The sequence below is a fragment of the Lissotriton helveticus genome, chromosome 10 (assembly GCF_964261635.1).
Source record: "Lissotriton helveticus chromosome 10, aLisHel1.1, whole genome shotgun sequence".
In the NCBI taxonomy this organism is placed as follows: domain Eukaryota; kingdom Metazoa; phylum Chordata; class Amphibia; order Caudata; family Salamandridae; genus Lissotriton; species Lissotriton helveticus.
The window spans coordinates 154,738,509-154,810,597 of NC_136071.1; positions in this window are offsets into that span (position 1 = coordinate 154,738,509).

The following is a 72,089-nucleotide window of genomic DNA, read 5'->3' on the forward strand; positions in this document are numbered from 1 at the left end:
CTTTACTGAAAACTTCTTAACCTCCTTATTCCATCCATCTTTCCATATTTTCTTCTCTAGTCTTCTTACTGTGGCCAGTCTAGAAAAAAGATAAACTATATGCCCAATGCGCCTTATTATTTTGTCCACACTCAACAATCTTTCAATTTTACAAAACGTTTTAACAGCAGTTGATATATAAACACCTCCTAATAACCCAATTCTTTTATCCTTCATCCTATTCCTTATTATACTTTTGTCTTCTTTTCTTTTTTTTAACTAGGGTTGAGGAGGGTGTGTTAATGTTAGCCTCAGTGTCTTTAATGACATTTTGATTCTCTGTTCATTTTAATTGGAGAATCACCATTTCATTTGAAGACCAGAGGCTACCATTATGCATGTTGAAATCCCTTCGACACTTCATTTGCAACATGTTTAACTGCTCTAAAACAATGTTTTACAAAAGTCCCTGTGTTAGCCCAATCTGCAGCCTTCATAATTTCCTCCAACCTACCTCCTGAACAATAAGCCTTGCTTGCCATAGCTCCTCTAATAGAATGTGCCGTAAACTTCTTCATATCAATGCCCGTTTGCGCCATTGTCAGTTTCACCCATCTTGCAACAGTTGCACTACTTACTGCCTTATATGATTTAAGATAAGAAATCGAAACCTGATTCACACCATCACTCCTGTTTTCCTCCACTGTACTTTCATATTCTGTCAAACACCCAACAACACATAGGCGTCGATTCCGATCCGGTAAAATCACCGTCCGTACGATTCGTATCCGGAGCCGTTTCCGTACGACTCGTACACACACCGTACGACTCGGCGAGTACGATCCAGACCGGGTGATCAGGACGCGATTCGTACGGCCACCTCAGGTAAGGGCGAGTCGTACGGAAAAGCACACAAACACATACACACCGTATGGTCTGTACACCCCATGATCGCAGGGGTACAGTGCGTACTACTGCGATCATGGGGTGTACGAGCCGTACCCCCATTGTACGATCAGTGTACGAGCCGTACCCCATTGTACGATCAGTGTACGAGCCGTACCCCATTGTACGATCGGTGTACGATCCGTACACCGATCGTACAATGGGGTACGGCTCGTACACTGATTGTACAATGGGGTACGGCTTGTACACCGATCGTACAATGGGGGTACGGCTCGTACACCGATCGTACAATGGGGGTACAGCTCGTACACCCCATGATCGCAGTAGTACGGTGCGTACCCCTGCGATCATGGGGGGTACGCACCGTACCCGGGGGGCCGTTCCGTACCTGTTTCGGCGCGAACTCAACTTTTACGGCTGTTTTCAGCTCCCGTAGAAAAAGAGTCGTACGGTGCGTACCCGACACGTATCGTACTTGCTGGGTCGTAAAAACCAGCCGCGAACCGTACAGATGTCGCGTACAGCGGGTTCCGAGGCTGAATCGTACGGAGATTAGAGTCGTACGGTGTCTTGTACGACTTGTACGGAGTACGGCTCCTGGTACGAATCGTACTTCGCCGTATGTACGGGACGTTTACAGGTACGATTCGTACGGGGAAAAAATGCTCCATACGACGATTCGGAGCGCTTTTTACCGGATCGGAATCGACCCAATAATCTTTTACATTTCTCGTATTTAGGATAAAACATATAAGAAGACATAGTATTGGTTATTTTCTACATTTCTAAATGAACCCCATCTGGAACATAACATATACCACTCAACTCTAAAGCCCTCACATCAGAAGCTCTCCTGCAAGAAATCAAACACAGCAAAGTGCCCAACTTCCTCGTAAGTCTTTTCAAGTCCAAGTATCTATTTGCAGGCCATGACTCAAATAAAATCAGTAACATATTCACATCCCAAAGGACCTCATACCTAGCAGTAGGAGGTCTCCTTAATCTAATACTCTTCAAATTCCTACGCACTACTGGGTTCCTACCTACTGAGTTACCATCCACAAAAACATGAGCTGCCGAGACAGCCAATTTGTAACATTTCAAGGTCCTGTAACTCAGACCTTTCTCAAACATTTCTACCAGGAAATTCACACCTTCCACTACAGAAGCCTCCATGGGATCGAAACTCCTTTCCATGCACCAACTAATCCATTCTCTCCAAACTCCCTCGTATCTCCTTCTTGTTCCTGGTGCCCAAGATTCCTCGCGTACCTCGACAGCCTTGCTCAAAAGCCCTCTGAAACACTCAGATCTCCTGATACCTTCTAAACAAGAAGGTTCAATACTCTGTCCTGTACCAAAGAATGTTCCTCGCCATCTCCATTGATGATGGACATATTTTTCAATAACTCTATTTCTTCAACATGCTTCCTTTTGTCCTTTTACCTCCTCATCCTCAGAAATTCAAAAATGTTCCTATCCAGAATCCCTTTCTTTCCTTTTCTTCTCTGGCAAAATATTGTCCAGAGTTTTCCTTACTTGTACTCTCATTTCCCTCTCAATTATTCTCTTAATAATTTCCTCACTAAAAGTGTCACTAGACACCTCCCCACTTGGACCCTGTTCAACATCCATGTTAACAATGTTAATAATTTTAAATAAAAACAACTAAAATTCTAACCTCTAATTTAATAAAATATTTCTTATTACTTACCTACTTTGACTCCAACCAGCAATTTCAGAAATGACTGCCGACCTGCTTTGACAGTTCAACTGTCACTTCTGAAATCACGCTGCTGTAGCGTCACTTTATGTCTATGTACGTTTTCTCATTAAAAAAGCCGCCGTAATCTCACTAGACCATGGCGAGGTGAGGCATGCGCGCTGCGTATGCGGGACCTAATAAAACAAACTTGCCTATACTCTTCTACTTAACCACTAATTTAGTTAAAGAACATATGCTTCTGTAAATTAGAAGCTTGTTTAAACCTACTTACTAACACACAGATATAAACATTTCCTCTAGCAATATATTAAAAATGCTAATTATATCAAAGGAAAGCTTTTAACCAAATTAATCTAGATATTTTTTCAGTAAAGAAAGCTATTCTTATCTCCTCAGGAGCAGCATTTAAAATAGGAGAAATTTTATATGCATTGACTACTTATGGCCTGGTTCTAGTTTGGTGGGTGGTTCTAAAGTTCATTAAAGGTGCTGCAGGAGTGGCAATTAAAAGATTAATGCATAATGGTAGCCTCCGGTCTTGAAATGAAATTCGTCTGTCACTAATAACAATCAATGAAGTGTCAAGAATCAAAACTCCAGAAAATACTAAATAGAAACAAATAACATTCAGAACATTTGGCAATGGATATTGCAGAGCCTATTCACAAACTGCATTTGTAGTACTTTAAGTAATATCACAATATCACTACTTAAGTAGTACAACCTCTACTATCCTTTCTATAAGGAGATCCTCACACTTGTAAAGTTACTACTTATTAGTAAATATGGGAGGGACCAGGAGAGTTGGTGAAAAAAGGGGCATACTCACTACTCAGTGGGAGGGGTTTAGGGAGTAAGGTGGAGATTGGGCAGGCTAGGGAGAGGTTTAGAGAGGGACATGACCTCACCTGCAAAAGAGTAAACCCATTGCTATTCAAAAACTGCACTTCTAAACTTACTACAGCGAAAATGGGACCCAAAACTGTAGTAAAATTCTCCACCACAGTGCTGGATTAAGTCCAGCACCCCAAATGGCCAACCACTGGTACTGCAACACCCTCCCATATAAAGCAATATGGGGTAGGGACTTAAAATAAAACCCATTGGAAATAATGCTAACTTAAATTAAGTTATTTAAAATAGTTAAAATGCAAACAAATATAGTTTACTGGGAAAAAGTCTAGAAATAAAACATACTTCGGGGCCTATTACGATGTGATTCGGAAAGCATCTACTGACTCACATCGTAGGTTTCCAATCCAACAGCCTTATTATGATCAAGGCTGTCGGATTTGAAATAGGCCGGTCGGACCGCCTGGCTTCCGGCCACTCATAATCCCCTATGAACGGCGTTTACGCAGTGGGGATTATGATGTCGGTTTCCGACAGGCTGTTCATGTCAGGCTTTTCAACATGAAAATCCTGGCGGAAGGCGACTTTGCCCCATGTCTCCGCAGGCTCTGGTTGTGGGCCTAGGGTGCACCCCCCTGTAAATCCCTACACTGCGTGGCAGGCACCATGAAGTACCTGCCACGTGGTGCAGGGATTTTCACAGGCTCCCATTTCTCCATGGGAGCTTGTGCTACGGCCGGTTTCCCCATAGGGAAATGGGAGTATGCGACCGCACCATTTGTGTGGTCGCATTGCAATGGCGATGTCAACATCGGAATTTGGCCCATAATATTTAATAATTAAAAAAAAAAATGTAATCTTATAAATTAATGTAACATTGCTTTGTTATTAATATATAATTAAATTATGTTTACTTAAGTCTATACATCACATATAGTTAATACATACTAAAACATTTAATTTTTTAACTTTAGGTGGGAATTTATCTTTTTAATTTGTACTTCAGAAAATGTTTTTTTCTTATTTAACTTACTATATTGAAACGAATTCAAAATTAAGCTAATGGCACTGTAGCATTTTTTTATTGAAAATAAATATATAAAATTAATTTACATTAGTATTTAACATAACATAATTTTGCTAATTATTTTGGAGTTAAATAAAGTTTTTTACTTCTCCCTACAATTTACCATGGGTTAATTTAAAACATTTATTAGTAAATTAGTAAACATATTATATGTGAAATATTATTGAAAATTCATTTAATGTATTTATAAAAAAATACATTAAAACAAAAGTAAATATGCTACAACACTATTACATCTATTTCTAATTAAACATTTAATTCATTTAAATAAATACAATCTAAAAAAAATCTGAAGGTTCAATTAAAGAACAAATTTCCCCATAAATTAAAAATCATTTCATTATAGATGAATAATTATTTAAAAATGTATCAATATCATTAAAAGTAGTTAAACTAGATTTCTTGAAAATAATATTGTCACTTCAATTTATAAATTAAAAAAAACACTTGTTAAAATGTTTCGTAGTGAAATAATAATACTTTTTAAATCTATTTTTTAGATTCAATTATGTTTATTTATATTTTGAACAATTTTACAATATTTAGTTTTATTTCACATTAATTCCCACAGGGTCCCTGTCTCCTTTATTTTCCATGGGAGGGTGTTGCAGTATCAGTGGTTGGCCATGTGCATGGCTGTACTTATTACGGTTTCCTTTTTTGCAGAATCAGTAGCAACTTGTAAATGTCAGGGGATGGAGCTATGTGAGTCTGTGTTTTTGAGTCACTTTACACTTAGATTATGGTAGTAGTCAAAAATAGTAAAGTTGCTCAAAAGTGTAAGAGTACATGACATGTGTAAATTACTCATAAGCGTAAGTTACTTTGTGAATAGCCTCAAGAGTGATTTGGAAGCCAACCAGTGTCTTGACAAAGCTGAGTGTGAGGCTGCTACCAGTGATGGACTTCAAGCAGCCTTTAGATTCCATCAATTCTAGTGTCCATGGTTGCATGAGAAACATTTGTTTGTTAAACTTATTAAGTGCCAGGAGATCCACCCTGTTCTGGAACTGACGGTAAAGTGTGTGTAGCTCCCGCAGATGCAGAACGCTCTAACCTAGCTCCTACTAGATTTTCTCCTGTGGCACTTGTGCTCCCAGCTAACCACATCCCTGATCCTGCAGATATCACTGCATCTATAGGAAGTACCACACTGGCAGTCATATCATTGCAGCTGAGATGGAGTGGCAGAGAGTGCTAGGGTACTGAGAGTTGGGGTGGGGGGGAGAAACTGGGGCTACACAAGCTAAGATTTGCTAGACAGAGAACAACTGAAACAGAAGAAAAAGGACAAAGAGCAATGATACAGAAAAATACTGTAAAAGAGATGAAGAAGAAAAGAAGTTTGTGAAGGCAATTTAATTAAAGAAGGTTGAGCTAGAAAGCGTTAAAGTCGGAAGAAAAGAGAGTACATCACCGAAGAGTTGCTCTCCACTCACCTTCATGTGCCAAAGGAGATGATTGACAGCTCAGCACTTGGAAGGTTTGTGATTTCGTGGATGAATGCTTTTGCTTTCCGGCTTGAACACGACTTGGAGTGAAGCAAATATGAGAAAGTGATCGCTTTACTGAGCAGACTCATGTTAGAGATAAACAAGGCTATTACAGAGCTGAATGATGTCAGAAAAAAAGCATATGATTTGCACGAAGAATGCTGCAATTTGAAAAATCAGGCAACACAAATGTTAACAGTCTTTTCAAGATGCTGCATAAGAACTAGAAAACTGGCGTTTATAAAAGTGTGAGTGCAGATTTGAAGGCAAAGAAGGTGATGACATTTGAAGAATGTGTAGTCTGCTTTTTGTGAAGCAACATTGATGTGTTTTCCAGTAGAGCTGGCAGTGAAGCTGATACAACGTAGGGGTAGGATAGCCGGTGGAAGCCCCTGGTTACAAGAACTCCTCAAATCACCCCCAACATTTGAAGAATTGCCAGAGGGGTTCCCACGTGATCAAGCATTGTCAAAACCTTCATGGGCTCGTGACCCTTTCCTTAACCCCTCCCACGCTGGTGACGGAACCGCTCCATCACCAGCCACGAACGCGCTGTGCTGATGATGGAGCGGTTCCGTCCCGGCCCACTCAGCGCGCCTGCGCGGCGCCGATTCCGCGCCTGCGCTGGACGTTCTATTGTGCGGGCGGGGCCGTGACAGAACCGCTCCGTCATAAGCACAGCGCACCCGAGGCTCGTGACGGAGCGGTTCCGTCACGAGCATGGGAGCGCCGCGTGGCCCCCGCACCCCCCTAGCACTGCGGTGGAATAGCCGCCGCAGCAAAGGGGTTAAGAGTCACCAGTAGGACATAGAAGTGTAGCCTTTCGTGCAATTCAAAGGGACTGGGTATGTTGTGGAAGGGGGCACTGCTCAATAGTGGTGTTAGCAGTGTTGTGCCTCAGGTCAAACCTGGGCATTGCGTTGTGGCTGTGGGGCACCAGGCCACATTAAGTGCAGCTATTTCCATCCCTATGCATGTCTAGCCTGCTCTAGAGTTGAATTAGTGGTTCTTAGATGGCCCTTCAAAGATGCTGTGAGAGTATGTGGATGACAGGAATGGAAAAAAGTATCAAATCTAAAATACACACACACACACAACATAACATATCTGCAATTATGAGGACCGGCCATTGACCGTAATGAAGTGTGTATTTACTATTCTAACTCCACCCGCACTTTGATAGTATGGTAGGTTATAAAGTGGCCAGAGACAAATATAACTGCACTTTTAGTTTTCTGATACACTCGCTCAAAAGTACCTAAACACACTGCAGGGACCAGTCTTCTTGACACAAAAGATAGTGTTTATCTGATTCTGACAAGGTTAACCCATGCTGAGGACCAAGTTGGTCCCAATAGGGTGAGTTATACATGCACACACGCATGCACGCACACACGCACACACACACACACACACTTGCAACTTAGCAGTAAAGCTCCCAAGTAGGGACATGGCTTTTAGAGATGCAGCCTGCTAAGGAGAAATATAAACTGCTAATTTGAAGGGGGTGAGTTAGCAAAGTCTTTAGCACAGCTCTTGGTAAGAGATCACAGGGCCAAACACCCAGTATTGGGAGTAGGCAGGGCAGAGATCCCTCCTATATATGAGCTGAAGAAGGCCTCAATTGAGGCCAGTGATGTGAAAGTACATGTTCACTGACAGGAATGGCCAGGTGTGAAAACCTGTGTCCAGGACAAACTGTGCAGATTGCACCACTGGATGTCGATACCAACAATATCGTGGCACACTAATATTGAGGACAGAAAATCGAGCGACAAAATATTAGAAGGTAAGTGCACACAGGGCAGTAAGGGTTCACTAGTCCTAACTCACTATTTATACACCTTAAAGATATACGTATTGTGCCGCTACATATATGTGAAGGTAGAGATAGAAATCTACCTGCCGATATTCGATTTTCAAGATTCTGTCCTCAAAATGATCAGTAGTGGTCGGTGGTGGGAGTAGCTACCGAGCGCTGACATGGGGAGGGAGTTAGTAATTTATGGATTATGGAGGATTACAGGTAAGTAAACATATAAATCAATAAAACAAATTTTGTTGCTCGCACTGCATCCCCAAAAGCGGTGCAGTGCACGCAACAAAATTTGTTTTATTTATTTATATGTTTATAATCCGTAATCTCCCACCCTGCCCCTCCCCCTCCCCATGTCACCGACCGGCAGCTACTCCCACCACCGACCGCTACTGGATATGATGTCCCATCGATATTGGTGATTCAATATTCAGGGGCAATGGTTCATATGTCTCAACATTTTAGAGCACCTTGGAAGGTGGGGTTGTTCGATTCAAAGTACATGTGTTACATAATACAATATGAATCTGTGGAAACTAAACAACGAGTTGTTGTGATTTACCAACATGTAGGGCCATTTGGGAGTTCTGGTGACATCATAAATCCAGCAAAACAACATTATAAGTCTGCAATTCGAAAGGACCTATGCTTTATTTTTATATCACAGAGTTTAATGTGAGAAACAGATATGTTTTAATCTCCTTTTCACTCATTTTAATTCACTCCGTTCATTTACTTCCACGTCCTTCTACCCTCTTCTCAAACCTCCTCCCTACTAGTCCCTCTCTGCTTCTCTCGTCTCATCCCAAATGCTCCTATCCTCTATTCTATCCTCTCACAATCATTCTCTCTGACATTCCCTCACCTCTTTCCTCCGCAAATGCCAACTCTCTACCATGTGTTCTGCTCCTCCCTCCTCTCCCCCTTCCCCTTCAATTCCCTTTCGTCTTCCTCATCACTTCCCTTCCTTCCATTCCATCTCTTCCATCCCTCAACTATTTCCCTTGTCCTTCCATTCCCTCACTACTTCCCTTTTCCACTTGTCCTTCCATTCCCTCTGCTGTTTCAGTCTCTAACCGATTCGCTTCATCAGTCCCTCCTCTTTATTCCATTGCCCTCCAAAAACAATTTCAATTTCATAATTGCCACTCTTCCTTCTTTTATACCTCTGCTATTGCCCTTCTGTTCCATTTCTTTCTCTTCTTCCTACCCTCTCTGTTCCTTCCGTTTCCTCTCTAACTTCTCTCACTTCTTTCACTTTTATTCTTTCTCTCCTCGCACCCCATTTTACAGTACCTCCCTTTTATCCTGAATCTCATTTCAACCCCCCTTTCCTTTCTCTACTTCTGTTCTTTCTTTATTGAGTCCGTATTGACTTTCTCACATGTTTGCAGATTAGGGGACAGAGGCACAAGATGAGTAGGATTTGGTGAAGGTCGAACAGTTTGGAAAACTAGAAGAGCTGAGGCTCGTACACAGTACCATTTATTCCAAAGGCTGTAACTTTCCACTGCAACACATTTTGGCGACTAGATTAGGACTGGGCCAGTCTTCCCCAGTGCAATTTGCAGATTGTTTCGGGTATCACTTTTTTTTTATCCCACACCTACTAGCAGATTATAACCCGATTCTAAGAACTCACAATCTGGGAAACAGGGAACAGAGAAATAAGTACAAAAACCCCACATAAAATCAGACCACAACTGCTTCATGAGTGGTTCTGATTGCATGGATGAGGGACCATGGATTGCATGGATTTCACCAGGGAAACGCCACTATGTCAAGCCCAGTTTTTAAATACAATGTTAACAACCAGCATGTTTAGATAATGTGGTAAAGCCAGGACTAGATGTCAAGATCCTTAGATACACAGTTAAAATGTACCCAATAGACTTTATGTAGTAGTGATGAAGCTGGGCCAAGTCTCTGTAGCCCATAGAACCATCCACTGTGTCCCTTCTAAAGGATTGCACCCACTTCTTTTTCTCGAAGCCCTGTCTCCAGGTCAAACAGTGGTATTTAGACACAATATCAGAAACAGAAATATCACGGGGAAAAATATCGTGTCAAGAAGATTGAAGACACAAAAGATCTGGAAGATAAGTTTCTATACGTAAGCAAGGTTCTTCTATATATACCTCCACATATATGTACCCTGGCAATATGTACCCTGACCTATATCTTCAAGGTATGTAGATGTGGAGGTAAGAATAGTAAATCTATACTTACTTATTTGCACCTACCTTCTCGATATTCTGGTCCTCAATATTCTTTACATAATATTATATCCACACGATATTTCTGTTTCTGATATTCTGTCAGTGATCCTCAAACAGTGAATGTCAAAGTAGACAACAACTGGTTCCTGAGTGGTTCTGATTGTACGGCTGAGGGGCTCCCCTCACCAGAGGAAAGCCACTGTGTCAGGGTTAATGCCCAGCCCAGATTTATAATACAGTGTTTATTCCCAGCATACTTAGGTAGATTGGTGAAGCCAGGGTTAGATGTCTCGTCCCTTAGTTCCACAGTAAAAATGCATCCACTAGGCTACATCTTGTGCTGATGGCATTGGAACAAGTCTAGGCAGCCAGTAAAGCCATACCCTAGCTCCCTCCTTCAGGATTGCACCCACTGTTTTACGTGAAGCCCTGTCTCCTCATGTGAGGCACGAATATACATTGAATTCCATATAGAGTTCCATACCATAAATATCTTTTGTAGAAATGCATTGCCATTTTCACGGTATCTCATTATTTGGGAAAAATTCAAGACCCACATTTGGGCTTCCAGCATAACAATGGGTTCAACTTGAGCAGTGTAGATTATAAGTCTTCTAATGTATAGTATTTTATTGTAGAATTGATTTAGTGGTTCATAATCCTGATAAGGCCCTAAAGGGTTTTGTAAATGGTTGTTGTGTAAGTAACTACTTAGTTCCTTCATTATCCGCTCAGCTCTTGACCTTAAATGCACAGCTCTGGGCCCTCACACACAGCCTTACTCTCCTGTCACCGCTTTTTATCAACACTCTTTTCACAGTCCTCCATTTCGCTTCACCCAATATTAGCACAACCACCCACTCCCTGCTCAACCATGAGCATTTGCCAAGACTACCACTCTCAACACTTCCCCAGCTGATGTGTCTCACAACTTCCTACACATCAGTAGGCCCATCTTCATGTTTTCCTTGCTGAAAACTCACCTATTGATCCCTTTAAATTCGAATTGACTGTTTTTGGAGACTGAAAATAGAGTTAATGTGATTACACCTCCTTTTGTAGGTCTGGCATTATACCAGATCCGATTGTGTTCATTTGAAACTGTTCTGCATTTGTATCCTCTTTTTATTTTTTTATTTCTCTCATACTTTCTTTCTTTCTTTCTTTCTTCCTTTTTTTCTTTTCCTACTTTCCTTTTTTCTTGGCTTCCGTCGTTCTTGTCTTTTTTCATTCAATTTTCTTTCTCGCTTTCTTTCAGTTTTGCTTTTCTCTTTCTTTCAAATATTTTTAGCCTTTTTTTCTATCTTTTTTCTTTCCAATCTTTGTTTGTTTGTTTGTTTCTTTCTTTCTTTCTTTCTGTCTTTCTATGAAGGCCCAGCATATTTCCCAACAATAAAATTTAGCAAAAACCATGACAAAACAAAACAAGAATCGGCAGAAGTCTAGCTCCAACACCAGATTTGTTGAATTTGCCAATGCTTGTTCGATTTTGCACCAGCCTTTAGGACATGCATTACTCGTTGTATACTCTAGTCTTCTTAAGTGCACATACGATTTTCTCTGGAAGCCGTTACTGTACCTTGACGAGTTGGGCCACAATGTGGCAACAGCTTCTGGCCTGCTCACCTTTGGGGTGCTGAAAGGACAGCTCCCTTATATTGCTGCTGTTATCCAGACAGATATCCATCAGTCCTGCTTAATACCCCTGATGAGGCATTGACACACCACGCTAGTTTTACCCACAATCCTCTTTGGCCACACCTTGTCAGTTTTTCCTGGTACCTGCCAGGTCTGGCAGCACTCAATGTCCATGGACCTTTGGCAGCTCTCACAGCAGTAATCTTTATCCACATTCTGCATCACTGGCCATGCTTCATTGTCTTTTACAAATTTTTATAGAATGTATGAAATGTTGGCACAGTGTCACAGTCATACTTTATAGAAGTGTTTGCCATCTGCTTCATCATGAATTTTTCGATTTCAATACAAGCAAATACATTCTCAATTCAAGTGATCAATTGGCTAAATTTGCAATTAAATGCCTCAGAAATTAGATCACTCTTCTTCTGCTGCATATAAATTGCGATATTTCTATCTGGTTCATTCCTCTTTATAAGTGTGTTGGAGTGAGTCCACATCCTCACAAACTTAACCATCTGTCTTTAACAACTGCCTTAAGCTTCTCCGAGAAATATATCGGATATGTGTTCGCCCACAAGCTATTTATTGAGGTTGATACTTGTATTTTCCAGATTTAGGGGCAGATTTACAAAGAAGTCACGCCATGCAACACAATATAATGCAGCAAGACAATTTGCTGCACTGCCCTGTGTGACAGTGAAAGAACAGGAATGCACCTTATCTACTAAAATATGACACACTCTGGTGTAAGGGTGCCTGTGTTACAGGCAGGATTGCTTTTGTACAGGAAGTGATACCTTTAAAAAAAACATTTTTAAAGAGTTTAATACAGCGCAGACTAGACACAAAGATATCAGGTATCAGAGCGCTTTACATGAGATGGACACATTAATTTTTGTGAGGCACGGGGAGTGATTTGCCCAGAATCACAGGATGTTGAGCGTCATTGCCAAGACTTGAACCCCGTTTTCCAGTTTTGAGGTTGACCGCTCTAGCCTTTAAGGATACATCTCTCCTTCCCTTCCTGCACAAACCCAATCCTTAGAGGAAATTACCTCTTTCTAAGTGTACTGCAGGATGCTGTTCACTTAGAAAGAGGCAATAGTGAGGAGAAATGAAAATATTCCTCCTCATTACGCCTCTCTTGGGAAGGTGTGCCATTTTGACTCAATCCCAGATTTACTATCAATTAATCAGTCAGGGGTTATAAAGCGCACCACTCACCCGTGAGTGTCTCAAGGCACGGGGGGTAGGCAGCTCCAGCTCAGTCGGAGAGCAAGGTCTTGAGGTCCTTCCTGAAGATGTGCAGGTTAGGGGAGCGTCTGATGCTGACCGGGAGCTCATTCCAGGTTTTGGCTGCGATGTAGGAGAAAGCCCTTCCTCCTGCTCTGCTTCTGCAGATGCGGGGGGTCTCCACTAGGGCGAGGTCGGCGGATCGGAGAGTTCTTTTGGGTGCCTGGAAACAGACTCGATCGTTGAGGTATTTTGGTCCGATGTTGTGGAGGGATTTGTAGGTGTGGGTGAGAATCTTGTAGGTTATTCTCTTCTCAACCGGGAGCCAGTGAAGGTCTCAAAGGTGTTCAGTCATGCGTTCGTGCAGTGGGGTTCCGAGGACGAGTCTGGCCGCGGCATTTTGGATGGTTTGTAGCTTGTGTAGAAGGGTCCTGCTGATGCAGGTGTAGAGGTTGTTTTCGTAGTCCAGTCTCCTGGTTATGAGTGCATGGGTGATGGTTTTTCTGTGTTTGGGGGGATCCATTTGAAGGTCTTTCGGAGGATGTGGAGGCAGTTAAAGCTGGTGGAAGCGACGGTGTTGATCTGGCGGGTCATGGTGAGAAAAGGAGTCAAGGATGATGCCGAGGTTCCGAGCGTGGTCTGTCGGGGTAGGAGGACTCCTGAGGGCAGAGGGCCACCATGCGTCGTCCCAGGCAGAGGTCGAGCGTCCCAGGATGAGGACCTCTGTTTTCTCAGTGTTGAGCTTCAGGCAGCTGCCCTTTATCCAGGCCGCGACATCCCTCATTTCTTCCTGGAAGCTGAGCCTGGTGTCTTTGGGATCCTTCGTGAGGGAGAGGATGACTTTGGTGTCATCGGCGTGAGATACTATATTGAGCCATGCTGTCTGACGATGGCAGGGAGGGGGGCCATGTAGATGTTGAAGAGCGCGGGGCTGAGCGATGATCCCTGTGGTACTCCGCAGTTGATCTCTGTGGGTTCGGAGATGAAAGGGGGAAATGTGATCCTTTGGGTTCTGCCGAAGAGAAAGGATCGGATCCAGTTGAGGGTGGTTCCTTGTATCCCGGCGTCATGCAGTCTGGCTGCGAGGGTGTGGTGTGAGATGCTGTCGAAAGCCGCAGAGAGGTCTAGTAGGATGAGGGCTACGGTGTGTTCCTGGTCTAATAGCATGCGGATGTCGTCAGTGGCGGCGAAGAGGGCGATCTCGGTGTTGTGGTTGCTGCGGAATCCGGACAGGGAGGCGTCTAGGATGGAGTGCTCCTCGATGAATGCGGTCAGCTGGGCATTTATGACTCTTTCGGCAATTTTGATGGTGAACGGGAGCAGAGAGATGGGCAGGTAGATCTTCAGGTCCGTAGGGTCGGCCGTGGGTTTCTTAAGGAGGGGTTTGACTTCTGCCTGCTTCCAGTCATCGGGGAATGTGCTGGATTGGAGGGACAAAAGGGGGTGGTGATGGACAGAGCATCTGAACCAATCAAACACTCACACCCAGTCAACAGATCAGGGTTTAATCCATCACGTTCTTTAGCCCACTCTGCCACCCCAGTTCAGACATGGCCATATGCAAATCAGTCTGACCCTGTGCCTCACGGGAACAGTCCTGCCCGAACTGCCAAGCCATGCCTTCCCTGGACCGGAAACAAGCTTCCTAGGACCGGTTTCTGGCATTTCAGCCGTCTTCAGCCAGGCTTGCTTGAATCCAGTGGCAAAGTGAGCAAGGGACTCACGTCTGAGCATACCCTGCCACACTTATGGCGAACAAAGCGGTACAAAAGGGGGTGGTGATGGACGGAGCATCTGAACCAATCAAACACCCACACCCAGTCAACAGATCTGGGTGCCACTGGATTCAAGCAAGCCTGGCTGAAGACGGCTGAAATGCCCGAAACCGGTCCTAGGAAGCTTGTTTCCGGTCCAGGGAAGGCATGGGTGCCACTGGATTGGAGGGAGGCGTTGATGGTCAGTGTTAGTTCGGGGGCGATGGCGGTGGCAGCCTTCCACTACCATTAGTAAATCTGGGATTGCATCAAAATCCATGGTGGATGCATGGGAAGCCCATGCACATGGAACACCTTCCCAGTAAAGAGTAACACAAGGCAGAGGTTTGAACTACCTTGCATTACTCTGGATTTACTTTGGCTCGCAGAGCCACGCAAGGAGACTTTGCATGGCTCAGTGAATCTCACTTTAGCCCTTGCGTTGCCTTGCGTGATACAAGAGAAATGCGAGGGCTTAGCAAATCTGGCCCCTGATCTCTAGCTAGCCTGGCTGCCAACAAGACATGTGTACTTGATGTCAGCAAATAAGAACCATCAACCTCTGATCCAAACAAATTCACCAGTGGATTTAGAACTTTCAAGTCCAGTTATGTGTGTTATGGTCTATATCAGTGATACTCAAAGTAGAGCCTGGGGGCCACTTGCGGCCCTCCTGACCTTTACATGCCCCTCCCCCCGGCTGAACAGCAGCACGAGCTGCTGTTTAGTTGATGAGCACTAATATTCAGAATTACGTTTTTTAACAAATGGGCAAGCATTTGTTAACCTGGAAATAAATGCTTGCCCATTTATTTAACATTTTTTTAGACCTCCTTACAAAATTCCTGACTCACCCTTACCCCCTACTACCACCCTGCTGGCATCAGTGCAGCCCTCCGTCACACCACAGACCGTACTTTGTGGCCCCTGATAAATGTTTGCGAGTACTCATGGTCTATATTATCATTGCCCAAAAGTGTTGAATTTTTAGACATGTCCATCACGAGTGTTACTGCCCCTTTATCATCACAGCATCACCAGCATCAGTCTGGAGATAAAACACAGCTTTTAATCTCAGCAGTGTGCAATACAATCTCATCAGAATTTTATGAGTTCTCTTTGTGATGTGAGCACACTGAGGATTTTGTTGCTCTGGTTTAGATTGTGTTCCATGTACTCTCAGGTATTTCTAAATTGATGTATTTATGTTTGTGTATTTGTAGAGAGTGACCAATTAATTTTTAAAGATTCAAAAAATCCTTTGTTAAGGAGGGATTATGAAAACGTTTGGGTATTTGTGTTTTTCTATGGCACCCTCCTCCATTCATTAGTGTTATTGGGGCCTTTGTGACACTTCCTCCTTCACTCTTAGGGCCAGATGTATGACCATTTTATTTTGCGCCTCGCAATTTGCGACTAATTGCGAGTTGCAAATTGCCAGGTGCAAAATAAAATGTACAACAGTGTGTTTAAAACTGTTTGAGATTCCCAATGAGGTCGCAAATTGCGAGGTTCATTAATATTAATGAGCCTCTTGCAATTTGGAAGCCCCATTGGGAATGACAGGCCCTTCCAGGGATGGTGGCCTGCTGGGCTCAGCAGACCACCATGTCTGGGACTGCTTTGAAATGAAGCAGTTTGTTTTAAAATGCAGCCCGTTTTCCCTAAAGGACAACGGGATGGATTTAAAAAAATTTTGAATGCAACATTTGTTTTTCATGTTTTAAGTGCAGGCTGTGGTCTCTGGGACAACTGCCTGCCTTTAAAAAATATTTTCGCATGCATTTGTAAATGGTAAGGGTTCCCTTGGGGACCCCTTTCCTTTTGCGAATTCATTGCCACCTACTTGAAGTAGGTGGTAATTGCGAGTGTTTTGCGCCTACAATTGTGGGTGCAAAACATTAGTACATGGTTTTGAGACTCGCTGTTTGGAAGAGAACGCCCTTTCCAAAATACGGAATCACAAAACCTATTTAGCGAGTCACAAATAAACTCCGACTCGCTTAATAGGCTTTGTACATGGCCCATGATGTTTTTGCATGTCCAAACGGGTTTGCAAACCTGTTTGCACATGCAAAAATAGGTCATACATCTGGCCCTAAATCTCGTCAGTATTAGTTGGTGCGCAGACTGATTCTAATTCTGGAATTAAGGATCAAGTTCAACAACTCCTGGTAGAAAATCCGGATTGGAAACTATGGGTATAATTGGGGATTGCTGATGTGATACTCCCTCTTCTTGTCAGAGGATTGCAATGCTCTCATAGGATTAGACCGAATGCAAAGCATTCTTATTTATAGGTCTGTGTATGGGAGGTAACCATAATTATTAGGGGGAGAAACATAAGTGCATTTGGTTCATGCAAACCCAGCTGCTTGTAGAGGTTGTGCTCTAGTGGGCCTGCGACACTCATCCATTTTGACTCAACGTAGTTAAATGTCTGGAAATTGCTCAACCTCCACTGCCAGGGCTGGGAGAAAAGTCTCAGGATGAGTTATAAAACAAAGAATGTCATCTGTGATTGGTGCTTTTTTGTACTGACAACTCTGGCTAAAAAAGGTATCATGGTTGCTTTATGTTTTTTTTAAAAAGAGGTTTATTCAAAGTGAGAAGAGAAGAGGGAACATGGCTAGTGGTTAATTTGTGAATAAAATAAGTGCTGGGGCTTTCATCAGCAGGCAGCATGCACAGGCCCATTAGAGCACTAACAACGGCCAGAGCTGCCGACTTTGGAGCTGGGAACCAGGTTTGAGTCTTGGCATAGGCTCAACATCCTGTGATTCTGGGTAAATTACTTAATCTCCCAGTGCCTACAAAAAATAATGTGTCCTTATGAAAAGCGCTCCAATTCCTTTGTGTCGAGTTTGCACTATAAGCGCTGGTATTGCCGATTAAGGGCCAACCACTGGCCCAAATTAAGACCTAACAGTGACACACCTGCCTGGTTCCATTTGCTATGGTTATCCCACCTGAGAGTTCTCATCTTACCTTTGGATTCTTGTAGTTAGCTAAGAAGAATGTCTTATCCTCGTTGGCTACCCATGTCGCGGTGTGGAGACTCATTGTCCCAGAACTACTGTGCGAGTGAACAATGGAGACTACTTGCTCATGGAAGAGAACCAGTGATGGTCAGAGAAGAGAGAGAGATAGAAACACTTCACCCAAGTTCAATCTCAGACTATACTTGGGAGCAGCAAGAAAGGTTTCATTGCCAGGAGAATGGGAGTTCAGTGCACAATCTGCAACAAAGTGGTACACCAAATATGAGTAGGTGGTATAGATTGTTGGGATACTGATATAAAACAACCAAGTTTTGGTTATAGATGTTGCTGTGACAAACCCTCTATAGGCCAGAATACAAGAAGGAGGCCCCAGCAAAACACTGCAATCATAACGGAACTGGAGCTGAAAAAGCAAGCGAAAGAGAAAGGATACCCGGAGCTATCACAAACAGCCATTCTTGGCAACGACACAGAGATGCAGCAGTTACTGACACATTGCCAGGGGTCGTTTCCATGCTTGCTTGACCATTAGATACCGACTTCAACCTGCCCCAGAGGTGTCTTAAAACAGGAAGTGAGTATAATGTGTACGTCAAAGCGAGGTTAGCGGTCTAGTGTTTGCATTTTCACAATTTCCATTGCCCAATTCTCCAAAGTCTCCAACCACGCCTTGTCCTTTGCCAAATCCTGCATCTAAAATTAGACAGAATCCTGACATTCTTTACTTGTCTAACAATGTTTATAAAAGGTCCTTGCCACTCTAACTAATGCCTTCGTTGTAAAATATGAGTATTCCAGTTTTGCTTTCTTCTGTGACATTTTTTTCGGCTAATGCTAGATGTATGTTATAACATGTTTTGCTATTCTTAACAACGCCACATATGTATATTATGTTATGTTAATACTTTTTTTTATAAAGCAGAACCTCTTTGCACTAAACCTAAAGACATCTATTAATATGAATTTGAAACTGAGCAGCCAACAGAAATATGGGTCAATGGTAAACCACTGCGGAGCATATTCACAAGGGCTTATTGTTATGTTATGACATATTTATAGAGCGCGCAGCTACTCAAAAACAGTGTCCCGGCGCTAGCAGACCACGCACAAATGAAACCAGGCAGGGCAAGTCTAGACATACGAGAGGATTATTGCAAGAATAGCCATGTTTTTAGTTGTTTCCTAGAACTGTGACAAATAGGGGCTCTGAGCGCACTGCTTTTCTTGTAAATTAAGTTTACTTCTCTGTTCAATAGCTCCTCTTGTTAGCTAAGCGTGCAATCAAAGCGGCACCTCTTGCCTTAGGTGCCCAAATATATACTCCAAAGATGTGCCCTCCTCTGAAAAGGTGAAAGCATCCCTTGATGGAACTGCTATCTTATCCTACTGGGGGCTACCCAGCGTTCCTCAAAAGTTTCACGCAGAAGCTTAACTGTTCATATTCTTTATTTTTTTCTTATTGTTCTTTCTTTTACTCTTTGTTTAAACATCCTGAGTGTACATTTATCTTTGTTAGGTCAGTCCAATGCATTTCGGTCGTCATGACCTTCATCTGGGACCATATTAGCTGAAAACAAGGCATAACAGTACTGTGTATCAGTGATAAAATCATAACATAATAACACAAAAAGCATTCATGCATGTTCATAATACAAATCAACCAAAATGCAAACGTCGTGATCAACTGTGATGTCACCCAAGTGTCCCCGTGCTGTGTGCTACAGTGTACCAAGAAAAACGCCAATAAAGCACTCACTAATTCTTCTCTTTGTATAACTCGTTATTAAATCAGAACGCTATCTGAAAAAAGACAAGAACGAAATCATCATAGGAAAAACGCTTGCGCTAGTGGTTTCACACCCGCTATTGAATCAGCCTGTTCGCATATGCGAGTTACTCACATTTTACACGTGAAAAAACGTCTTATCTGTACTGTTCCCTCTTCCGTACTACAGATGCCGGCATTAGCGCGATGCCGGTCCTCTCGCTAACCCTTTAACAAAACCCTTGCAACAACCTTCCGTGTTCCTCGCTCTCATTGGTCGCGCCCCCGATCACATGATCGGGACCGCAGCCAATAGGAGCGACATAGTTCTTACCGCTAGTCTTCGAACCTGCGCGGGGAAAATGTCTGTAATGAGATAAGGCTCTCAATAAAGTATCATGCTTACAGTGGTATAAAAAAACTCTCATGGGAACAAAAAAAATTGAGTTATATGTATGGGGACTGTTTCTAGAAAATACAAAAGAGTAGAAATAAAAAATGAAACGTGTGACTTTGTGATTACGCGGACCCTACTGCGTATTATATGTATGGGGACTGTTTCTAGAAAATGCAAAAGAGTAGAAATAAAAAATGAAACGTGTGACTTTGTGATTACGCGGACCCTACTGCGTATTGTTGTAACAGATGACTCGTCCACCCAACCCTGTAGGAAAGGCAAAACGCGCTTATATACAACTAATCTGATTAACACTGTTTATAAATAACATGTGAATTCAACGCGGTCATTGAGCCGAAAAGGCCCATGTGAGTTCAACATATACATCCAACTATTTTCTCGTTGGAGAAGGAATCTGTTATTGTCCCGTCCTTCAATTTTCTCAATCACTTCTAACACTGTGAACTGTAATTGAGACACGTTGTGTTTCTCTTCCTTAAAATGAGCTGCTACTGCTGACTTGATGTTACCCGTCCTAATGTTTGACTTGTGTTCGTTTAGTCTTGTTTTTATCTTGCGGGTGGTTTTTCCTACGTAAACCTTCCCGCAAGGACATTTCAACATGTAGATGGCATTCGCCGTATCATAGGTCGCATTCACTCGGAGCTTGATGTTGTGACCTTTCATTGGATGTGTTATTGCGCTGCCTCTAATGATGTTGTTACAGTGCCCACATTGCAAGCAAGGTCTAGTGCCTCGGTATGTCTCTACTTTCGTTTTTTTTTGTTTGAGTAATTCTCCAAGATTTTTGCCTCTGGTGAAGGCAAAAATGGGCTGCTGTTCAAAACTTTTGTCAAAGTCACTTTCAGCTCGTAGGATATTCCAATGAGTTTGTATGATTCTCTTGTATTTATGGCTCATCGTTGAGTATTTAGATACTATGGTCATCCTCTCTTGCTTTATTTTGACGCGAGTCCCATACATATAATACGCAGTAGGGTCCGCGTAATCACAAAGTCACACGTTTCATTTTTTATTTCTACTCTTTTGTATTTTCTAGAAACAGTCCCCATACATATAACCCAATTTTTTTTGTTCCCATGAGAGTTTTTTTATACCACTGTAAGCATGATACTTTATTGAGAGCCTTATCTCATTACAGACATTTTCCCCGCGCAGGTTCGAAGACTAGCGGTAAGAACTATGTCGCTCCTATTGGCTGCAGTCCAGATCATGTGATCGGGGGCGTGACTAATGAGAGCGAGGAACACGGAAGGTTGTTGCAAGGGTTTTGTTAAAGGGTTAGCGAGAGGACCGGCATCGCGCTAATGCCGGCATCTGTAGTACGGAAGAGGGAACAGTACAGATAAGACGTTTTTTCACGTGTAAAATGTGAGTAACTCGCATATGCGAACAGGCTGATTCAATAGCGGGTGTGAAACCACTAGCGCAAGCGTTTTTCCTATGATGATTTCGTTCTTGTCTTTTTTCAGATAGCGTTCTGATTTAATAACGAGTTATACAAAGAGAAGAATTAGTGAGTGCTTTATTGGCGTTTTTCTTGGTACACTGTAGCACACAGCACGGGGACACTTGGGTGACATCACAGTTGATCACGACGTTTGCATTTTGGTTGATTTGTATTATGAACATGCATGAATGCTTTTTGTGTTATTATGTTATGATTATATCACTGATACACAGTACTGTTATGCCTTGTTTTCAGCTAATATGGTCCCAGATGAAGGTCATGACGACCGAAATGCATTGGACTGACCTAACAAAGATAAATGTACACTCAGGATGTTTAAACAAAGAGTAAAAGAAAGAACAATAAGAAAAAATAAAGAATATGAACAGTTAAGCTTCTGCGTGAAACTTTTGAGGAACGCTGGGTAGCCCCCAGTAGGATCAGATAGCAGTGCATCAAGGGATGCTTTCACCTTTTCAGAGGAGGGCACATCTTTGGAGTATTTAGTTGTTTCCTAAACAGCCAGATGTCAGACAATGTTAGCGGCACTTTTCTGCTGCTAATGTTGCAATAATGTTATCGCCTTATTACCAAGCTGTCGCTAACAGCCGCTAGCGACAGTTTGTAGGTGAAAACGTCCGTTATAAAGATCACTACTTCTGTTAGCAATAATTATATGCAGGAGAGGCGTGCACGTGCAAAAACGCCCGCAAACAACACTACTCCATATTCACAAGGGGATCCTTGAACTTCTGAAGACCAAAAAAACTGGCTCTAACTGCAATTAAAGCAAGTTACTTAAGACCAGAAATAAGCTGGTCTTAAAAATGGGGATAACGCTTGGGGCCACATCACAGCATGTTTTGGTGCTGGACAGCGCTGCAAGCAATGTTGCAGCACTGCCCTGCGACAAAACTACTGTGGAGGAATGCGCACCAACAATAAGATAGTGTGCATTCCTGGCCCCAGTCATGAAAACTGTTGCAGAACTGCAACAAGACAGCGTTGCAACATTTCTCACTACGCCCTTCTTGCGACAGCATGGATGCGCTGTATTCAGTGGAAAGCGCTCCATGACGCAAGTAATGACAGATACATCAGGAATCCTGGCGTATGTCTGCGCTAAAGTCATGCATTGCTGCAGTCGTGTCAGAACCATGATGCAACTCCAGCAATGCATGGGGCCAGCCTATCCCTATGGCACTGTGTCAACCTCACACCTGCCATCAGGCAGGCCGAAGGTACTGACGCAGTGCGGTTCATCAGGGGTGCCCAAATGTCGGCGCTGTTGGAGATCCATCAGTGGTGGTTGCGCGCTGCGTTGTCATCATTTGGAAGCATTAGTGGAGTGTTGTTGAGGAGGGAGTGAACAAGACGTTCTTCGGTGGCTTGATCCATCTGTGAGGGGGTGCAATGATGGCGGTGGCGTCCGGTGACCAAGGCGAAGACGTGATGTTATCAATGATGGTCCGACCAGGAGAGTCCTGTGTTGTGGCTGTAGTTGAAATTCCCGCTGGTGGAGGTGACGTGCTCTACCGTGTGTCCTACTATGTGGCTTGGTGAGGTGACTCGCTGCTTGCGTCTGATGTAGGGGACCTTCCCCAGGAGGGGGTGGTATCCTGGTCACTGGGGTTGTCCAGGTGGAACTTGAGTTCACCGAGTAGGATGTCGTCGGTGGATGGGAGACCCTGGGATACAATGAGGTCTACAATGGTATTGGAGAATGGGGGGCCATGGTTCGGGGTGCCTGCACATGAGGTTGCCGCAGAGGATGTACTTGGGCTCGGTCTGGATCTGGGAGTTGAGGGGGTCCATGGTCAGTACATCGTCAACAACGCAACTCTGACAATGCAGGTGCCTTTACATCGCAATTGATTACAACGCATTGTGAGGTCAGTAATGGTGTCATTTAAACTTTTTCGGGTGGGTATGGGTTTCGGATGTAAAATATGAAAATTGGGGTGTGTGTTGGGGTAAAATATTAAAATTGAGGTGTGTGTTAGGGTAAAATATGGAATTTGGGGTGTGTGTTGGGGTAAAATATGGAATTTGGGGGGTGTTTTGGGGTATAATATTGAAATTGGGGTTTGTATTTGGGGTATAATATTGAAATTGGGGTGTGCATTTGGGGTATACTATTGAAATTGGGGTGTGCATGTGGGTCAAATTTGATTTTTGAGTGTGTTGTGGGGACTCAAAAAAAGAATTTGAGGGTTCACGTTTGGGTTTTGGATGCAAAGGTTAGTTTTGGGTTGCACTTGCTGATGTGGGAATAGTGATATTGATGTTTCCGTTATGCAACACCTGATCTACTGTTGCAATGTGCCTAGTATTAGTATGCATGGTAATGGAATGCATTGTTATGGCACACGTCGCTAACCATGTATGTGCCCTTGGCACACGAGTGGTACGCCCGCTGTGCATGGGTGCACAGTGGCAGCCATTGAGAAGTGCTTGGGGGCTGGACAGCTGTGAGGTGGTAAATGCTGGAAAGAACACTGGATGGGGTGTGAACACGGGGAAGTGTGTGTGAGCGGGTGTTGTACAAAATATTAATAAGGGAAGTGTTACCTTGAAGCCGGGTCCCATGTCTTCATTGCTACTGCTCTCCTGTGTTTGCTTCCAGGAACAGGAAGTAGGCAGCCAGGCTCCCTCTCCTGAGCCAATCAAAACGCTGCAATGCAGCGGTGGGATTTGTATTTGGCAATGGGGCAAGGCATTCAGTCAGGGGCTGGAGGGGTGGGTATGTTCTCCATGCAGGCTGTAATGCAGCCTGCATTATGAACAGGGATGTGTGCATGACTGCTTTGGGTGGCCTAAGTGGGCCAACCAAACAGTCATTGAGCACTTGAGTGGGCATGCCAATCTGCTCATGCCTTGCCCCGTGCCTGAAGCAGTCCTATCCCACCCGCAAGGGAAAGATAGCACGGTTACATCAGTAATTTATCATGTGATGATTGTTCCTCCTCTGCACTGCTTGGAAGCAGTGGGGCGACACTCTTCTGCCATAGTGGATGAGCTCGAAACTGCGGGTGCATCATCTACGTGTGCTAAGCCTGGGTGACTCGACCCCCAGGCATCCTGCACTACGTGATCCCATCTTCTCCTTACCTGGACATTGATACGTGGTGCAATCCGCTATATTCTCTCCAAATCTTTGACTCAGCCAGCAGGAGCCTCAGTAAGGAGGGATTTCACAAGCCTGCATACAGCAGTCGCCGCCAAGTCCGCTGGTGTACCTCCCAATGCAGTTGATGCAGCAGGGCCCCCTTAAGCATGAAGTTGCAGCGCTCACGCCACACAAGTTCGGAGCATCTCCGAGTCCTCACCTTCTACAGCGTCAGTCCAGCCCCACACCATCCGGCCTGTGATGCAGAGAGGCAGCACCCACCGTTGGTAATCCCTTCCTTGCACCCCGGTGTAATGGTGGATAGTAGTATGCGATGCAGACCTCCCTACGTTGGGGCGCAGGAAGCGCCTCTACTATTGACAGCTCCAAGGCGCACAAGTCGGTCTTCACACACTGGTCAGCAACGTGTCTCCATGTGACCTGCCAGACTTTACCATCAGGTATGGGCGATCGTCGCACCTCAATGTCTACCGCCACGGCTCATCGACTCCACGGCTCCTCCACATCCCACTCCAGGCTCCAGACACAGGTCCAGCAAGGCATCCAGGTTCCACACGCAGGTCAAAGGTCAAGCGTGGCATCCAGGCTCCACGTGCAGGTCCAGCGAGACATCCAGGCTCCAGACGCAGGTCCAGCAAGGTATTTAGGCTCCAGGCGCAGGTCCAGCAAGGCATCCAGGCTCCAGACACAGGTCAAAGGTCAAGCGTGGCATCCAGGCTCCACGTGCAGGTCCAGCGAGTCATCCAGGCTCCAGACGCAGGTCCAGCGGGGCTTCCAGGCTCTAATCCTGGTCATCCTGGATGTTGGGTGGCTTGCAGGGGTTGTTGAGGTGTGCTGCACTTGGCCCTGGCTTCTCCATTCTGCATGTTATTGGTTTTTATGCCTATTTTCTTCTGGAGGTTGACTGATAGGCTATTTTCTGCATTAGAGACAAAAAAACTCACGTTGGGCTGACTAACATGAGGTTTGTTGCCGCTAATGGGCCTATCTGTAGTTTTCGCCCGCTAACGCTGGATTTCCTATCACCATCGCGCTGATGTTCGCAGCAGTTTTCACTGCCCTTCCCTGATACTATCGCCATGTAGCGACAGCTTGGTAATACATTGCTAACATGGCGATAGTTTTCATGGTTAGGCGGCGATAAAAAAAACTGCAGGTAACTGGCATTTGCGGTAGGTATCGCTGGTAATTGAGAATATTCCCCTGAGTTTTAAATGTTTTTATAAACCTAAGAATAGTTGGATACTAAGAGGAATTCCACATGGATGTAGGAATCAAGTATGGCCCTATTGCATTCTGTTGAGTGACTAGAATTCCAGTGAATATTTTGATGTTTGTGTTAAATTGGGCTATAGGCTTTTACGGGGCACAATTATTCGATCTTTGTCCTATGTTAGGATTTGTGAAAAGGTGGACTCTCTCATTGTTTATGTTACTTTTCCTGATTTTATGATGAAGTTCAGCTAAGGGTTCTGTTAGTATAATCGCAAATTTTTTATAAAACCAGGGAATTTTAGTAGTTTCTTGCACCCAGTTTATTAATTCTGTACGCCAGTAATGGATCATCTATTTTGCATCACATATATCATTTCCGATTAATAAAGAGTTGTTTACATGCAGCTTCACTAGTTAGTATTTTGTCCAGTTCTCCACTTACCGGCCATAAGAATTCATGAGTTATTCTCAATCAATCTCGTTTATGTTGACCTTCTAATGCAATGGATGTGTTCTAGTTTCAAAAGTGGAGTGCATTTCTTTTGATATTCACATGAAAGAGGTTTTCAGCAGGAATGGCTCTCCTTTTACAGCAAAGAGCCTTGGCTACATCCCAGATAATAGGCCAAGAAACTTAATTGTTCACATTTCCCTGAAATTAATTTTCGAAAGAGTCTGTTGTTGAGCTCTGCACAGTCGGATCTTGAACTGCTGTCTCTTGCATTTGCCATTTTGAGGCTTTTTGATATATTTTGAAAGGGTGTCAGTCATATTGTAACTGATAGGACCTTGGCCTCTATCCTGGACTCTTGTATCAATGAGACCAATGAAGGGGGTAGAAAAAGGTAGTCACTTCTTGTATATGAGTTACCTGCATGGAAATAAAATATACAGGGGCATATTACCAAGGGCCTTATCGCTGCTTTAGCGGGACTTTTTCCCGCTATAGCGGCGATATTTTGATCGCCCAATTACCAAGCTGTCGCTAACACCAGTTAGCGACAGCTTTTTGGCGATAGCGAGCGTTTTGGGGCCCGCTTTGCATGTTAGCTATATTTATCGCTAATGACATGTAAAGTGGGCGTTCCCAACCTGTTAGCGACTAAAAGCAGTCACTAACCTCGCTATCGCCTATTAGCAAGGCAGGCGTAGCGATGGAAATATTCCCACTATCGCAAATAACTAATGCCTGCTCTGACCAGTTCTTAGCCATGTTATCCAATGGGAGGTGGATAACATGGCTAAGAGCATTTTGTCGCTGAATATCGCTGTATTCTCAGCGATATTCACGCTATCGCCGGAAAATGTATCGCTTTGGAGATAAACGTTGCTAATAGCACGTTATCTCAGCGATAATTTCCGGCGTTGCTTAGCGATAAAAAATGTGTTGCTAAGCCAACTTAGCGATAAATATCGCTAGTTGTTGGTAATATGCCCCACAATCTCCTACTTTGGGGTACTGAACCGGCCACATGCGTGTCAAAGCCAGGCTTTCTAGCTATGTCTCAGAGAAGATGGAGGGGTGTGTGAATGTGTTCTAGACGACGAGGGATCAAGTTCAGGTTGGGTTGAAGTTTGTCCTATTATTACATCTCTTCTAATTAAGCTAAACACTTTTGGGAATATTTCTGCATAGAAATTTACTGCCTCTTAATTTTCCACATATAGAGTGACTAAAGACATCGTTTTGAATTCTTTTGTCCCCTTTTGCATACAGACCTCCTCACTGACTCTCGATAGTGAGCTTCAATTGTAAAGCAAACTACTGTGCTTCTTTCTATCCAGACACTTCCCACTCTCACTGCAACTCACACTCACTCAGCATCACTGTGGACAGTTTCCAGTCCCTGGGTTTCTGTGTCATCCTAATGCATTGTGGGTCTTAAAGTCATGATTTGCTTCCATTGACCTGAACCGAGTGACACCACCCCGGATAGGAATGATTTGCAAGGGAAAAGTTCTGGACTAGAGGCTGGGCACATGATGACACGTGAGGGGAAGGGGTGAGGTCATCATCATGCTCCTCCCCCTTCTATCTCACTGCAGCCCTCTCTATCTCACATCCACCCACCTCTCACTGCAATCCTCTCCCTCCCTACCTTACTACAACCGACGGCCACACATTAACACTGGTGTGACATGGTAAATGGAAGCTGTCAGCCTCCAGCATTTGAAATGAACATCCTTGCTCGTTTTTAGCAGGTAATGGCTTGGGATTTATTACCTTCCCCAAAGCGTTTTTCTTCCACTCTTCTCAAATTATCTGCCACATTTTGTGCAAGTCATGTCATGTCATGTGCATAATGTCTTTACATTGGTTGGAAATTCACAAATTCCACTTTTTCAAATAAAATGTAATATGAAAAAGCTTTGCACATGTCACGGCAATATAAGACTTATTTCCATAGATGCACTACACAAATGCATTTCTCCAATTCAATGTAACTTTCCACATAGTGATTCTAATACACCTATTCGTATGTTTTACATTATATGTAACACCTAAATGAACATGTTGCGTTTGACAACATCTTTGGGTCGATTCTAAAAATGCTTTCTGCAAGATGGTCATGTTTACTCTATATGTCTGACAATGCATTGTATTTGAGCTCCTTTTCTTTTGCATCCTGCGATGGAAGGTTATAGGTGCCTGAGAAATAAAAGGATTTAGGATCAACTACAATTCACAAATTGCAGTGTAACCCATTTGGCCACACAGTAAAGCTCAGAGTCGATTGATAGGATTAAGTATCTATTTATTACAATTCCAAAGCCAAGCTAATAGAAATCAGTCACAGAAACATAGCATAAAAATACAGAATCACTAAGGGATATCCAAAACGACGTACACAATTTATCTCAAATGTGGAATTTTGTGGTTGCTCAACAGAGAATGAGAAAAAAAATCTGGTGAGTAGATTACACGTTTTGATCCTCCAGTCTATACATGAGGTTGTCTAAACAGATTTACTAAACACTAGTCTAACTAGAAATAAGGAAACCCCTATTTAGTCAGGGAAGCAGAGACAGGTGTAGAAGTTCTCTAAAGGGAAAGAACATTGCATAGCATAATGTCACACAACTAGAGATGTTGCAAAGAGGTCTGATCCTCTGAGTCTAAAAGGAATCTGAGCAAAGCTGAAGTATACCATAATTATACCTACAACAGAAACTTCGAGGTTCCCATGTCACATGTCTCATTATTTTCCATCTTCAAACAACAAAACTTGGCAACTACCCTTGAGATTTCTTTTATTTGGTCCACACATTAGAGCAACCTTAAATTCCTCCCGTCTCCATATTCCACACAAACAGTAGTCCACCCTTCACTAAAACTTCTTGTTCTCGTCAAAAGATACTCCTTTCGAGCTTCACTATCTCTTCTACACAACGTGCCTTTCTTTAACCATAGCCAAACAAACAAGATGATGGACGGAATGTTGCACAATGGCAAAACATTCACCCCCAGTTACAGATCTGGGTTTAATCCATCGTTATTTTGCTCACCAAGCCACCCCAGTTCCGAGATGGCCATATGCAAATCAGTCTTGACCCTGTGCCTCATGGGAACAGTCCAGCCCAAACTCCTAAGCCATGTCTTCCCTGGACCGGAATCAAGCATCCTAGGACCGGTTTCTGGCTATCAGCCGTCTTCAGCCAGGATAGCTTGACTCCAGTGGCGTAGTGAGCATGGGACCCACGTCTGGGCATACCCTTCCCACATAGGGTGAGCAGCCAAACAAACAAGATGATGGACAGAATGTTGCACAATGGCAACACATTCACCCCCAGTCACAGATCTGGGTTTAATCCATCGTTATTTTGCTCACCAAGCCACTCCAGTTCAGACATGGCCATATGCAAATGAGTCTTGACCCTGTGCTTCATGGGAACAGTCCAGCCCGAACTGCCAAGCCATGTCTTCCCTGGACCAGAATCAAGCATCCTAGGACCGGTTTCTGGCTATCAGCCGTCTTCATCCAGGATAGCTTGACTCCAGTGGCGTAGTGAGCATGGACCCAGGTCTGGGCATACACTTCCCACATAGGGTGAGCAGCCAAACAAGCAAGATGATGGACGGAATGTTGCACAATGGCAAAACATTCACCCCTAGTCACAGATCTGGGTTTAATCCATCATTATTTTGCTCACCAAGCCACCCCAGTTCAGACATGGCCATATGCAAATCAGTCTTGACCCTGTGCCTCATGGGAACAGTCTAGCCCGGACTGCCAAGCCATGCCTTCCCTGGACTGGAATCAAGCATCCTAGGACCGGTTTCTGGCTATCAGCCATCTTCAGCCAGGATAGCTTGACTCCAGTGGCGTAGTGAGCACGGGACCCACGTCTGGGCATTCCCTTCCCACATAGGGTGAACAGCAAAACACACAAGATGATGGACGGAATATTGCATAATTTTAACCATAAGCTCACACAACTGCACATGTAGAGGAGAGAAAAACATTGCATCCACAGCAAACATTTGCGTTAAAGTTAAAATTTTAAGAGATCTCAGTGCTTAAGGCCAATGGTCAATTAATACAGCAAGCATCTCAATAAATCTTTAAATGCATGATTAAAGATACAGATAGGGTTACAATATAGATGTAGAACACTATTCAAATAGATACATTTACAGTTATAAAATAAATGCAAAGTATTATTTGAATGAATACACAAATATATATATATAAGAATTAACAATATTATTAAAACCACACAAATGTAGTTATATGTGTGAACTACAACTCATTGTTATTGTAAAGAAGATGTTAATATGCACACTCATAAATGCTGAGACTACACAGTAGATGCACTTTCTGTAATTGTTCAAGTTCACTACACTACATTAATAATGTTTCATCACCCAATTACAGGGCCATAAGTACACATATAGATGGCCTAATTAAAAATGAAAGGACGGAGCCAAAATTCCACTGCTCCATTAGCAATCAATCAAGTAGTATTTGTATAGCATAGTTAATCAACCTGGGGGATATCCAGGAGCTTTGCTGCAGGTATCAGTTGAAGAGACAGGTCTTCAGTTCCTTCCTGACGTGGTTCAGTGAAGGACAAAATATGTCATCTACAACCAAAAATCATAGATCCAATTTCTTGGAATTAAGAGCAATCGTTTTTTCCGGTAGAATTTGGCAGGATGAGTGGGTCACTGTGTTGCATACAATAATATTGTATCCACTACATTGAATTACCATTCCAGTGAATAGTACATATATAATTAATTTTGCTAATTTCCCTTGTACTTACCTCCAAAAGGTAAGTATGGTTGGGGTTAAGTATAGTAATTGGGCACTTTGCAAACTAGTGGTAAGTCGGTAAAATGAATGTGATATTATTGTAGGTCAGTATTACCAACCTCAATATAGGCCCCGAATACGAGTCAGGCAGGGCAAAATTACCGTATGGAATTTGGCTCCACCTGATTCAGATTGGGTAGGTTTTTCTCACACATATTTTTTCCAGATGCGGGAGATTAGCTGATTTTTCTGGCTGGAAAAATTAGCATGAGGCTTTAACTGCTGATGCAACCAAGTCTCATTCCACATTTTTTGTATGCCCACCAATGCCAGAACAAAAACCCTCCCTTTTCTCTCTTAGGACCCTTACTCTCTCCCTCACAGCCACGGGTCTCTGCATGCATTTACCCCCTGCTCAGAGGAGGTTGGCAAATGTATGTGTTAAAATCCCATGGAATGGGCCAGACTGGGAAACAAAAATCAGCTCAAATCTGCCCCACTCCTTTTCTCTTGACATGCAGAGTAAAAAATGTTATATGATAACAAAGTGCCGATAATAATAGGTAACAGAAAGAATCAGCAACAGTCATACACATGGATATTAGAAGACACTGAAAAGTTCTGCAAACATATAAAGGCATAAATGTGGAGTGCATTTAAAAGGTAATGGGAAACTTCGATATATAGCCGACATACGTTTTTAACATACTTTTGGGGCGATTTTATTTCATAAAATATGCAGGCTGTGCCTTCCATCATGGAGTTAAGAGGTGCTTGGGCCATGCCTCTGCAAGTGTGTAACAGTATTAGGATATCACTTCTCCTTTCTGGCCTGCCCTAGGATAACAGGTTGTCATGTTTCTCTGCTCTCTTGCCTAAACCCAACAGGTTAGGGACCCTCAAAGCTGCTCTGGCGGGATGCCCCCTGTTCTACTTCCTACTATGGTTTTCTGCTCCACTGGACTGGTCTAGCCAGATGGAAAGTTTAATGTTTCCTGCAAGGAGTCATTGTTCCTGGTGGGATTGTTTGATCTCACTTTCTATCATTTTTTTTTGGGGGGGAGGGGGCAGGCAGGTTGAAGATGCTGCCAGCAGCCGCCTTTGTAGCCCACCCAGTGCCTCTATGGCTTTTCTTTGGCCACAAACAGGTGTTAATAGGCATCTGGCTTGGCATGAGCAGGCTAGTGGCATAGCAAAGGTGTCATGGGCCCTAATGCAAGAAAGGACAAGCGTTTGCAATGCAATAGGTCTCGCATTACTGATAGTTTGAGGTATTGGCGTTGCAAATAATAATGCAACACCAAGAGCTCATACTTTCAGTAATGCGAGATCTAGTGCATTGCAAATGCTTGCATAGTGAGCCAGGGACCAGCATTGTATGTGTCAATGCAGTGCCACAAGCTGCTCCTAGAGGTCCTTAGTGGGTAAGGCACCAGTATTGCATGCCTTGGTGCAGTACCGCAAGCTGTCCCTAGAGGTCCCTAGTGAGCAACGCACCAGCACTGCATGTCTAGGTGCAGTACCGCAAGCTGCTCCTAGATGTCCCTAGTGAGCAAGGCACCAGCACTGCATGTCTAGGTGCAGTATAGCAAGCTGCTCCTAGTAGCTTTGAAATGTGACAAAATAATTATTACATTCATTTCAGATTAGGTTGTACTCTTTTTGGAGCTGATGAAGGGAAATTTGTAGACAGTCTCAAAAATGTGAGATGTTCTAGTGAGTGAAGTAACCACTGCCAGCCTATCTTAGGACCTAGTGTGTGACATGCCTGAACCCTTTTAGGAAACTACAGTTAATAAAGTGCCTGAGAGCTTGCATATTAGATGTAAAGTGCAGTTTGATTTCTTAGCAGCATCTATATGATAAAGTGCTAATGCATATATAATTGTTGGTGCCTTTTGCATATAAAATGTAAAAGTGCAATCTGATTTCTTAGCAGCCCTATAATGTAAAGTGCTAAGGCATAGGTAACTATTGATGCCTTTTAATGTTACGTGGCCATATCATGCAATTTATAAAACAAAAGGGGGGAATAAGAGCAGCTTATTTGAATATAAAGTGCAAGGTATAAAGCATATTTTTTTAGGTTGGCCCTCAGCAGCATATAAAGATGTAAAGTGTCTGAAGTGCATAAAACAACTGCAAAAATTATTATAATTGTACATGTAACTCAGCATCTAAATTATGTCCCATAGGTGTCTCAGTTCCCATCTGGATTATGAGTCTTGACTCCATTCTTCTCAATGACACCTGTCAATCCCCTCCTCTTTCATTCTTCTTTATGTGTTTGATCCCAAAGTACTTCCAAGTCCTTAACATTGCCTTGGTGTTCTTCCCAGAAGTGTTTTGCAATAGTATAAGAATAGTTTCTATTTTTCACAGCTCGATGGTGTTGCAAGTTTCTTAGTCGTACTTTGTTGTTGGTGCGCCCCCCTTAGTATTATTTTGCACAGACATACTAACAGATATACTACAAAGGGGCTGATTCTGATTCCGTAGGAAACGGCTCAGACCGTCGGTGGAAGCCGTTCCTACAACATCGTAATCTCCTGTTTGGATTAATTTCACAAAAAATTATTTTGAGGGAGTTGGTCAGAAATGAATCCAAACAGGATTTCCGAATGGCTTATGTCGCACTTGAAGAGCCCAACTGCCATTCGGAAAGGTGCCTGTAATCCCAAGGGCTTTGTAAAAATGAGGAGGTAGGTCCTGGGACGTAGGGTCAGCTGGACCATATGATACTTTATGAAAAACAAGATGCGGGCCCTACAGTTCGTTTTATAAAGCTCAAGGATTTGAGCAACAAATCAGTCTTATTCCTAGATTTGTTCGGTATAGTTTATTTATACCCTTTGCTTTTTTACTTTTTCATTTGTTTGATAGAAATTAGTTAGCATGAGAAAAACATTACATTTAGACATTACACATAAACATAATTGATGACATTATACATAAAAGCGACAATTCATTCTGTACATATTACATATACATTGCACCATTATTAGCAAATATTCAATATTTGCATTGTTTTTCATTGAAAGTTTCAAAGGATAAAGTCACGTTCAAAAGGAGATAGAAACCAATTTAATAAAGAAATATATTTGACTAAGCGAATTGATCATTGTTTAGTCAATTCTAAGGTTTATTAGCTCCTTTCTGTCAAAGGTTTATTTACTCCTTTCTGCCGACGCATTTCGAACTTGTATATCTCATTCTACGAGTTCTCATCAGGGCTTTATCACTTGTTATCTGCAAGTTGTGTGCAAAAAAATAAAAAAATAAAACTGGGTTGGTCTATATCTCATTACAGTCCCTTTCATATTGCACTATGCTGCTTTATCATAAGTGGTGTACCTTGGATAGAATTTGTAGCAGGTTTCCGAGGTTCACTCTGTCTCTTTGTCTGTATTGAAAGATTCTGAAAAATGCCAATAATCTGAATTTAGTCATTTGCTCAGGGGCGTCGCCTATGGCGTGACGCTTTGAACACTCTTAGCTCCTACCTTTTAAATGTTGTTATTTCTGTCTCGATGTTGCTTCTCTTAGTGGTATCAGCACACCGTAAATGCACTTTTTACGTCTGTCTTATGTTCATAGGTGCCCGCAGGGTTCCTAACCTTTCTGCCTGGAAAGAATAATGTGTGTAACTAGTACGTTCCTGTGTAAGTTTTGAACCGCCCTGGCCCCGCAGTAGATGTGTACCTTTGTTCCTGGGCGCAGCGTGCTTGCTTCAACTCTTCTTGGGTGTGGCGTGTCCTACACTGTCTCCCTTCCGTTCACGGTCTACTCGCAGTCCTTTCAAAGTTATAAACATGCGGTTAGCCGCCGACTGCTTCTCCCTCGCTGTTTTGTAAACATTAACGCACTTTGTTCACCTACCCGTTATCGTACCCCTCAGCGCTGCTTCACTCGATCACCGCGGCTATCCGTCAGTGCGCCATATTGGAAAACACGTGGTATTTACCTACATCACGTGATTCCAGGAATACTGGGATATGTAGGTGAACAAAGTGCGTTAATGTTTACAAAACAGCGAGGGAGAAGCAGTCGGCGGCTAACCGCATGTTTATAACTTTGACAGGACTGCGAGTAGACCGTGAACGGAAGGGAGACAGTGTAGGACACGCCACACCCAAGAAGAGTTGAAGCAAGCAGGCTGCGCCCAGGAACAAAGGTACACATCTACTGCTGGGGCCAGGGCGGTTCAAAACTTACACAGGAACGTACCAGTTACACACATTATTCTTTCCAGGCAGAAAGGTTAGGAACCCTGCGGGCACCTATGAACTTAAAACAGACGTGAAAAGTGCATTTACGGTGTGCTGATACCACTAAGAGAAGCAACATCGAGACAGAAATAACAACATTTAAAAGGTAGGAGCTAAGAGTGTTCAAAGCGTCACGCCATAGGCGACGCCCCTGAGCAAATGACTAAATTCAGATTATTGGCATTTTTCAGAATCTTTCAATACAGACAAAGAGACAGAGTGAACCTCGGAAACCTGCTACAAATTCTATCCAAGGTACACCACTTATGATAAAGTAGCATAGTGCAATATGAAAGGGACTGTAATGAGATATTGTGATGTATTTACTATGGGTACTGTATCGATCCACCTATTTCTGACCCTTGTCTGGTTAATAATTAACTAGCAGCCATTCAATGGCACAAAAACCCGTTATCTGATTAGCCATACAACGGCACAGAAGCCCGTTATCTGATTAGGTCATAGCGCATGCCATCTCATTAGGCAAGCACTATTTCTCCAGCCCCCTAATAGGCATACGGAGTTCTCAAAACAAATCAAACCTACAGCGACCTGGGAAATCCCCGCAGCCATTGTTTTGATTTAGCCGAGAACTTCAGTAAAGAATGTGCGAATGACCAGTTCTTATGACATCCTTATTGACGTATTTATGTCCATCCTTACGTCAATCTTGGCACCTTTCAGGTATAAATAATACCGACATTGCCTTAAGCAAACACACGGTGGTGGTGACAAGATTGGAGCAGCGAGACTTGCCGAGGAGCCCAGCTGACAGCGAAGCCCACAGACGCTGCCCCTCCCTTCTGACGCGCTGAGAGAGAGACGCTGCCTTTTCTCCTGCCGAGAAATCCAGCCTCCGGCGTTTCCAGCCGCCCTCGCAGGCAGCTGGGATATCAAGCCCTGAGATATAGATACCAGCCCTCCAGCCTTCTAAATCCCAGGTACAGAACTGAATAACCCCTTGCAGAGAATTCTTGAAGCAGATCCTTGGCAAAGCAAACTTAACTTAAACTGCTACTTATCTACTCCCTCCCTCGTATTAGGCTTAGGTCAGGTACACTGGGGTAGGCCTAGTTAGAAGCACCAGTTGAGTACGATTAGTCAATGTATATATGTATGTATCTATTTTATCCATTTTAAAGTATCATATGGCTAAGAAACCATATCAATGCTTTTACAGTATTAGTTTATAATTCTGCTTTTACTGTATGCACTGTACTTAACCTTAAGTATTGCAATAATAGCGATTCATTTCTCTTGTATACCACTGTTGCTTCTCTTAGTGGTATCAGCACACCGTAAATGCACTTTTTACGTCTGTCTTATGTTCACAGGTGCCCGCAGGGTTCCTAACCTTTCTGCCTGGAAAGAATAATGTGTGTAACTAGTACGTTCCTGTGTAAGTTTTGAACCGCCCTGGCCCCAGCAGTAGATGTGTACCTTTGTTCCTGGGCGCAGCGTGCTTGCTTCAACTCTTCTTGGGTGTGGCGTGTCCTACACTGTCTCCCTTCCGTTCACGGTCTACTCGCAGTCCTGTCAAAGTTATAAACATGCGGTTAGCCGCCGACTGCTTCTCCCTCGCTGTTTTGTAAACATTAACGCACTTTGTTCACCTACCCGTTATCGTACCCCTCAGCGCTGCTTCACTCGATCACCGCGGCTATCCGTCAGTGCGCCATATTGGAAAACACGTGGTATTTACCTACATCACGTGATTCCAGGAATACTGGGATATGTAGGTGAACAAAGTGAGTTAATGTTTACAAAACAGCGAGGGAGAAGCTGTCGGCGGCTAACCGCATGTTTATAACTTTGACAGGACTGCGAGTAGACCGTGAACGGAAGGGAGACAGTGTAGGATACGCCACACCCAAGAAGAGTTGAAGCAAGCAGGCTGCGCCCAGGAACAAAGGTACACATCTACTGCTGGGGCCAGGGCGGTTCAAAACTTATACAGGAACGTACTAGTTACACACATTATTCTTTCCAGGCAGAAAGGTTAGGAACCCTGCGGGCACCTATGAACTTAAAACAGACGTGAAAAGTGCATTTACGGTGTGCTGATACCACTAAGAGAAGCAACATCGAGACAGAAATAACAACATTTAAAAGGTAGGAGCTAAGAGTGTTCAAAGCGTCACGCCATAGGCGACGCCCCTGAGCAAATGACTAAATTCAGATTATTGGCATTTTTCAGAATCTTTCAATACAGACAAAGAGACAGAGTGAACCTCGGAAACCTGCTACAAATTCTATCCAAGGTACACCACTTATGATAAAGTAGCATAGTGCAATATGAAAGGGACTGTAATGAGATATTGTGATGTATTTACTATGGGTACTGTATCGATCCACCTATTTCTGACCCTTGTCTGGTTAATAATTAACTAGCAGCCATTCAATGGCACAAAAACCCGTTATCTGATTAGCCATACAACGGCACAGAAGCCCGTTATCTGATTAGGTCATAGCGCATGCCATCTCATTAGGCAAGCACTATTTCTCCAGCCCCCTAATAGGCATACGGAGTTCTCAAAACAAATCAAACCTACAGCGACCTGGGAAATCCCCGCAGCCATTGTTTTGATTTAGCCGAGAACTTCAGTAAAGAATGTGCGAATGACCAGTTCTTATGACATCCTTATTGACGTATTTATGTCCATCCTTACGTCAATCTTGGCACCTTTCAGGTATAAATAATACCGACATTGCCTTAAGCAAACACACGGTGGTGGTGACAAGATTGGAGCAGCGAGACTTGCCGAGGAGCCCAGCTGACAGCGAAGCCCACAGACGCTGCCCCTCCCTTCTGACGCGCTGAGAGAGAGACGCTGCCTTTTCTCCTGCCGAGAAATCCAGCCTCCGGCGTTTCCAGCCGCCCTCGCAGGCAGCTGGGATATCAAGCCCTGAGATATAGATACCAGCCCTCCAGCCTTCTAAATCCCAGGTACAGAACTGAATAACCCCTTGCAGAGAATTCTTGAAGCAGATCCTTGGCAAAGCAAACTTAACTTAAACTGCTACTTATCTACTCCCTCCCTCGTATTAGGCTTAGGTCAGGTACACTGGGGTAGGCCTAGTTAGAAGCACCAGTTGAGTACGATTAGTCAATGTATATATGTATGTATCTATTTTATCCATTTTAAAGTATCATATGGCTAAGAAACCATATCAATGCTTTTACAGTATTATTTTATAATTCTGCTTTTACTGTATGCACTGTACTTAACCTTAAGTATTGCAATAATAGCGATTCATTTCTCTTGTATGAGAAAAGAGACTGATCAATAAATAACACCTTTTTATTGAACACGCCCGTCTCTTCCTTTTCTCTACAATCTGGTGAAACTAAGAATGCACGTACTGACTGAGTAAAATAAGTTGTCTTTTGTTTTCACACGACTCTAGAGATATACTCTTGATTAGGGGAGAGCAAAGTTGTCATGTTCTATGGTTGTCAGAAACTAAATCCCTTCTTGTCTATCCAGGGAGGTTAAACTCCTCCTTGTCTATTCGAGAAAGTTTCTAGTGAACTCTGAGCTAGCTGGCAAACACATAACTTTAAGTCTAATATCGTCAGTAGAAGACCTATCTATCTATCTATCTATCTATCTATCTATCTATCTATCTATCTATCTGTCTGTCTGTCTGTCTGTCTGTCTGTCTGTCTGTCTGTCTGTCTGTCTGTCTGTCTGTCTGTCTGCCTGTCTGTCTGTCTGTCTGCCTGTCTGTCTGTCTAGATACATAGATAGACAGATAGATAGATAGATGAATAGATAGATAGATAGATAGATAGATAGATAGATAGATAGATAGATAGATAGATAGATAGATAGATAGATAGATAGATAGATAGATAGATAGATATTCACTGAAAAAAAGGTTACACGGACGTTATAGTTAGGGAATAGAATTAAAAAAACCCTGCAAAATAACTGAAACAAACAAAGGTTATAGTTAGGCTCTGATTTTGTTAATAAAAAACCATCAAAAATCAGCAGTTATAGTTACCTGAGGTACCTATAGCTTCCCCCATTGCAACTCACTGCTTATGACATCACATATTGATAACGAGCAGGAGTTGTTCTTACTGGCTCAATAAAGAACACTTTTACGTGGTTTTTCTGTGCCTCATCTTTGCAAAGCTTTGCACCTTCTAAGTATTAGTATTGTACATATTAGAACTTTAGCCAAAATGCAATTTCTAAACACACCTTCCCTATTGGCATTGATACTTTGAGAATTGATACCTATGGCTGAAGATTCATTCATGAAGAATGAAGTACCATTTTCTTTTCTTAAGCAGGTTAGACATACAAAGGTGGGTAGTGTCAGAATGGGCTGCTATGATGAACGTCCGTTTTCAGGGCACTTCTTCCACTTACCTTCACATGCACTAAATTCACACTCTAAATTCAAGCAAGCACGAGAATGTGGATCACAAGCATTGCGCAAGTTTGAGTGCAAATTCGCGACCATTATATTTCCCCTTATGCAAATACACATGCATATTTATCCCAATAGTGAATAAGCATGCACAAATTTTATGCACACTGCTGGGCATCTGTGATTGGTGTAGATTTCCAGGCATACTATTAGATTTTTTTTAAAAAGCATGAAAAGTTAAACATTGGTCCCATTTCTTTTTACTTTGAGCTTTATTAATCGTCCACTATTTGTTTATAAAAAAGGCTCACTAATCATGTAACAAACATTTTAAGTGCATAAAATGCTCCATAACAAGACATTTGGAAGGGCTGGGCCATTAAGTTCTAGAATTGTTCTAGAATCACACTCTGATGGCTCTTTTTCGCAGCATGAAAGTGTAAGAGGAAAAAATTTAGTTAGGAAACCAATCAATTAGCCAATAATTCTCTTGGAAACATAATAACCCATGGACAACTACTTCAGGTTACTTAGCTTTATTATTACAAAGCTAAGAATAACTTAACATAGAGACACCTCAATAGGAGGGTATAGAAATACATACAAATTAGCATGAAGCCAAATCTACGCATCCAGTTTCGACGGTGCAGCATAAGCAACACAAGTAACTCAAGAAGTATGATACAGAAAATCAGGAAGCATGAGTCCAAATCTCCCTGCATCGAGGGTTGGTGAGTGAAAAGCATTAAATATGTCTCTACTCTAACACTAAGGTGACAACTCTAAATAAGCATTTTCAGAAGGAAGGATAAAAGGTGTCAGCACTTGGAGTCTCCCTAAGAAGTCTCCCCACGATCAATGGGTCAAGCAGCATAAAGCTACCATCTGAGCTCATCATAGGATGCTCTCTCTCTGAAGTCAAGAAAAAAGTGGCCTACTATCCCTAGTTCCAGCAACCAGTTATCCACAGGTAGCACACCCATGGTGCATTTTCACACCATCCACCCTGGGTACAGCCATAACGGTATTTTTCCACGATGTTGACGGTGTACCTTCCTTGCTACAATTTATCCTTGGTTCCCAGGACTTCTCCTGTGTGAAACGCAACAGCCTTCCTTTATCGACTCAAGCCACACATTTGTAAGTTCTTCTCTCCTTACCTAACTAGTAAAACACAGACATTATACTCCCTAAAAGAGTACTTCTTCACCTGCAACACAAAATGTGAGAAAGAACACGTTCCACAGCACACATGAAATTCAAACTGTTAATTCTAAAGTGAGAGTTTTCCAGGGATTTGCATTTCAGGCCTTCAAATATCAGCTAACATAAGAAAGCATCATGTAAGCTTTACAAATTCACATACCATTAAGTCGATTCGATTCAAATAACTTTATTTCGATTCTAAGTTAGAATAATAAAAGTGTACAATTTTTTTTTTTAAAAGACATAGGTGTTATATTAGAAATGCACAATTCAGAATACATATTGGGGTTACAATATATTTACAACACACATGTAAAATATATAATCACCCCCCGATTGCTTTATACATTCAGAAAAAAAGACCATAATACATATTACTTATTAAAATAACAATACATTTTGAATGCATAATCAGATATATTAACCTTTCCTCAATTGAATACGCCAACATAGTGGACTCATGTATGTATGTATGTCACCGGTTACCACTCATAATTCTGTTTGATATTGATTTCTAATAACCAGGGCCACTCTAATCAAACTAAGAACAGCACTACATATTGCTGGAGTGGACAGGGACAATAGATGCTCATACCCCTCCTTGTAATAACAGGAACCAAGGGTTGATAATACAGGCCGAATAAACTGGTTTCTTGCATCCTTGTAAAGGGCACAAATAGGATAAGGTGTAAAGTGCTTTGTGGAACCCTATCATTGCGAGGGCAGGGGGGAAGCCTCTCACACCACCCCCCTTGTTTAGGAAAAGGAAGAAGAAAGTATAGCGAACCAAGACGAAACCTCGTTAGATAAAAGCGCCATTGAGTGTGCATAAGGTTCGCTAAGTAAAACTGCGGAAGCAGCTTGCCCTTCATATCTTGCCTACATCCACTATGCTTCACAGTTCCTAAAGTAATACAATAGGCTTTTTTAATCACCAACTTAGAGTCCTTATAAACCATACTAGGATTTTGAAACATATGACCCAACCCGATCTTATGAAAGGTATCCCTAACATAAAGCATCCATGGAATCTTCATACAATGGTCAAGGTTGAGACAATCCTGAAAAATGTCCTTAGTCAATTTCAAATCTTCAGAACGCCAGTCCTTGGACCATAAAAGCAAAGGGGACACATGAATAATGTCACTAACTAAGTCTAAGCCCATCTCCTCGTGACAAAAGTTATTTGAGGTACCAGATGGAACTGATAGCAATCGCTTAATGAATTTATTTTCCATAACCTGTATTGCACTGCAGTTTTGTGTCCCCCACACTCCGGCCCCATAAGTTGCAACCGAGAGGCATTTAGCTTTATACAGGGTAATTAGTTCCACAATCGGCCTTTGACCCAATTTACTAGCAAAACGAAAAAGGGCCTCAATCGATTGTGTAGCCTTTTGTGCACGGGTGGAAATTAAGGGGTCCCAGTTCAGCTTTTTATTAAAGAGGTTACCCAGGTAATTAAAATTATCAACTTTCGTGATGATTGAATCCTTCACCATGTACCTGCGAGATATCAGCCCTTTTGGACCGCAGGCCATGACAAATGTTTTTGCAAAGTTGACCCTAAGGTCTAAACCTTCCATAAAAGCTTCAAAGGCATTCAGGCAAGTCTGCATGCCATTAGCGGTGAGGGTCATTAAAACCGTATCATCTGCGTATGACAGCATAGGGATCCGTTTATCATTAACCAAGGGAAAATTAACACCACAATCCAACAAAAAAAATTCCAGGCCTTTGGTGTACACCAGGAATAAAAACGGCGCCAATATACACCCCTGGCGAACTCCTTCGGTCGATGGAATAGGTGCCGTCTTTTCACCGCCTCTGCCAAATCTTACACTTACTGTTGTGGCAGCATGAAGTCTACGAAGCAGGGTGACCAGCGGTTTTTCAAACCCCATGGTCTCCATCATTGGCCACAACTTGCCCCTACAAACAGTGTCGAAAGCACTAGATAAGTCCATGAAGGCCAAGTGAATACAACTTTGCTTGGCCGACATGTACTTACCCATAATTAAAGCCAGTTTAAGACACTGCTCAGTGGTTCCCTTTCCCCTTCTAAACCCATACTGGGAGTCCACAATAATGCCTGCTGACTCTGCCCATGTTTCTAGACATGCCAATATCACTCTGCCCATTAATTTACAGGACGCATCTATTAAAGATATCGGCCTGTAACAGCACGGGTCAGCCTTGGCCCCCTTTTTAAATATAGGCACCACTGCTGCCTCATGCCAAGAAGATGGAATACGCCCCATCACAACGCTCTAAAAACGTTTAATAAGATCGGTGCCCAAACCGCCAAGTTGTGTTTAAAAAAGTCCAGTGGGACTGCATCTGGCCCTGGAGCCTTTAAAGGATTATCCTTATTTAAAGCGATCTCTATCTCGGAGAGAGTGATCGAAAGACTAAGAGCTTTAGCCGATGCCAAATTAAAATCACCTACCCCCTCATCAAAGCTTGTCGACACCCCATTTGGGTTAAAAAATTTCCCATAGTGAGCTGCCCATATATCCCCCGGTATACACACTAGCATATCGCCATTATCCTCGCTCTTTAAGAAAGGTCGATTTATGACCTTCCAAAAGAGCCTACTGTCCCTCAGTTCTACCGCTTGCCCTAAATCTCCCCATGCCTTGGCCTTAAGTTCTGCTTTTCGCTTCTTGATTGCTTCGCCATACCTTTTCCTGGATTCTCTAACATGCTTTTTATCCCGTGGGACTTGATGTAAAGCCTTCGTTAGACTGGTTTGTGTAGCAGAACATTCTGCATCAAACCATTTTGGACCACTTTCCTTATTACCCTTAAAGGTTTTAATTAAATGGGATGCCACGTTACTTAAAATATCCTCGAAATTTTTAATAATTATATCTGGTTCAGTATTGGGCGTTAGACAGATCTCTATACCCGCCATATTTTCATTAAAAATGTCCCCTTCTAGTTGTCTTACGTCTACCTAGTCCCACCTTAAAATAACCCCCTGGTTCTTGGTGTACTTTATTGGCTGATCCAACACTTGTGATTTCTCAAGGACTGGATAAAAATTCACAATGAGGGGGTTATGATCACTTGCAGGATTCACATCAATCTGGAAATCCTTAACAAGATGGACATAACTGGTGGAGACCAAGGCGAAATCGATTGTACTCACCCGTCCCCCCAGAACTTGAAAGGTGGGTATTTCAAGTGGTCGTGAAAAACTAGGCATATCCAGGACACACAAACCATTATTCATAACAATATTGTTTAAGGCAGTTCCCTGTTTTGAGTGAGTAAAGTGTGCCAAAGGTTGATCAAATTGATCTATCAGGCCACACACTCTGGTCCCACTGAACTCACACAAAACACAATTAAAATCACCTGTCCATATGATAAAAAGGGGGAAAACCATATTGGACACCTTAAGAATCTCGTCATGTAGTTTCTCAATGACCAAGGTGGCGTTGGAATCAAATATATTATAATACCAATTTATAAGGAGAACCGGCACTGTGAAGAGATACTCAATCATGAGGATTTGATACCAAGGGGATTTAGTCACTAAAACTGTTTTTAAACGGTTATGTTTTACAGAAATAGCCGTTATGATCCCACCTTTTGCTCTACCAGCCCGGGATGGTTCAGCATGAACATTAAACATCTGTTAACCATCCAGGCTGGAGTCCGCTCTACACCATGATTCCTGCAAACATAGAATGTCGAAGGATTCAATGTACTTTAACCACGCCGGCTCCTCCAACCTCCGCGATAGACCGGCTATGTTCCAAGAGACTAAACGGAGAGGGGTACCCTCAACCCTATGACCTTTACCCCGGGATACCGTAACATTCAGGGGGGCATGTCAATCTCACCCTCGGTTACCCGTATTGTGTTGGGTATTACTTCAGGGGGAGGGGAAGCTATATTATCACTATTTGTGGTACCAAAAAGATCATCATCTACCCTGGTACTAACACAATCCTTCACGAGTCAGTCCACCCCCTCCAGTCCCATCAGGGGGACAAATCTGTTTCTTAAAGGTAAGGTAAGTAGTGTGACACTCCATCTACTCTATTAGTACGGTGTAGTCCCCCCATAGCGTGATTCTGAGACATATGCACCAAACCAGGGTTAATATAGGGATAGAAGTAATGGAGGCTTATTGATTGAATATCACCCAATCGTGCAAACCGTGGTTTCCTACAAATGTGGTCTACAGCCCAAGGGTCTCTAAGGTTCACAATAATGCAGTCACCCTCTAGATCCTTAAAACTTTGTCCTACCCAAGCCACCCTTCTCACACCTAAAATCTCTGTATTTAAACCTGGGGGTAATTGTCTATTTCGACTAAGCCAGAAAATCACTTTGTTCTTGAGTTCCCTATCGGACTCTTGCGATTCTGGTCAAAGTTCTGGTACTCCTGTTAAGATGGTAGTATAGGGTATTAATTCAGGGGGAAGGTTTAGTCGGTTTACTTCCGCAAAGGCATTGTTTATAGGCTGTTTTAACCCCTGCCTTGAAGTAGGAACCTTATTAGCAGGAACAATTAAGGATGCTGCAGGACCTACTGTTTTCCCCGACAACACACCATTTTCAACCGGGACTGATTGCGTATTCTGGAGGCCAGCAATCTTTTTGTTCACAGAAAGCCCCACTTTGGTGGGATTAGCTTTAAGAGGAGGTACAACAAGAGAAACTCTGGCTTCCTTGTCTTTTATACTTTTAATCCACTTATCCATCTTAGACATGTTTCCTTTCACAATAGACTCTATCTGGTCCAATTTCCCATTAATTACCTTAGTTCTGTTAATCAAAGGTAGTATTAGTGACCTTACTAATGTCTCCATCTTATCAAGTAAATCATTATTGGAATCCAATCGTATCTGAGGTGGAGCGTAATTAGTCAAAACACAGTTCAAAGATGTTGGCTCGACAACTAACTGTGCGGAAACTCTACGATTTACAGTATTAGATCGTCTGCCTAAGCTAGAACACCCCCTCTTTCTTTGGCCACCTCCTCTATTCTTTTTCCCAGCTTTAGGAGCCACAGAGACACCCTCATTTTCCTCACTCACCACCCCGCCCAAGGTGGACCGCTTTCCAGTCAAGATGTCAATAGACAAGCGCTTTTCCGTGAGTGCTATTTCTTTTTCTAAAATGTTGGTTGTCCTTTTAAAGAACTGGTCCAGAGTGCCCGTGACTAAACCAGCATTAGTATTCAAGGTGACCAATCTTGTTTTCCCGGAGCGTAGGGCCATACTTAATAAATCACAGGAATCCCCCAAAAGGCAGTAATAGTGAAGCAGAATATAAGGAGAACTTTTATGATGAAACTGAAGTAACTAACCAAATAGGGGGGTGGCCCAGCCCGGCCTAAGTCGGCCTTGGACGGCCGTAGACGGCCCGCCATTCGCCCGGGCTTCGCCCGGCGCCCACCCGCGCGTGTCCCGCGATGCGCGGAAGAGGGCGTGGTTAAATAGGGCTGCTGGGGGCGGGAAGAGACACCAGGTGCGCTGTGTTGGTCAAGCGCGGTGAACACTGGGTCTCGCAGTCCCGGCCCCTGCAAGTCACGTTAATTAGCCCAAAGTCGGCAATTCCTCCAAGTAATCTGGCTCCGTAGTAGTCCGTGCAGGCGAAAAGATTAAAACCCCCAAAGTGCTCTGTCCTCAGGGAACGGCAGCGAGCGGCTCCCGCGGAGTGGGGGCCGCGAGCCGTAAATAGCTGCAGGGGAGCTGGGGGCGGGAAGAGACACCAGATGCGCTGTGATGGTCAAGCGCGGTGAACACTGGGTCTCGCAGTCCCGGACCCTGCAAGTCACGTTAATTAGCCCAAAGTCGGCAATTCCTCCAAGTCATCTGGCTCCGTAATAATCCGTGCAGGCGAAAAGATTACAACCCGCAAAGTGCTCTGTCCTCAGGGAACGGCAGTGAGCACCTCCCGCGGAGTGGGGGCCGCGAGCCGTAAATAGCTGCAGGGGAGCTGGGGGCGGGAAGAGACACCAGGAGCGCTGTGTTGGTCAAGCGCGGTGAACACTGGGTCTCGCAGTCCCGGCCCCTGCAAGTCACGTTAAATTAGCCCAAAGTCGGCAATTCCTCCAAGTAATCTGGCTCCGTAGTAGTCCGTGCAGGCGAAAAGATTAAAACCCCCAAAGTGCTCTGTCCTCAGGGAATGGCAGGAGCCGTAAATAGCTGCAGGGGAGCTGGGGGCGGGAAGAGACACCAGGTGCGCTGTGTTGGTCAAGCGCGGTGAACACTGGGTCTCGCCGTCCCAGCCCCTGCAAGTCACGTTAATTAGCCCAAAGTCGGCAATTCCTCCAAGTAATCTGGCTCCATGGTAGTCCGTGCAGGCGAAAAGATTAAAACCCCCAAAGTGCTCTGTCCTCAGGGAACGGCAGCGGGCCGCGATCCGTAAATAGCTGCAGGGGAGCTGGGGGCGGGAAGAGACACCAGATGCGCTGTGTTGGTCAAGCGCGGTGAACACTGGGTCTCGCAGTCTCGGCCCCTGCAAGTCAAGTTAATTAGCCCAAAGTCGGCAATTCCTCCAAGTAATCTGGCTCCGTAGTAGTCCGTGCAGGCAAAAAGATTAAAACCCCCAAAGTGCTCTGTCCTCAGGGAACGGCAGCTAGCGGCACCCCATTAAGTCAATTCCAACTAATGCATTTACCTAAGTATGAAATGACATAATTCACAGGCACATCTAAAACATGAATAATTGTCAGTTGCACAACACAAGTTCTTCATGTTAATGTTTTCTGCTTGTTACATTCATTTTCTACATTGATTCTCCATGCTACTTGTCAATGGCCTAAAAGAAGTCACGTTTTCATATTAATACATTTCACAATTGTAACACATTAATACAGCAACGATTATATGCGGGTGCGCTTTACACTTCATTATGATGGCCCCCTAAAATTGAAATGAGATCTCCACTCTATCACATACAACATGCATTTGTACTTGAGCATTATTCCTCATCATAATATAACATTCATTGTACAGAAAGGTATTTTGCAAAAACTCAGTCAGTAGCCTATAACACAAGTCTTTATTTCTGCTTCAGCTCTTAGGATGATGAAAGCATTCTGTTCAGCTTTGAAAATTGCATTTGGTTTTTAAACACAGCTACCTCTGACTACACAATCCCTCTTGCTTCATCACTTCTTGTAAATCAGATTGGTTTTGTTCTTTCCCAGAGTTGAAATGTCCCTATTTTTCTTTCTTTGGAAATTAGTTATCACAATTTCTGAAAGCCCTGTAATTGGCCTGATATCAAAAGGTCAGGAAATATCGCTTCACATTTAATATAAAATGTGATCTTTTAGACTTGGTTTTTTCACTTTAAAGCTGGGAATGCTGAAAACTGAAGTACTTTATGGACCTGAGGCTGTGTCTCTAAATAGCACACTTGCCATCAGTTTTTGGGGGCATTTGGTTCCTGTCTGATATGGGCTTGACTAAGGGTAAAGCTAGCAGAATGTTAACCACTATTGTAGCCAATTTACCTCCTTCATAAAAGCAGGGTCCTGAAATCTGCCTAATTTTGCATTCTCTGCTCGGACGACAGCACGTTCCTTGCCAAAAGCGATGTGCCCTTCATTTGAATGGTGGATCTATGAATATATTTGTTGTTGAAATGCGCTTGCCCGAGGCCACGCAGTGGCCATCAGGAGGGCGGGCTCCTAGTCACAGAGGGCTGCCCCCGCCCACCTTGTGGCCAGCCACTCCTCGCCTGGGCAGGTATCGCCCAGTAGGAGGTAGGCCGCTGACGCACGTCCGGGGTGGCGAGGAGGAGCCTCAGGGGGTATATGACCCCAGGGCACCTTTGTGTAGGCCTCTTTGCCGCTCCGGACGTCGCGCGACAGCGTCGGGACACTCTTTTCGCCGGGAGACTCTTACGGTGAGTGAGGCCTATGGGCCTAGCCCCCCCCTCCGCCTACTCCCTCTCTGGAAGGTTGAGTTCTGGCTAGGCGGCTCGCTTAGCGTTGGGCCGCTGTGGAGGTGGGGGTCGCAATGTGGGAAAGATTTATTCCCCCCCCCCGCGCCCTTCCTTCGGGGTGCGGGTGATACTGTTAGCCCACGTTGTGGCTGCCCGTGGGTTGGTGTCCCTTTCTTTCGGTCGAAATGCGGCAAAGATTAACTTGTCACGCCCACCTTCGGGGTGCGGGCTATGTTGTTTGCCCACGTGGCTTGGGGCTGCACAGGGGTGTTCGTGTCTCTTCTGGTCGCTTCACGGCAATAAGTATTCTCTGTACCGCGCCCTTCCTCATGGGGGTTCGGACGATTATGTTAGCCTCATGCGGTCACTGGCGCTGCCCGTGTGTTGTGTGCCCCGTTCGAATGTGGGGGAAAAATGTTTTTCACCAAGGCGCACATTATACTGTCTTGGCCAAGGCCCTGTGGGGACGATTTGTTGTATTCTTTCACCCGGGGCCGGGCAGGGTCGATGTGATTACGTCTAATGTCTCTGCTCCCACCAGCCTTTCTTTGTGAGCCCGTATGCGGGACCCCCCCACTACGGCATTCGCATCGTGCATCATGCTGCTTCCCCCGAGTCCCGGTGGAGTTAAGAGGTACAGGTTCTGGGGCTGCCCGCTCTAGTAGTGGGTGTTTAACGGAAACCGCCTTGGAACCGTGGGTCCGACCCTCCCTGGGGTGCGGGTACCCTGTTGCCCTCCTACTCGCCCCTGCGGTTAACAGCAAAGGGAAGAAGGGCGGGTCGGTCAGTCCACCTTAGTTTCCCTTCAAAAATGTTGCCTTGCGGTGGATCGCTGCCTGCCGCGCTGCACACCCGAGGTGAGCCAGTGAAACTCCCCCTCGTGCCTGCCCCCCCCTCTCTTCTGGGGTTTGCCGCTGAGGCTGGTGTCAGGCAGGTCTTACACTGGGCTGAGCCTACCGGCGGGCAGGTGGCTCCGCCGCTGCCCCTCTGTCGTGCTGTGGTGCCAGCCTGCGGTCGTGGCCGGTAAATGCCACGTTCGTGTCCATCCCCCTGCCCCACTCCCGGGTTGAAGCCATGTGACACGGGGGTTTGTGGTCCGAGTACCACAGGGGGAAGATAGGTGGCACATTCTCATCTCGCACCTTCTCATCTCGCACCCAGTGGTGGTTGTACGACAGAAATGGGGCAACATGGACCCCGCCCCCCCCCCGCACCTCTGTCGGTGTCCCGGTTACCAACAATTGCAGTAGTGCAACGCGACCACTGCATCTTTGGGCCCCCAACCGACCAGCAGGCCGTCGGCCGATAGGTGAGGCGCTAGGAGCGGGCCCCTTGATACTTCGGTGAGCTCTACCAGGATTAGAAGCTGGTGGCGGCCCGCAGAGGCAGACCTCAACACTTAGAGATTGTATTCCGTTTAAGTTGGCGACACAGCTGCGCTGGCAGTTAGTCGCACCCCCCACGTTGTTTGTAAGAGCGGTATTATAGTTGGTAAAGCGGAAATGCAAGCCGAGTATGCGACTGTCTGCACACAGGTGCACAGGATCTCTTGGCACATGACTATTAAAAAGCAATGTGGCCCGGCGCGGGGCACCAAGTTTAGGGGGAGGACAGCAGAATTTAGGCAGTAGTCCAGGTTCGGGCCTAGGGGTCGTGTCCACACCTTGTGTCCTAGGCAAATCACTTATCTCCCAATATCTGAAGGGTAGGGCAATCTAGTGCTCCTGTTGCCCTATGACCCCCGCGGGTCGAGTTTATGGATTATAAAATGCTTCCTCTGCGGCTCGCCGCTACGAGGATAGCGCAAATGCGATTGCAATTGTGTTAAAGAGTGGATCTGCTGGTCCTTTTAAATGGGAGCTCTTTCGATCGCAGATATCCTGGGATCATGTTACTGGCGCGAGTAACAATTCCCATAAAGAAACGACCCCCTATTTGCATAGGTGGAAATCTGCCTGGTCTATGTGGCAACACTTGTTTTATTTCCGGCATAATTCAGACAGTCTCAGTTCCCTTTCGCCTACAAATACCAATCTCAAAGCAGTGTAATCGCTTTTAATTAGATCGAACAAACTCCCAATTGTACCGCTGCATCAACAGCCCTTGCCTGCTAGACAAGGACTTGCCCTTTCTCTGCGCCAGGCTGTCACCAGTGCCAACCGAAGAATTTCGAATATTTCGGTCGTAAAGTAAGGTAATTCAACGGCTGTTCAAGCGCACTCCCTCGGGGCATGCAGGTGCGTCACAGACGCTTTAACAGAAATGCTGTTAGATTACCGATCTGGGTACTTGCCCCCACAGTTCCGTCTGGACGCGCCAGGTGTGTCCCTTAAGATGCTCCCACCCGAATGCACGATGTCCCATGGAAATTCAGGGACTGAACTAACTCACCAAGTATTCAATATATTTAGCCGTTTTGACAGTGAGGAACAAAACGAGGGATGTCGGAGCACGGAGTGGGTCATGATGCTAGAAAGATTAGTGAACACAATGTTTTGTTTCTTGCTTCACCCATCGCGCAGAATTACGCCAATTAAATCGGCCCCTTTTAATTCTCATTTGAACTATTCCAATAAATTTAATTCTCGTTTGAATTATTCCAATATTGGAATGATGGGTCGAGCCCTCACAAACAGTTTGCATATTCCGTGCAAGTTGTGTGCTGCGCGAGGAAAAAGAAATGCTCAATATCGTCCGTCATTTAAAGAGGTAGCATCATGTCATTCCAAAGGATGCATCATTCCAACCAAGGGAGCAAGACCCCTAGCTCAGTTTTTGTGGGGGACATGTACGTGCGCATTAGTCCTTGAGATTCCGCGTGCACGTTTCCGGGCTGCAAACTGGTGGAGTCGCCTTCTGCACCCCTTTCGCCAGCCTGGTATGCGTGATTCCATATGTGTGACCGCCCTCTCGGACTCCGTACACTGGGAGGGGGTACACAGACCTGTTTGGCCCGCGCTACCCGGATTCCACCGGGAGCGGAGAGTGACGTTTGTCTGTCGAGGTCCTTGGCCGGCCGTGGTGGCCTCGGGGTGGCCTGGTCCCCAGGTGTCACAATTTTTTCCGTATATACTAGTTGCAGGTCCTTTCTATGGGTTTTACCATGCGATTTCATCAATTGCACGGGATGATTTTATGGTAATGGTCATTTCAAGCCTGCCATGTGATCTGTGATGAGTCAGATCCACGGGATGCATAGGGTCATATTCCCCTAGGGACGTTATACACGTGCATGCACCCAGGTGCCACTGCAAGGCACATTCCATGAGGGCACATCAATGTTAATATACGCATTCATGGTAAATATATCTCCTCATCTCATGTTCAAATAACGTAAGCTGTAGCTCACACACTACATTTGTTAATGCGCTCATTGCCGCTGTAACACTAGTTTACATGAAGCGTAATAAAGCAATTTTACAGATGAGGAACTAGACTACTATGCACCAAGTTCCAGTTGCGAACGACTGCTTTCCTAATCCCTTTCCTCACAACAGTACACTTATGTTGGGTAATACCGGTTTGCTGAAATAACTTTTCCTGGTTATTGTTCCCATGTACCTGTATTATAGGACAGGCTATTAATAAGAACGGCGCAATACGAGGTTGAATGAGGGCTGACAGAGCGCTACTGATGTTCGGATTGGGAGGGTCAGCTGTGACAGTGCTAATCCCTATACCTGTTACCTCTCATCAGGAATTTGAAAAATAGTCACACTGTCTACGTTGTAGGGTGAGATGGGTTCCACGGCTAATAATATAATACTTTAAGTCTCAATGACCTATCCTCTACCCTAATATTTTGTATCCCTCCAGCTTTACACTACGGCCCCTCGCGGCGGGATGCCTGGCTTTCACCTTGTGGACACCCTGCCGGGGTTTCTCACAGGGGAATACCAGGACGGGTTCCCTAAGCAAGCGCCGGGACGCTTATGGGCAGCTGTGCGCTTTACAAGTCCAACACATTTACATTTACATTTACAGGGGATGAATCTGATCTCTTATTAAGAGCCCTTAAGTTTTCGAGTGCACTAAACACTGCTCTCTTGCTTACCATAGATATGGTGATGCTTCCATCTTGCCGCGGGGCAGGAGTGGTAGCTTGTCAGTTGTATAAATGTTTTATTTAGCGCGGCCTTGCCCTTAGGTGTCTGAGCGCATTATAGAGAATCAGTTCATCTACTTTGCCTCTGGGCTAATAATTCCTTTTGTGAGCGGAGGCGTTTCTATTTCACATGCTAGGTTTTGCCATGGGTTTTGAGTACACCTGAAGTCGAAGTACTTCAGTGCGCGGGAGGCAACCAGGTTAGCAGCAAGCAGACACTGCATGATACTCAGCATGTACATATCTGGGGTGCCTGCATATAAGTTAAAATGATATACTCATATGTTAACGGGTTTGAGTCCTGCATGTGGGGTGTGCGGTTCTCCAGGCCATCAGCTAGTGTACTCTGCATGAGGGCCGCTAATGTGTACGTGTGACCAGGTGCCCCTGAGCAAGAGGTGTTACATCAGGCATGCAGCAAGCTAGAACGGTATCATGTGTACGTGTATTTGTGTGCCCATGTAGAGATTTGTGTTATTCCAGACACACAGTAAGCCAACTAGCCACAAGGTGATCAGCAGGTACAGGTGACAGAGTATCCAGTGCTAGGACATATGCAGTACACCAGCCATACAAATGCTATGCATAGTGTGGGCAATATGTACACACAACCTATTGATGATGCACATGTCATGCAGTGTAGTTGCATGAAACAGACACGGTGTGTGGTGTGCGCAGCGTACTTGTGAAGGAGCGCCTGTCACCCGCAGGAGAGGTGCCGAGCTAGGGGTCATGTGTGCACAGCAGACTTACGAAGGACTGCTCGGCCCAGCAGAGGCGCGCAGTGTGCATGCATGTGAATGGACGCCCGCTCTTGCGCATTTGTAGGCCATTCTGAGCGTGCACGGGACTCCATGCATCATTATCTCAAAACAAGATAGTGCGACTGTCAGAACAGATGTACGTGGACCACAACAGTGCAGAATCAGTGTGCCAAGGGTGTCAATCTAAGTCACTTTCCATGTATTTAGCGTCTTTTGGGTTGTTCTAATAGAGTGGAGCAGGCACTCCGCAGAATTAGATGTCTAAGTGTGCTAGGGGGAGCCCCGAGCGAGGTGTGACTCTTTAATGGCTGTGTGGAAATTTATTGGCACCTTAATATGATACATATGGCAGATTTGCTGAGGTGCTTACTCCTGTGTCGCTCAATTGGGAGGGGTCCTCAATTTTTGGGTCTTATCTTACTGTACTGTCATGCCAAGGTATGACTGTAGGGTAGTCCGCTAGGATGTGCCAAATTTAGGATATTTAGCTAATTCTAGGTCTAGCCCTAGGCTAATAGGTCCATATACCCCCTTACGCATATCGACCTCCGGGGGCCTTCCCTAGAGGCATGGTTAGTCTTGTTCGTGAACTTCCCTTCCCTGAACTTCCCTGGGACCTGCACTTTGTAGCTCTACCATGAGAAGATAAGGTCACATGACAATAGTCATTTTCTCTGCCATATACCGTTATTGTCTGTCTGTGCTTCCAAGGCTCTGGTCCTTGGAAGACAGCCTACCCGCTGAGCCATCAGATCGGGAGCTCCTGCTGCCTTTCAGTAGTTGGTAGGGTTTTCAGCCAGTAGTGTTACACTCATTCCACGTTTGCAGTAACCTTCAGATTCTTTGTGCTCCTCCCTAGGTGAGAAGTTGACCGGAGGTTTGATATCGCCAATATTGGGAGTACCTGGGTTCAGCATATTAATCCCTTATGGCGGAGGTCGTAAGTCAACTTTTAGACAAGCTATTCTTAGATAGCATGGTCTAAGCAGCCTCCAGGCTACTAGGGGGTATGTGATACCAGCGGTTTACTTTTGCACTACTGTATAAAAATGTAAGTCCACCCGCAAGTTATACTAATTATGCATTGCGCACTGAAATATCCCTCTGTACTTTGATTGAGTGCAGTTGCACAAGCGTCCACATAAGCTCAGTTTACAGTTGAATTTTAGAACTACACTTCGGCAGAAGTTATACAATACTGGGTGTAGTCTGCTGTTGCTTTGTGTGCAGCTGTGGTGGGTGTCAGTGTCATGCGCTGGTTCTCCTATTGTTTTTTAGGGAGCGATATCAGCAGGGGAGGTCCCCTTATCTCTTGGGCTCTTTCCAGGGGTATTACCTCTAGAACCTGGGTTAGTCTACACTATTGCTGTAGAGGGATTCGTTCCCTGGGGTATTTGCTGACTAATTTCAGTGGGCTTGTGGTGCCAGCGGGCGTGTCATGTTGCAGGTCTGGATCTTACGGGGGCACTTGGTTTCTGTCCCAGCAATCCCTTGGTGGTGGTCTTAAGTCATACTTACAGACTAGCTATCTACAGGTAGCGTGGCCTAAGCTGCTTCCAGACTAAACCCGAGAGGGCAGGTGTTGCTTGCTGTTAATACCTGTTCAATCCGGTATTGGCATATGCAAAGTCATCGCCCAAGATATATAGTATAATATGTATTTATCCCTTCAATGCCCCTGTGCTCTTTCAAGTATAGCTGCACAAGCGTCATTGTAAGCACACTTTCTCCATGTTATGCGGACAACGGCGTACAGCAGGAGTTGTAACTTGTTGGGTATAGCCTGCTGACGTGTGTTGTGAAAGGGTGTGGTTGAGTTGCTGGGCATGTGCTGGAACGCCTATTCGATTCGACGCACCTTCAGTAGTAGGGGCCCCTCCTCATCACTTTGTCATTCACCTGGTAGTATGACTTCAGGTAACCGGGTTTGGTTATACTATGGTTGCAAAGCATTAAGACCCGGGGTATCTTCAGATCAGGGGCAGAGGGGCCTGGGTTACTTCAGGCATGTAATTTTCATGTCTGGATCAGGTCGCTTCGAGGTGGAAAGGGTCCACCGCTCACCTGTCATTTTGTCTTGTTCCTTGGACCGTCAAAATGTCTGCAGAGCAAGAGTTGCAGGTTTCCCAATAAAGCAAAGTGGTGGGGGGCCGTGAAAAGATTCACTCAGCGGACGGGCCTGGGTGTCATCAACCACGAGATGATTCAGGACAAGGTCAAGGGTTACTTTGAGGAGGATGGTGTTCATCTCACGCTGTGGGCTAAGACCTGTTCCTCCTAGACCTTAAAGAAGCACTTTTGAGCAAAGGTTGCAGGTAATAAGTAGTAGCAGTGGTGGGGGGCCCGTGCGGCAGCGGGTACCACCGCACGGGCTGTGGCGGAGTTACTGGGCGATCCGGAAGAAGAGAGGTGCAAACACTGTACTTCATCGGGCACATAGGGGTGCCAGAGCCTAACCTGTAACCTCATGGGAGGTGCAGGAACTCGTGTCGGCGCCCCAGTAGTCCTTCGGGCGGTTGTGGGCCTGTGCAGCCGGGGGTTTGCCTAGTCACGCCCTGCAAGGGGCGTGTGTAGTATAATTATAATAATTGTGCAGCAGTCGGGTGGTTCGCCACTATGCTGATTGGCTCAACAGGCGGGCAGGTGGCGAGAATGCGGCCTGCCCTTTGATCGCCCGTAAGATAACCCACCATCATTACATATGTTGTATGTAATAAACCTGCAGCAAATTTTCCCAAACTTAACACTTGTGTCTGTGTGTTATTTGCGGGTTTGGGGCATCACGGGGCGGGGGTCCTGTGGCCCTGATGTGACTATGCGCTTGCCCGAGGCCACGCAGTGGCCATCAGGAGGACGGGCTCCTAGTCACAGAGGGCTGCCCCCGCCCACCTTGTGGCCAGCCACTCCTCGCCTGGGCAGGTATCGCCCAGTAGGAGGTAGGCCGCTGACGCACGTCCGGGGCGGTGAGGAGGAGCCTCAGGGGGTATATGACCCCAGGGCTCCTTTGTGTAGGCCTCTTTGCCGCTCCGGACGTCGCGCGACAGCGTCGGGACACTCTTTTCCCCGCCCTTCCTCGAACCCAGAGTGTCTGCTTGAGGGGGGCTCCAGGGGGAGCTTTAATGTGTTCCTTTTTTCGTTGCAGGCGGAGTTACTGGGCGATCCGGAAGAAGAGAGGTGCAAACACTGTACTTCATCGGGCACATAGGGGTGCCAGAGCCTAACCTGTAACCTCATGGGAGGTGCAGGAACTCGTGTCGGCGCACCAGTAGTCCTTCGGGCGGTTGTGGGCCTGTGCAGCCGGGGGTTTGCCTAGTCACGCCCTGCAAGGGGCGTGTGTAGTATAATTATAATAATTGTGCAGCAGTTGGGTGGTTCGCCACTATGCTGATTGGCTCAACAGGCGGGCAGGTGGCGAGAATGCGGCCTGCCCTTTGATCGCCCGTAAGATAACCCACCATCATTACATATGTTGTATGTGATAAACCTGCAGCAAATTTTCCCAAACTTAACACTTGTGTCTGTGTGTTATTTGCGGGTTTGGGGCATCACGGGGGCGGGGGGTCCTGTGGCCCTGATGTGACTAATCCCCCAGTGCAGACTGCTCAAGGTGAAATGTTATCCAGTATCTGTTGATATTGGACATGTGCCCTGGGGGCGGAGCTAAGATGGCGGCCTGAGCTGACACACACCTCCCCTTGCTCCTCGCGGCTGCCCATGCAATCACCCTAAAGACAACTAGAAAATGGTGATTCCCCTCGCCCACATCGAACAGAGACTCTGGACATGCTGTGGGAGGTCAATTAATGACTCTCCCTGCACGACTGTGTGATATTTCAAAGTGGTATTTCCTCCCAGTCGAGGACTTCAGCTGCCATGGCGTACTGAAGATAATATGGCTCTTTGGGCTGTGAACGGTCCATTAATACCAAAAGTGGCCCTGCTCCACTGTAGATTTGATTACGGCAGTAAGATATCTACAGTGCCCCAGATTCGGAATTCGCATATAGCGGATGGGGGTGATGGAGCAGGGTTTGGCGTAAATAAAACTTGCTCGGATTAAACCTTCCATGGTGTGAAGTATATTAACAAAGTTTGAAATTAATTTAAAATATTTAACATGTCGTTATGAAAAAGAAATTAGAAAGGTGCGGAAAAATGACACTGTGCTCAAGTAGGCCGCAAATGATTTCACGTATTGTTTTAACTAAGCAAATATTAATTTCAGAATAATAGCTTAAGATAATTATGTTTTATCATACTAGTAAGAGATTTAAATGAAATTATGAAATGGAGCCTTTGTTTCTGAACAAATAATAAAATCATGTTCATTTCTCCCGGAGAAAACTACACATTTGAAAAAAGGCCTCAGCATTGCCGTTAGGGTTAATTGTTATTAGAATGTAGAAATACAGAAAAATGAGTTTTATTCTACAGAGCTGTCTATTGTGTTCTTTTTTTCTTGGATGGCTGCTACATGTCAAGTGTGTCCACGATGCTTCCTACTGACGCAGGAAAAGCCTGCTATTGTGAGAAACTGTACAGCTAAATGTTTCAAAATCGCATCTGAAAATGTGTGCGCCGAGGGAGGAGAAGTTTTTATTTCCTCCGCCGAAGAATGATGATGACTACGTAAAACCTTAACAATGGACGTTTGAAAAGGAAGAGCAACCGAAATGGTGTGACTTAACACCCTATGCCTTTTCAGCCAACCAGAGAAGTATTTTCCTGGATTTTGTTACAATAATGAGCCAAAATTAATTAACATGAGGGTATAATTATTAGTGATAGATTCTGCCAGGTAGGCAGAGAGACAGAGAGAGGCAGAGAGGGAGTAGAGGGTGTTGGTGTTAGATCTATCTGAGGCGTTCGTATGAACTGTTCCTTTGAGATGTACCTGGATGATGCTGTCTGCAAGCTGACTCCTTAACCTTGCTCCTCATACTTTATGAGGATAGCCCCAGCTTTCTCTCTCGGCCAGAGAGTTAGCATTTCCAGCTATTAGCACGCTGTGCAATAATTTCCTAGGTTCATATGAAATTTTGTAATTGCATTTATTCTTAATGAATATGCTCTTTAGTCTCTTACACTATCCACTCAACTCATGCTCCTTTATTGAGATGTCACTGTGATTATTTGAATTGTGTTCTTGTGTGAATATTCAAATTCGATGCTGTGTCTTTGTATGAACATTCTATATGATTTCAAATAAAATAGATAAAAGCAAACTAACAGAGACACTGAGTCTGTCTTTATTCATTATTATAATGATGAAGAGATGTACATAAATGTACACAGACAGGTGTGAATATAAATATTCCTTTTGTTCTAGGCCCCCATAAGGGGAATATTTCATCTATTTATCTAAATCGTTTGCAAAATCCCTGTCAAATTCTCCGATCCGTCAGAGGACCTGACATAATATGGGACAAAATGTTGTCATATAAATAGAGAGAAAACCTAGGGGGTCATTAGGATCGCGGACGGACTTGAGTCCATCCGCGACCCCAGAGTAGGAGGGAACGTCCGCATGGGCTGCGGCGTTCCCTCCGTGCAGATTAGGATGTGACCGCCAGGGTGGCGGTCACATCCTCTATCTTTAACATTGCGGCGGGTGCAGCTTCAAGCTGCACCCGCCGCAATGTTAAAAATGCATGCACCGCATTTGCGTGCACAAAGCGGCAGGCACCGCGCGGTGCCTGCTGCTTTGTTCACGCAAATGCAGGGGGGTACCTATGGTACCCCCCATGTGCACCCCCCACCCCCCTTCACCCAGGGGGCCCGCAACGGGCCCCCGAAGTGAAGGTCCGTATGCTTTTCCACGGCGGAAAAGCCGCCGCGGAAAAGCATACATTTTACACCATCATAATATGGCTGGCGGTGTCTGATAGACACCGCCAGCCATGTTATAGCTTTTCCGCCGCGGTCGGAAGGCGACTGCGGTGGAAAAGCTGCGGACAGATTGCAAGACCCACCAGCCATCCTAATGTGGCGGTGGGTCTGTCTCGGGTCCGCGGCGGTTTTCCCGCATCCTCCGGGCCGGCGGTGGCTTCCGCCGGCCCAGAGGATGCCGGAAAACCGCAATCATAATGTGCCCCATAGTAGGTAAATTGTCTAACTGCTTTTATAGCGTGTGGTATAAATGGTTATAAGCTCTGCTTTGGTTAGCAAAACCCTGTTTCCCGCTGTGCTGTGCGTTATCAGTGGACTACCTGCCTGTAATCCTGGCCTATCCGGACCAGTAGGGGAGTGGGCTACCCTCATCTTGGATGAACCGTGGGAGACGGCGGGTGGCCTATGGAAAAGAACTGGGCAGAAAGACTTATGATCTCTGGCGTCCCTCCACAGTCAGTCTTCTAATCTCTGCATCTCAGTTGGATGAATGCTACAGAAAAACGTAACAAAGATAGATGTGTGGAACTTTCTGGCGAACCCGACCTCACAGTTACCGCATCAAGAGCACCCGCAACAGGATGCGCCATGGTTACGTGACACTAAGGAAGGTGGATTGCCTTGACAGCCTCGCAGCCATATTTAGAGAACTTAAGAAAGATGTAAAATCAGAGCTCGATAAAAGTCTCCAAACTCTATAGGTTGATCTGGTACCCAAATTGGACACAGTGAGAACAAAATAAATATCATTGAAGACAAGATGAAGACCCCAGAGTTGTTCACCCGAAACAAGTACCATGGGGTTGTTCCCTTATAAAGCAAGAGAAGAGGTTGAAACGGCTTTAAGTGGGCCGGGTCCTGCCGGTGCTCAGCGCCGGCAGTTCTAAATAGGAGATGCTGAAATGGGTCCCTATCGGTATCTCTATTTCTGCCAATCAGACTCAGGATGAAAAAAAATCGTACCTCGGCAGCAATACCACCCTTCACTGCCTTTGATGTAACTTCAGAGAAACTCTGTATAGTTTTTTCACAGTCTCATCATTTCAGAATGTGTGTTTTCAGTATTATATACAACAAAGCCATAGTTTTATTGTTGCTTATTTATCTTATGCAACTAACAACCATTAGCAAAGCGAATAGTCCTGGCTTGTTGCAGGTTTAATGTTACTTGTTATATATCTGGATGCAATGACAAAAGCAGCAAAATACCAATCATGCCGTACACTATGCTAAGCACAGATTTTAATCTAACTTTGTTTTTAAGGCACACCCTTAATTACATCGGCCACACCCCTTTGAGAGACCCCCATTTTGTTAATGCCACTTAAAGCCCTGGAGGTTAGGGCATGCCAAACTTGTACACCAAAAAGATGCCTCCCCCGCTATGTTTCCAAGTTTTTTAGTGATAAGGACTGCCAGAATCAGCCCTATCACACAAATAGATTGTGAATGCTTTTTATGCTGCTTCTCCATCACACAGTTTTATCTATTTATCACAACCATAGATCAGAGCACATTTGCAACTCATTTATATAGTAACACATTTGCAGTTCACACTTTTTTTAAACATATTATATCTATGATCTGCAAATGTGCTCTGATCTACGGTTGTAATAAATACCTAAAACAGTGTAATGAGTAGGTACCACAAAGTGCATTTACAATCTATTTGTGTGATAGTGTGGATTCTGGCAGTCCTTGTCCTTAAAAAACGTGGAAAGATAGTGGGAGAGGCATCTTTTTTGCATTCAAGGTCCACCCGAAATAAGGCACAGGAGCCTGGGCCATGTGTAAAGAAAACCGTTCTCGGTGCAAGACTATACTCAGGACTTAGAAGTTTCCATATAGGCAAGCTCTCCTCTTTCTTGGGAAAAAAATCGATCCACCGAAACTTGAGCGAGTGCACAGAGTGGGCCCGCATAGACCATGCTCTGACAAATGACCAAGAGACCGCATCGATATTGTGTTTATAATGGATTAATTTTTTTAGTTGTTTAATAGTTATGTTATGTATTTCATATTTTTAATGTTTTGATGTAAATAATAAATGTCATTTTCTAATTCGTTTTATTTATTTTTAGTGTAATTTTTAGGAGTGGGCTGTTTATTTTATAGGGGATAAGGGTGGATAGTAATTTAAAAATATAAATGTAAATTATTTATTAATTTTGAATATTAGTAAATATTTTAGGAGCGGGTCGTTGGGCTTATAGGGGATAAGGGTGGATAGTAATTTAAAAATGTTGTGTGAAAATTTATAGAAAATTATAAAATTAGAAGGAAATAATTTTTAAATTTCAAAATCTTAAATTTGAAATTAGAAATTTCTTATTTAATGAAATCATGTTATATATTATTAAATTTGTAAAATGTTTAGGAGCCGGTTGTTGGATTTATAGGGGATAAGGGTGGGTAGTAATTTAAAAATGTTGTGTTAAAATGTATATACATTTTGAAAATTAGAAGTAAAAAAATTTACTTTTCGAAATTTTTAATTTGAAATTAGAAATGTAATATTTAATGAAATGATGTTATATATTATTAAAATGTGTCTTTAATTTAGCATTGTGATGTTGTATTTATAGGTGATAAAGGTGGGTAGTACTTTAAAAATGTTGTGTAACAATTTATTGAAATTTAAATAATTAGAATTATAAAAAATATTAAATGCTGAAATTTTAATTGTGAATTTTGAAAATTAAAATGTATTATGGTTTGATGTCTAACACTTTCCCGGAGTTAGATTGGAATTGGAGTTAGAATAGTAAATTATTATGGTTTACTGTCCAGCACTTTCTCTGACATATTAGTTTTGGAGTTAGAATAGTAAATTATTATGGTTTAATGTCCAGCACTTTCCCTGAGTTATATTGGATTTGGAGTTGGAATAGTAAATTATTATGGTTTGCTGTCCTGCACTTTCCCTGAGTTATATTGGACTTGAAGTTAGAATAGTTACTTATTATGGTTTACTGTCCAGCACTTTCCCTGAGTTATATTGGTTTTGGAGTTATAATAGTAAATTATTATGCTTTAATGTCCAGCACTTTCCCTGAATTATGTTGGATTTGGAGTTAGAATAGTACATTTGTATGGTTTACTGTCCAACACTTTCCCTGAGTTATGTTGGATTTGGAGTTAGAATAGTACATTATTATGGTTTACTGTCCAGCATTTTCAATGATTTATATTGGATTTGGAATTAGAATAGTAATTCATTATATTTTACTAGCAATATTTTCTTTCACTTGTATTTGGAGTTATAATAGTGAATTATGATTATTGAATTTTTTTTATTACAATATTGTAAATAAATACAACTTGTTATTGTTTGAAATATTTTATTTGAATATTGTGTCATATATTTTGAACTTTTAAACAAATTATATTTAATAATATATATTTACAAATGAATTATACATTTTTGTAACATTTTATTATTTATTTGTAATGCATGTATCATTATAAAGTAACATAGTATAATTTTGTCATGAATATGTAGGGGGTCATTAGGATGACGGGCTGACTTAGTCCGCCCGCCATCCCATCGGAGGAAGGGACCGCCCGCCATAAGGGCGGGGGTCCCGTGGGGGGTATTAGGATGCGCCCGCCACAGTGGCGGGCGCATCATGCATGTTTAACATTGAGGCGGGCGGTGTTTACACCAGCACCCGCCGCAAGTTTAAAAATGCTTGTTATGCATTTGTATACACAAAGCGGCAGGCAATTGTAGGGGGCCATCATAATGAAGTGTAGAGTGCACCCGCATATAATCGTTGCTGTATTATTTGGAAGTGTTACAATTGTGAAATGCATTAACATGAAAACGTGACTTCTTTTAGGCCATTGACAAGTAACATGGAGAATCAATGTCGAAAATGAATGTAACAAGCAGAAAACATTAACATGAAGAACTTGTGTTGTGCAACTGACAATTATTCATGTTTTAGATGTGCCTGTGAATTATGTAATTTCATACTTAGGTAAATGCATTAGTTGGAATTGACTTAATGGTATATGAATTTGTAAAGCTTACATGATGCTTTCTTATGTTAGCTGATATTTGAAGGCCTGAAATGCAAATCCCTGGAAAACTCTCGCTTTAGAATTAACAGTTTGAATTTCATGTGTGCCGGGGAATGTGTTCTTTCTCACATTTTGTGTTGCAGGTGAAGAAGCACTCTTTTAGGCAGTATAATGTCTGTGTTTTACTAGTTAGGTAAGGAGAGAAGAAGTTACAAATGTGTGGCTTGAGTCGATAAAGGAAGGCTGTTGCCTTTCACACAGAAGTCCTGGGAACCAAGGACAAATTGTAGCAAGGAAGGTACACCATTATTATCGCGGAAAAATACCTTTATGGCTGTACCCAGGGTGGATGTGATTCAAAATGCACCATGGATGTGCTACCTCTGGATAACTGGTTGCTGGAACTAGGGATAGTAGGCCACATTTTTCTTGACTTCAGAGAGAGAGCATTCTATGATGAGCTCAGATGGCAGCTTTATGCTGCTTGACCCATTGATCGTGGAGAGACTTCTTAGGGAGACTCCAAGTGCTGACACCTTTTATCCTTCCTTCTGAAAATGCTTATTTAGAGTTGTCACCTTAGTGTTAGAGTAGAGACATATTTAATGCTTTTCACTCACCAACCCTCGATGCAGGGGGATTTGGACTCATGCTTCCTGATTTTCTGTATCATACTTCTTGAGTTACTTGTGTTGCTTATGCTGCACCGTCGAAACTGGATGCGCATATTTGGCTTCAGGCTTATTTGTATGTATTTCTATACCCTCCTGTTGAGGTGGCTCTATGTTCAGTTATTCTTAGCTTTGTAATAAAGCTAACTAATCTGAAGTAGTTGTCCATGGGTTATTATGTTTCCAAGAGAATTATTGGCTAATTGATTGGTTTCCTAACTAATTTTTTCCCTCTTACACTTTCATGCTGCGAACAAGAGCCATCGGAGTGTGATTCTAGAACAATTCTAGAACTTATCGGCCCAGCTCTTTAAAATGTCCTGTTATGGAGCATTTTATGCACTTAAAATGTATGTGATAAGGTGATAACAAGAGGAGGTACCCCTGAGATTTGTCACAGGGAAGGGGGTAGTTACATAGAGAAAAAAGTGTTGGGTCCCTGTTTCATACCTAGCGGATTCAGTTCGCTAAGGTTATCAGTAATAGAAAAAGGTATAGCTTGCAATAAGGTCAGACTTTTATACCAATCTGAATTGGAGACACATTAAAGGCAAAGTGGACAATTGAACTAAAAAATCCATAGAGATCTTTGTGTAAATATACCAAACAACCAAATTTTATATAAAAAAGATCACAAAATGTATTTGTACCTCCCAACTGGGTTACAATCTAAAACACAATCAATAACAAAAATAAAAAGATTTAAAATAACCACCATGGGTGGAAATACAATGAATATCTTGAACAGTCAAAGTTAAAACAGTCGACGCGGCGTTTCGGTGCTTTTTGATACTGGACACCTTCTTCAGGACATTAAAACATTTGACTCCATATCTAGAAACCAAGAAAATATTTTCAATGTTTTTGTTCAAAATTTGATCAGTCAGTCACACTTGCCTTACTAATGCTATTCTTAATATGAATACTGAGCGTGTCATGCTCTATTGTTAACTCTACTATTAACATTTATCCACATTTACCCTGAGTTTAGACAGTTTCATAATAAGGACTTCATTATAAGATTATAATTTAGAAAAAGTTGAAAATTATTTCTGAGGTATGTCACTTCAGATCTACTGTTTCTCTTATAGTCACCTTTAATAATTAGGTCTTATAATGGGACACATACCTGTAAATCTGACAGGAATTTGTTTAGAAACGTTTCAATTGTTTTCTGATGGGTTAAAATTTCACTGGAATTTCAGATTTCCATTAGTCTATACAAACAAAAAATATGAGAGGGCTCAGGGTAGTAATTTTTATGCCATAGGGCTTCTCTGTAGTTAATGTTATTAAACAAAGGTTACCTCTGGTCACAGAGCTAGATATTTCTGTGTGCACGGAGGGGCCACCGATAGTTGTAAATTTCTTTGGACCTGAGTAAAAAATAATGTATACAGTATTCTTTACTATTATGCAAATATTACATTGTTTAATGTTTCCTCATATATTCAATAATGTACTGACCTGGTTTGTTATAATGTAGGTCTTTTTTTATATTCTGCACTTTATTTGCATAAGATCAATATTTGGTAATTATCCAGATCCTGAGGAGAGGATCTGGAGAATTACCAAATATTGATCTTAACTACAGAGAAGCCCTATGGCATAAAAATTACTACCCTGAGCCCTCTCATATTTTTTGTTTGTATAGACTAATGGAAATCCGAAATTCCAGTGAAATTTTAACCGATCAGAAAACAATTGAAACGTTTCTAAACAAATTCCTGTCAGATTTACAGGTATGTGTCCCATTATAAGACCTAATTATTAAAGGTGACTATAAGAGAAACAGTAGATCTGAAGTGACATACCTCAGAAATAATTTTCAACTTTTTCTAAATTATAATCTTATAATGAAGTCCTTATTATGAAACTGTCTAAACTCAGGGTAAATGTGGATAAATGTTAATAGTAGAGTTAACAATAGAGCATGGCACGCTCAGTATTCATATTAAGAATAGCATTAGTAAGGCAAGTGTGACTGACTGATCAAATTTTGAACAAAAACATTGAAAATATTTTCTTGGTTTCTAGATATGGAGTCAAATGTTTTAATGTCCTGAAGAAGGTGTCCAGTATCAAAAAGCACCGAAACGCCGCGTCGACTGTTTTAACTTTGACTGTTCAAGATATTCATTGTATTTCCACCCATGGTGGTTGTTTTAAATCTTTTTATTTTTGTTATTGATTGTGTTTTAGATTGTAACCCAGTTGGGAGGTACAAATACATTTTTGTGATCTTTTTTATATAAAATTTGGTTGTTTGGTATATTTACACAAAGATCTCTATTGATTTTTTAGTTCAATTGTCCACTTTGCCTTTAATGTGTCTCCAATTCAGATTGGTATAAAAGTCTGACCTTATTGCAAGCTATACCTTTTTCTATTACTGATAACCTTAGCGAACTGAATCCGCTAGGTATGAAACAGGGACCCAACACTTTTTTCTCTTAAAATGTATGTTACATGATTAGTGAGCCTTTTTAATAAACAAATAGTGGACGATTAATAAAGCTCAAAGTAAAAAGAAATGGGGCCAATGTTTACCTTTTCATGCTTTTTTCAAAAAATGCTAATAGTATGCCTGGAAATCTACACCAATCACAGGTGTCCAGCAGTGTGCACAAAATTTGTGCATGATGATTCACTATTGGGATAAATATGCAAGTTTATTTGCGTATGGGGAAATATAATGGTTGCGAATTTGCACTCAAACTTGCGCAATGCTTGTGATCCAAATTCTCGTGCTTGCTTGAATTTAGAGTGTGAATTTAGTGCATGTGAAAGTAAGTGGAAGAAGTGCCCTGAAAACGGACGTTCATCATAGCAGCCCATTCTGACACTACCCACCTTTGTATGTCTAACCTGCTTAAGAAAAGAAAATGGTACTTCGTTCTTCATGAATGAATCTTCAGCCATAGGTATCAATTCTCAAAGCATCAATGCCAATAGGGAAGGTGTGTTTAGAAATTGCCTATTGGCTAAAGTTCTAATATGTACAATACTAATACTTAGAAGGTGAAAAGCTTTGGAAAGATGAGGCACAGAAAAACCATGTAAAAGTGTTCTTTATCTATCTATCTATCTATCTATCTATCTATTTACAATAATTATTATTGATTATTAACTTTGCACCTTACACCTCTACAAACCTAGAGGCCTGCACCTAAAATATAACCAAAAAAAATAAGTTTTCCATAATGTGCATATATAAAATCAATAAACAATTGATTAATAATTAATAAGTAATTGTTAATTAATTATTACTCAATCACCTTTCCACCCTAGACCCTTACCAACCCAACAGCCCACATCTAAAATTTAAGTACAATTATTAAGTATTCCATAATTTACATATTTGAAATTGAATTACATAAATATTTACAAATAACTAACATTTAATCAAATATTACTTAATCAACTTCCCACCCTATGCCCCTACAAACCTAGCAGCCTCCAACTAAAATATAAGTAAAATAAATCTGAATTCTATAATTTATATATCTTAAAATGAATTAAATAATGAATTAACAATTAATAATAAATTGTTAATTAATTATTACTTAAGTATCTTTTCACCATATACCTCTACAAACACCTCAAATATAACATATAATAAATTAAATCAGTATTTCATAATTCATGTAATTAATCTAGAATCACATAGAATTTATTAAATAACTCATAAATATATATTACCTAATTAACTTCCCACCCTATCCCCCTACAAACCCAAAATCTTGCTACAACACTATAATTTATTAATAATAATTAAGAAAAAAGTTCAAAATTATTTAAAATTATGAGCTACATTTAAAAAAATAAAAAGAATTTATATAAACAATAGTAATAAGTCAAATTACTATATCAACTAAAATGCATTAACATAATTATAACGGTAGTTTGAACACCTATATTAAGGAAAATGATATTAAAAACATCGCTATTCCTTAAAACAACATTGCTTACCACAAAAAAAATATTCTTGGCAATGATATTTGTGCAGCACGATATTTTATGTGTCACAATATTTAATATTCTTATATTTATGACTCCCGAAATATAAAACTCAATATTTTGTATAAACACCAAATCTACAGGGATTTTGGTTGAAGGGAATTTCCACACAGTATACAAGTGCTATCTGCCTAATGACCCTGTACCAGATATATATCTGACAAAACATGCTGTATCTCACATGGAGTACTCACAATTGGATTTGTGTGCAGTACATTATATTTACGTTCTTTTCCCTATTTTGAATGTGAAATCCGTTTGAAGTTTGAATGTCTCTTTCCCTCTATTATAACCCAATTGGCTTTGACCAGCGATGTTATCCTGTTAGACAATAAGGCTGCGAAAGTAGTTCCATGTGTGACTCAGTTGTTAGGTGCCCTTTCAATTTTCTCAAGGAGTGCATTACAGTTAATGGCAGTTTTTTTTCCTCTCCTTATTGCCTTGATAGGGTATTTCCTCTCTTGCAGTTTTTCTTCCAAATCATTGGCCTGCTTGTTGTGTTGAACTACAAACAATTAATTCCAACAAATCCAGAGGAACTGACCAAAGGCATTCCTTCCTCAGGGTTCTCGTAGGGTAGCTATTGAACAAACGTAATTTGTTTTTTATTGCTGAATTTCTTATGCACCTTGCACACAAACTTCCTTCTGTTGCATAAATCCAAATATGCCAGCTGTTTATATCCAAAGTTAAAGTGAATTTTAAAAAGTCATTTTGTGAGGTTAGCTGAATTAGAAACTCATTGAGCATTTTTTTGTCCCTCTAATATCACAAGCACATTGTCAATGTACCTTTTGCACAATACAATTTTCTTGTGGGAAGGGTTGTTGCATTCAGTCTATTTTCTTGATTTTCTTGTTTGATAATATGGACTTGCAAGTTGCTAAAAGGACAGATAACTCCTAGGATCAATTATTTTCAATTATTTTGTGATCTGATAATATTTTAAATTTAATTAAATCTGCATATGTCAACAACCTAATGAAAAACCAAAGCATAGGTCACTCAAAAATAATTTATACAGAAAATATTTATTCAAAATACACAATTTGTAGTAGTAGACAAAATGAAAAGGGTGCATGAGTATTCAGTGAGAACCCACTACAAATGTTCAAACCAACATATTCAAATAAAGACTCAAGCAAACTAATATTCCTTTTTGGTTTATGCCATATGTCCACATCAACATTTTGATACACCTCCACAGTAAATATTAAAGATCCTCAAAGGACAAGAATCAGGTTTTCCTTATTCCAAATTCTGTAATAGCAGCAATGGATGTATTTATGACAAGGTCACTGTGCCCTGATTTAACAGACCATACATGTTTAACAATGGTTTAAAAAAAAGACTTTTATACCAAATCATGATTCGTCAATTCCTCATCATATCCAAGGAATTTAATTTTCATATCAATTATTGAACAGTCCATTGCTAATGACAATCTGAACATCACATTGTAGAAATCGGCTTTTGGATGTTATTTACAACAAGATCAAGTAATGTTAAAAGGGGCAGGCCACCAAGAATGTCACAAAAGATTTAAAAATCCCAGCTGACATCATCTAACAAATGAACATTCCAGAATCCCTAATATTTATGGTTGTTAGTCATGCAAGGCTGGATAAATATAACATTTAGGGCATGATTACGATTTTGGGTGGACACGACCATTGTCCGACCAACTTCCAGTCCAACACTGCAATTACCACAAATGGAGCGGTCGCATTCTCCCATTTCTCTATGGGAGCTCGTTCTGCGGCCGTTAGCCGGCTGTAGCACAAGGTCCCATAGAGAAATATGAGTCTGTATAAATCCCTGCACTGTGGGGCAGGCACCTGACAGTGCCTGCCACACAGTGGAGGGATTTACAGGGGGGCTCCATAGGTGCCTCCCAAGACCACAACCAGAGGGCCAGGGGGAAGGGGACCCTGCTAGTGGCCCCCAAAAGCACTTTCCAGCAGCAAATCCATGTAAGAAACACCAACATGGATTTGCTCTCTTAAAGTGCCATCATAATCCCGAAGGTGGCCCTTCCTACAGGCTCCTTGAAGTCATCAGAAGTCAGTCAGATTGACCAGCCAGTTTGAATTCCGACCATCATAATTTTAATACAGCAGTCGGAAGTCAAACCCGGGTTGTTGGTCAGAAAGCCTCTGACCACGGGGGCCTGCAACCGGCCCCCAAAGTGATGACCGCATGACAATGCCCATCCTGAAATGGCTGGCGGTGTCTGATAGACGTCCGCCGCGGGCCCCCCAGCCATGTTAATATGGCGGGGGGTCATTGCAGCAAGGATGGCGGGCAGATCGCCCCTGCCAGGCTGGCTGTGGCTACCGCAAGCCCGGCGGGGGCGATCCGCCCGCCATCCTAATGGACCCCATAGTCTTTATTGTGTTGTTTATATTTATAAATGAAAACATTTCTACATTTTTCATGAACTTTTTTTACATTTGTATTTAATGATGTATACCATTAGAGTAGTTGTAATATATATACATTGTTAGTTTATTAACATAATGTTTTATTACTTAGCACATTAAATTTTATTTAATTTCAATAAAATTTAATATGTTAAATAATTTTTTTATTTACAAAAGTACATATATACATATTTTTTAATATACATTATTTTTGTATTATATATTTTTTCACATTTAATAATTAATGTATATTTTACAATATTAATATGTTTATTTTCCACATTTAAAAAAAAAAATGTAAGAAATTTTTCAACACTTTTTTATTTGTTTCCATTAATTTCTTTGGGTATTTAGTCCTATTTTCGTTTTTATTCTGCCACCATTTTGTTTTCCTTAGTTCCCTTTTTAGACTATCTACATCGTTGTTTGGGTCATTTGTGAAGACGGAACCACGCGGTTGGGATCTGCTTCGTGTTTGTTACTGTACTTTTAATTACTTTTAAGTTAGTTTTAAGGTAGTGTTTAGTTAGTGGTATTGTATATGTGTTAGTAAAAGTGTTATATAACTGTTTTTGTGAAATTTACGTGTTATTTACGTAGGTTAGTGATTGCGTACTTTGTTTACTATCTAATGTTAACCCCTTCACTGCGGCGGCTATTCCGCCGCAGTGCTAAGGGGGCGGGGCGGAAGAGCGGTGGGCGCATGCTGGTGACGGAGCCGCTCCATCACCAGCGTCGGTTGCGCTGTGCTTATGACGGAGCCGTTCCGTCATGGCCCGCCCCGCTCAATAGAACGCTCAGCGCAGGCGCGGAAACCGCGCCGCGCAGGCGTGCCGAGCAGGCCTTGACGGAACCGCTCCGTCATCAGCACAGCGCGACCGCGGCTGATGACGGAGCGGTTCCGTCATCAGCAGGGAAGGGGTTAATGTAATGTTAATGTTTTGTGCTTACTATTTTATTATGTGTGTTCATAAGTTTTATATGTTGTTATTTCTATTTGTGGGTTTATTATTTGTTATGGGTGGGTGTTGTTTGTATTTTATTTACAGGTGCTGGATTTGGTGAATGGACGGAATTATTCTCGCTTTTTTTTTTAAATAAAGGAAAATGTTGTTACTTGTTTTACAACAAGTTTATATACATTTCCTTTTTTTCGGGATTTTGGTGCGTTTTTTTATAGTGAAATATTTACGGGTTTTTATGGTTTCGTTATCGAGAGGATTGCTACGTTGGATTTTTTTATACAGTTGTATTTTTCCATTTTTGGGGGTTTGTCATTACTGTGTGGATTGTTTTTCCCTTGGATTTGTTTTTAAATCATCTATTTCAAGGATATTCTACAGCTACACAACCGTAAGTTCTTTTTTATTCTGTTTTTTGGGTGGGTAATGTTTATTTGTGAATTAATTGTTTTTATTAGTTATATTACGTCATATGATATTAATTTATATCTGACATTTCACGACA